This window comes from Scyliorhinus torazame, chromosome 22, assembly GCF_047496885.1.
Source record: "Scyliorhinus torazame isolate Kashiwa2021f chromosome 22, sScyTor2.1, whole genome shotgun sequence".
In the NCBI taxonomy this organism is placed as follows: Eukaryota; Metazoa; Chordata; class Chondrichthyes; order Carcharhiniformes; family Scyliorhinidae; genus Scyliorhinus; species Scyliorhinus torazame.
Genome location: NC_092728.1, coordinates 109,402,769 through 109,474,857, shown reverse-complemented (window position 1 = coordinate 109,474,857; position 72,089 = coordinate 109,402,769). Strand labels below are relative to the sequence as shown.

Sequence of the window (72,089 nt, the reverse complement as noted above, 5' to 3'; positions counted from 1 at the left end):
CACACACACTGACTCTCACTGGGGTACGGGTCCCACACACACTGACTCTCACTGGGGTACAGGTCCCACACACACTGACTCTCACTGGTGTACGGGTCCCACACACACTGACTCACACTGGTGTACGAGTCCCACACACACTGACTCTCACTGGGGTACGGGTCCCACACACACTGACTCTCACTGGGGTACGGGTTCCACACACACTGACTCTCACTGGGGTACGGGTCCCACACACACTGACTCTCACTGGGGTACAGGTCCCACACACACTGACTCTCACTGGTGTACGGGTCCCACACACACTGACTCACACTGGTGTACGGGTCCCACACACACTGACTCTCACTGGGGTACGGGTCCCACACACACTGACTCTCACTGGTGTACGGGTCCCACACACACTGACTCTCACTGGGGTACGGGTCCCACACACACTGAATCTCACTGGGGTACGGGTCCCACACACACTGACTCTCACTGGGGTACGGGTCCCACTCACACTGACTCTCACTGGGGTACGGGTCCCACTCACACTGACTCTCACTGGGGTACGGGTCCCACACACACTGACTCTCACTGGGGTACTGGTCCCACACACACTGAATCTCACTGGGGTACGGGTCCCACACACACTGACTCTCACTGGGGTACGGGTCCCACACACACTGACTCTCACTGGGGTACGGGTCCCACACACACTGACTCTCACTGGGGTACGGGTCCCACACACACTGAATCTCACTGGGGTACGGGTCCCACACACACTGACTCTCACTGGGGTACGGGTCCCACACACTGACTCTCACTGGGGTACGGGTCCCACTCACACTGACTCTCACTGGGGTACGGGTCCCACACACACTGACTCTCACTGGGGTATGGGTCCCACACACACACTGACTCTCACTGGGGTACGGGTCCCACACACACTGACTCTCACTGGGGTACGGGTCCCACACACTGACTCTCACTGGGGTACGGGTCCCACTCACACTGACTCTCACTGGGGTACGGGTCCCACACACACTGACTCTCACTGGGGTACGGGTCCCACACACACTGACTCTCACTGGGGTACGGGTCCCACACACTGACTCTCACTGGGGTACGGGTCCCACACACTGACTCTCACTGGGGTACGGGTCCCACACACACTGACTCTCACTGGGGTACGGGTCCCACACACACTGACTCTCACTGGGGTACGGGTCCCACACACTGACTCTCACTGGGGTACGGGTCCCACACACACTGACTCTCACTGGGGAATGGGTTCCACACATACTGACTCTCACTGGGGTACGGGTTCCACACACACTGACTCTCACTGGGGTACGGGTCCCACACACACTGACTCTCACTGGGGTACGGGTCCCGCACACACCGACTCTCACTGGGGTACGGGTCCCACACACACTGACTCTCACTGGGGTACGGGTCCCACACACACTGACTCTCACTGGGGTACGGGTCCGACACACACTGACTCTCACTGGGGTACGGGTTCCACACACACTGACTCTCACTGGGGTACAGCTCCACACACTGACTCTCACTGGGGTACGGGTCCCACACACACTGACTCTCACTGGGGTACGGGTCCCACAAACACTGACTCTCACTGGGGAATGGGTTCCACACATACTGACTCTCACTGGGGTACGGGTTCCACACACACTGACTCTCACTGGGGTACGGGTCCCACACACACTGACTCTCACTGGGGTACGGGTCCCGCACACACTGACTCTCACTGGGGTACGGGTCCCACACACACTGACTCTCACTGGGGTACGGGTCCCACACACACTGACTCTCACTGGGGTACGGGTCCCGCACACACTGACTCTCACTGGGGTACGGGTCCCACACACACTTACTCTCACTGGGGTACGGGTCCCACACACACTGACTCTCACTGGGGTACGGGTCCCACACACACTGACTCTCACTGGGGTACGGGTCCCACACACACTGACTCTCACTTGGGTACGGGTCCCACACTCTGACTCTCACTGGGGTACGGGTCCCACACACACTGACTCTCACTGGGGTACGGGTCCCACACACACTGACTCTCACTGGGGTACGGGTCCCACACTGACTCTCACTGGGGTACGGGTCCCACCCACAGTGACTCTCACTGGGGTACGGGCCCCACACGCACTGACTCTCACTGGGATACGGGTCCCACACACACTGACTCTCACTGGGGTACGGGTCCAACACACACTGACTCTCACTGGGGTACGGGTTCCACACACACTGACTCTCACTGGGGTACGGGTCCCACACACACTGACTCTCACTGGGGTACGGGTCCCACACACACTGACTCTCACTGGGGTACGGGTCCCACACACACTGACTCTCACTGGGGTACGGGTCCCACACACACTGACTCTCACTGAGGTACGGGTCCCACACACACTGACTCTCACTGGGGTACGGGTCCCACACACACTGACTCTCACTGGTGTACGGGTCCCACACACACTGACTCTCACTGGGGTACGGGTCCCACACACACTGACTCTCACTGAGGTACGGGTCCCACACACACTGACTCTCACTGGGGTACGGGTCCCACACACACTGACTCTCACTGGTGTACGGGTCCCACACACACTGACTCACACTGGTGTACGGGTCCCACACACACTGACTCTCACTGGGGTACGGGTCCCACACACACTGACTCTCACTTGTGTACGGGTCCCACACACACTGACTCTCACTGGGGTACGGGTCCCACACACACTGAATCTCACTGGGGTACGGGTCCCACACACACTGACTCTCACTTGTGTACGGGTCCCACACACACTGACTCTCACTGGGGTACGGGTCCCACACACACTGACTCTCACTGAGGTACGGGTCCCACACACACTGACTCTCACTGGGGTACGGGTCCCACACACACTGACTCTCACTGGGGTACGGGTCCCACACACACTGACTCTCACTTGGGTACGGGTCCCACACACACTGACTCTCACTGGGGTACGGGTCCCACACACACTGACTCTCACTGGGGTACGGGTCCCACACACACTGACTCTCACTGAGGTACGGGTCCCACACACACTGACTCTCACTGGGGTACGGGTCCCACACACACTGACTCTCACTGGGGTACGGGTCCCACACACACTGACTCTCACTGGGGTACGGGTCCCACACACACTGACTCTCACTGGGGTACGGGTCCCACACACACTGACTCTCACTGGGGTACGGGTCCCACACACACTGACTCTCACTGGGGTACGGGTCCCACACACACTGACTCTCATTGGGGTACGGGTCCCACACACACTGACTCTCACTGAGGTACGGGTCCCACACACACTGACTCTCACTGGGGTACGGGTCCCACACACACTGACTCTCACTGGGGTACGGGTCCCACACACACTGACTCTCACTGGGGTACGGGTCCCACACACACTGACTCTCACTGAGGTACGGGTCCCACACACACTGACTCTCACTGGGGTACGGGTCCCACACACACTGACTCTCACTGGGGTACGGGTCCCACACACACCGACTCTCACTGGGATACGGGTCCCACACACACTGACTCTCACTGGGGTACGTGTCCCACACACACGGACTCTCACTGGGGTACGGGTCCCACACACACTGACTCTCACTGGAGTACGGGTCCCACACACACTGACTCTCACTGGGGTACGGGTCCCACACACACTGACTCTCACTGGAGTACGGGTCCCACACACACTGACTCTCACTGGGGTACGGGTCCCACACACACTGACTCTCACTGGGGTACGGGTCCCACACACACTGACTCTCACTGGGGTACGTGTCCCACACACACTGACTCTCACTGGGGTACGGGTTCCGACACACACTGACTCTCACTGGGGTACGGGTCCCACACACACTGACTCTCACTGGGGTACGGGTCCCACACACACTGACTCTCACTGGGGTACGGGTTCCACACACACTGACTCTCACTGGGGTACGGGTCCCACACACACTGACTCTCACTGGGGTACAGGTCCCACACACACTGACTCTCACTGGTGTACGGGTCCCACACACACTGACTCACACTGGTGTACGGGTCCCACACACACTGACTCTCACTGGGGTACGGGTCCCACACACACTGACTCTCACTGGGGTACGGGTTCCACACACACTGACTCTCACTGGGGTACGGGTCCCACACACACTGACTCTCACTGGGGTACAGGTCCCACACACACTGACTCTCACTGGTGTACGGGTCCCACACACACTGACTCACACTGGTGTACGGGTCCCACACACACTGACTCTCACTGGGGTACGGGTCCCACACACACTGACTCTCACTGGTGTACGGGTCCCACACACACTGACTCTCACTGGGGTACGGGTCCCACACACACTGAATCTCACTGGGGTACGGGTCCCACTCACACTGACTCTCACTGGGGTACGGGTCCCACTCACACTGACTCTCACTGGGGTACGGGTCCCACACACACTGACTCTCACTGGGGTACGGGTCCCACACACACTGAATCTCACTGGGGTACGGGTCCCACACACACTGACTCTCACTGGGGTACGGGTCCCACACACACTGACTCTCACTGGGGTACGGGTCCCACACACACTGACTCTCACTGGGGTACGGGTCCCACACACACTGAATCTCACTGGGGTACGGGTCCCACACACACTGACTCTCACTGGGGTACGGGTCCCACACACTGACTCTCACTGGTGTACGGGTCCCACTCACACTGACTCTCACTGGGGTACGGGTCCCACACACACTGACTCTCACTGGGGTATGGGTCCCACACACACACTGACTCTCACTGGGGTACGGGTCCCACACACACTGACTCTCACTGGGGTACGGGTCCCACACACTGACTCTCACTGGGGTACGGGTCCCACTCACACTGACTCTCACTGGGGTACGGGTCCCACACACACTGACTCTCACTGGGGTACGGGTCCCACACACACTGACTCTCACTGGGGTACGGGTCCCACACACACTGACTCTCACTGGTGTACGGGTCCCACACACACTGACTCTCACTGGGGTACGGGTCCCACACACTGACTCTCACTGGGGTACGGGTCCCACACACTGACTCTCACTGGGGTACGGGTCCCACACACACTGACTCTCACTGGGGTACGGGTCCCACACACACTGACTCTCACTGGGGTACGGGTCCCACACACTGACTCTCACTGGGGTACGGGTCCCACACACACTGACTCTCACTGGGGTACGGGTCCCACACACACTGACTCTCACTGGGGTACGGGTCCCACACTCTGACTCTCACTGGGGTACGGGTCCCACACACACTGACTCTCACTTGGGTACGGGTCCCACACTCTGACTCTCACTGGGGTACGGGTCCCACACACACTGACTCTCACTGGGGTACGGGTCCCACACACACTGACTCTCACTGGGGTACGGGTCCCACACTGACTCTCACTGGGGTACGGGTCCCACACTGACTCTCACTGGGGTACGGGTCCCACACACACTGACTCTCACTGGAGTACGGGTCCCACACACACTGACTCTCACTGGGGTACGGGTCCCACACACACTGACTCTCACTGGAGTACGGGTCCCACACACACTGACTCTCACTGGGGTACGGGTCCCACACACACTGACTCTCACTGGGGTACGGGTCCCACACACACTGACTCTCACTGGGGTACGTGTCCCACACACACTGACTCTCACTGGGGTACGGGTTCCGACACACACTGACTCTCACTGGGGTACGGGTCCCACACACACTGACTCTCACTGGGGTACGGGTCCCACACACACTGACTCTCACTGGGGTACGGGTTCCACACACACTGACTCTCACTGGGGTACGGGTCCCACACACACTGACTCTCACTGGGGTACAGGTCCCACACACACTGACTCTCACTGGTGTACGGGTCCCACACACACTGACTCACACTGGTGTACGAGTCCCACACACACTGACTCTCACTGGGGTACGGGTCCCACACACACTGACTCTCACTGGGGTACGGGTTCCACACACACTGACTCTCACTGGGGTACGGGTCCCACACACACTGACTCTCACTGGGGTACGGGTCCCACACACACTGACTCTCACTGGTGTACGGGTCCCACACACACTGACTCACACTGGTGTACGGGTCCCACACACACTGACTCTCACTGGGGTACGGGTCCCACACACACTGACTCTCACTGGTGTACGGGTCCCACACACACTGACTCTCACTGGGGTACGGGTCCCACACACACTGAATCTCACTGGGGTACGGGTCCCACACACACTGACTCTCACTGGGGTACGGGTCCCACTCACACTGACTCTCACTGGGGTACGGGTCCCACTCACACTGACTCTCACTGGGGTACGGGTCCCACACACACTGACTCTCACTGGGGTACTGGTCCCACACACACTGAATCTCACTGGGGTACGGGTCCCACACACACTGACTCTCACTGGGGTACGGGTCCCACACACACTGACTCTCACTGGGGTACGGGTCCCACACACACTGACTCTCACTGGGGTACGGGTCCCACACACACTGAATCTCACTGGGGTACGGGTCCCACACACACTGACTCTCACTGGGGTACGGGTCCCACACACTGACTCTCACTGGGGTACGGGTCCCACTCACACTGACTCTCACTGGGGTACGGGTCCCACACACACTGACTCTCACTGGGGTATGGGTCCCACACACACACTGACTCTCACTGGGGTACGGGTCCCACACACACTGACTCTCACTGGGGTACGGGTCCCACACACTGACTCTCACTGGGGTACGGGTCCCACTCACACTGACTCTCACTGGGGTACGGGTCCCACACACACTGACTCTCACTGGGGTACGGGTCCCACACACACTGACTCTCACTGGGGTACGGGTCCCACACACTGACTCTCACTGGGGTACGGGTCCCACACACTGACTCTCACTGGGGTACGGGTCCCACACACACTGACTCTCACTGGGATACGGGTCCCACACACACTGACTCTCACTGGGGTACGGGTCCCACACACTGACTCTCACTGGGGTACGGGTCCCACACACACTGACTCTCACTGGGGAATGGGTTCCACACATACTGACTCTCACTGGGGTACGGGTTCCACACACACTGACTCTCACTGGGGTACGGGTCCCACACACACTGACTCTCACTGGAGTACGGGTCCCGCACACACCGACTCTCACTGGGGTACGGGTCCCACACACACTGACTCTCACTGGGGTACGGGTCCCACACACACTGACTCTCACTGGGGTACGGGTCCGACACACACTGACTCTCACTGGGGTACGGGTTCCACACACACTGACTCTCACTGGGGTACAGCTCCACACACTGACTCTCACTGGGGTACGGGTCCCACACACACTGACTCTCACTGGGGTACGGGTCCCACAAACACTGACTCTCACTGGGGAATGGGTTCCACACATACTGACTCTCACTGGGGTACGGGTTCCACACACACTGACTCTCACTGGGGTACGGGTCCCACACACACTGACTCTCACTGGGGTACGGGTCCCGCACACACTGACTCTCACTGGGGTACGGGTCCCACACACACTGACTCTCACTGGGGTACGGGTCCCACACACACTGACTCTCACTGGGGTACGGGTCCCGCACACACTGACTCTCACTGGGGTACGGGTCCCACACACACTTACTCTCACTGGGGTACGGGTCCCACACACACTGACTCTCACTGGGGTACGGGTCCCACACACACTGACTCTCACTGGGGTACGGGTCCCACACACACTGACTCTCACTTGGGTACGGGTCCCACACTCTGACTCTCACTGGGGTACGGGTCCCACACACACTGACTCTCACTGGGGTACGGGTCCCACACACACTGACTCTCACTGGGGTACGGGTCCCACACTGACTCTCACTGGGGTACGGGTCCCACCCACAGTGACTCTCACTGGGGTACGGGCCCCACACGCACTGACTCTCACTGGGATACGGGTCCCACACACACTGACTCTCACTGGGGTACGGGTCCAACACACACTGACTCTCACTGGGGTACGGGTTCCACACACACTGACTCTCACTGGGGTACGGGTCCCACACACACTGACTCTCACTGGGGTACGGGTCCCACACACACTGACTCTCACTGGGGTACGGGTCCCACACACACTGACTCTCACTGGGGTACGGGTCCCACACACACTGACTCTCACTGAGGTACGGGTCCCACACACACTGACTCTCACTGGGGTACGGGTCCCACACACACTGACTCTCACTGGTGTACGGGTCCCACACACACTGACTCTCACTGGGGTACGGGTCCCACACACACTGACTCTCACTGAGGTACGGGTCCCACACACACTGACTCTCACTGGGGTACGGGTCCCACACACACTGACTCTCACTGGTGTACGGGTCCCACACACACTGACTCACACTGGTGTACGGGTCCCACACACACTGACTCTCACTGGGGTACGGGTCCCACACACACTGACTCTCACTTGTGTACGGGTCCCACACACACTGACTCTCACTGGGGTACGGGTCCCACACACACTGAATCTCACTGGGGTACGGGTCCCACACACACTGACTCTCACTGGGGTACGGGTCCCACTCACACTGACTCTCACTGGGGTACGGGTCCCACTCACACTGACTCTCACTGGGGTACGGGTCCCACACACACTGACTCTCACTGGGGTACTGGTCCCACACACACTGAATCTCACTGGGGTACGGGTCCCACACACACTGACTCTCACTGGGGTACGGGTCCCACACACACTGACTCTCACTGGGGTACGGGTCCCACACACACTGACTCTCACTGGGGTACGGGTCCCACACACACTGAATCTCACTGGGGTACGGGTCCCACACACACTGACTCTCACTGCGGTACGGGTCCCACACACTGACTCTCACTGGGGTACGGGTCCCACTCACACTGACTCTCACTGGGGTACGGGTCCCACACACACTGACTCTCACTGGGGTATGGGTCCCACACACACACTGACTCTCACTGGGGTACGGGTCCCACACACACTGACTCTCACTGGGGTACGGGTCCCACACACTGACTCTCACTGGGGTACGGGTCCCACTCACACTGACTCTCACTGGGGTACGGGTCCCACACACACTGACTCTCACTGGGGTACGGGTCCCACACACACTGACTCTCACTGGGGTACGGGTCCCACACACACTGACTCTCACTGGTGTACGGGTCCCACACACACTGACTCTCACTGGGGTACGGGTCCCACACACTGACTCTCACTGGGGTACGGGTCCCACACACTGACTCTCACTGGGGTACGGGTCCCACACACACTGACTCTCACTGGGGTACGGGTCCCACACACACTGACTCTCACTGGGGTACGGGTCCCACACACTGACTCTCACTGGGGTACGGGTCCCACACACACTGACTCTCACTGGGGAATGGGTTCCACACATACTGACTCTCACTGGGGTACGGGTTCCACACACACTGACTCTCACTGGGGTACGGGTCCCACACACACTGACTCTCACTGGGGTACGGGTCCCGCACACACCGACTCTCACTGGGGTACGGGTCCCACACACACTGACTCTCACTGGGGTACGGGTCCCACACACACTGACTCTCACTGGGGTACGGGTCCGACACACACTGACTCTCACTGGGGTACGGGTTCCACACACACTGACTCTCACTGGGGTACAGCTCCACACACTGACTCTCACTGGGGTACGGGTCCCACACACACTGACTCTCACTGGGGTACGGGTCCCACAAACACTGACTCTCACTGGGGAATGGGTTCCACACATACTGACTCTCACTGGGGTACGGGTTCCACACACACTGACTCTCACTGGGGTACGGGTCCCACACACACTGACTCTCACTGGGGTACGGGTCCCGCACACACTGACTCTCACTGGGGTACGGGTCCCACACACACTGACTCTCACTGGGGTACGGGTCCCACACACACTGACTCTCACTGGGGTACGGGTCCCGCACACACTGACTCTCACTGGGGTACGGGTCCCACACACACTTACTCTCACTGGGGTACGGGTCCCACACACACTGACTCTCACTGGGGTACGGGTCCCACACACACTGACTCTCACTGGGGTACGGGTCCCACACACACTGACTCTCACTTGGGTACGGGTCCCACACTCTGACTCTCACTGGGGTACGGGTCCCACACACACTGACTCTCACTGGGGTACGGGTCCCACACACACTGACTCTCACTGGGGTACGGGTCCCACACTGACTCTCACTGGGGTACGGGTCCCACCCACAGTGACTCTCACTGGGGTACGGGCCCCACACGCACTGACTCTCACTGGGATACGGGTCCCACACACACTGACTCTCACTGGGGTACGGGTCCAACACACACTGACTCTCACTGGGGTACGGGTCCCACACACACTGACTCTCACTGGGGTACGGGTCCAACACACACTGACTCTCACTGGGGTACGGGTTCCACACACACTGACTCTCACTGGGGTACGGGTCCCACACACACTGACTCTCACTGGGGTACGGGTCCCACACACACTGACTCTCACTGGGGTACGGGTCCCACACACACTGACTCTCACTGGGGTACGGGTCCCACACACACTGACTCTCACTGAGGTACGGGTCCCACACACACTGACTCTCACTGGGGTACGGGTCCCACACACACTGACTCTCACTGGTGTACGGGTCCCACACACACTGACTCTCACTGGGGTACGGGTCCCACACACACTGACTCTCACTGAGGTACGGGTCCCACACACACTGACTCTCACTGGGGTACGGGTCCCACACACACTGACTCTCACTGGGGTACGGGTCCCACACACACTGACTCTCACTGGGGTACGGGTCCCACACACACTGACTCTCACTGAGGTACGGGTCCCACACACACTGACTCTCACTGGGGTACGGGTCCCACACACACGGACTCTCACTGGGGTACGGGTCCCACACACACCGACTCTCACTGGGGTACGGGTCCCACACACACTGACTCTCACTGGGGTACGTGTCCCACACACACGGACTCTCACTGGGGTACGGGTCCCACACACACTGACTCTCACTGGAGTACGGGTCCCACACACACTGACTCTCACTGGGGTACGGGTTCCACACACACTGACTCTCACTGGAGTACGGGTCCCACACACACTGACTCTCACTGGGGTACGGGTCCCACACACACTGACTCTCACTGGTGTACGGGTCCCACACACACTGACTCACACTGGTGTACGGGTCCCACACACACTGACTCTCACTGGGGTACGGGTCCCACACACACTGACTCTCACTGGTGTACGGGTCCCACACACACTGACTCTCACTGGGGTACGGGTCCCACACACACTGAATCTCACTGGGGTACGGGTCCCACACACACTGACTCTCACTGGGGTACGGGTCCCACTCACACTGACTCTCACTGGGGTACGGGTCCCACTCACACTGACTCTCACTGGGGTACGGGTCCCACACACACTGACTCTCACTGGGGTACGGGTCCCACACACACTGAATCTCACTGGGGTACGGGTCCCACACACACTGACTCTCACTGGGGTACGGGTCCCACACACACTGACTCTCACTGGGGTACGGGTCCCACACACACTGACTCTCACTGGGGTACGGGTCCCACACACACTGAATCTCACTGGGGTACGGGTCCCACACACACTGACTCTCACTGGGGTACGGGTCCCACACACTGACTCTCACTGGGGTACGGGTCCCACTCACACTGACTCTCACTGGGGTACGGGTCCCACACACACTGACTCTCACTGGGGTATGGGTCCCACACACACACTGACTCTCACTGGGGTACGGGTCCCACACACACTGACTCTCACTGGGGTACGGGTCCCACACACTGACTCTCACTGGGGTACGGGCCCACTCACACTGACTCTCACTGGGGTACGGGTCCCACACACACTGACTCTCACTGGGGTACGGGTCCCACACACACTGACTCTCACTGGGGTACGGGTCCCACACACACTGACTCTCACTGGTGTACGGGTCGCACACACACTGACTCTCACTGGGGTACGGGTCCCACACACTGACTCTCACTGGGGTACGGGTCCCACACACTGACTCTCACTGGGGTACGGGTCCCACACACACTGACTCTCACTGGGGTACGGGTCCCACACACACTGACTCTCACTGGGGTACGGGTCCCACACACTGACTCTCACTGGGGTACGGGTCCCACACACACTGACTCTCACTGGGGTACGGGTCCCACACACACTGACTCTCACTGGGGTACGGGTCCCACACTCTGACTCTCACTGGGGTACGGGTCCCACACACACTGACTCTCACTTGGGTACGGGTCCCACACTCTGACTCTCACTGGGGTACGGGTCCCACACACACTGACTCTCACTGGGGTACGGGTCCCACACACACTGACTCTCACTGGGGTACGGGTCCCACACTGACTCTCACTGGGGTACGGGTCCCACACTGACTCTCACTGGGGTACGGGTCCCACACACACTGACTCTCACTGGGGTACGGGTCCCACACACACTGACTCTCACTGGGGTACGGGTCCCACACACACTGACTCTCACTGGGGTACGGGTCCCACACAAACTGACTCTCACTGGGGTACGGGTCCCACACACACTGACTCTCACTGGGGTACGGGTCCCACACACACTGACTCTCACTGGGGTACGGGTCCCACACACACTGACTCTCACTGGGGAACGGGTCCCACACACACTGACTCTCACTGGGGAACGGGTCCCACACACACTGACACTCACTGGGGTACGGGTCCCACACACACTGACTCTCACTGGGGTACGGGTCCCACACACACTGACTCTCACTGGGGTACGGGTCCCACACACACTGACTCTCACTGGGGTACGGGTTCCACACACACTGACTCTCACTGGGGTACGGGTTCCACACACACTGACTCTCACTGGGGTACGGGTCTCACACACACTGACTCACACTGGAGTACGGGTCCCACATACACTGACTCTCACTGGGGTACGGGTCCCACACACACTGACTCTCACTGGGGTACGGGTTCCACACACACTGACTCTCACTGGGATTCGGGTCCCACACGCACTGACTCTCACTGGGGTACGGGTTCCACACACACACTGACTCTCACTGGGGTACGGGTCCCACACACACTGACTCTCACTGGGGAACGGGTCCCACACACACTGACACTCACTGGGGTACGGGTCCCACACACACTGACTCTCACTGGGGTACGGGTCCCACACACACTGACTCTCACTGGGGTACGGGTCCCACCCACAGTGACTCTCACTGGGGTACGGGCCCCACACGCACTGACTCTCACTGGGATACGGGTCCCACACACACTGACTCTCACTGGGGTACGGGTCCAACACACACTGACTCTCACTGGGGTACGGGTCCCACACACACTGACTCTCACTGGGGTACGGGTCCAACACACACTGACTCTCACTGGGGTACGGGTTCCACACACACTGACTCTCACTGGGGTACGGGTCCCACACACACTGACTCTCACTGGGGTACGGGTCCCACACACACTGACTCTCACTGGGGTACGGGTCCCACACACACTGACTCTCACTGGGGTACGGGTCCCACACACACTGACTCTCACTGAGGTACGGGTCCCACACACACTGACTCTCACTGGGGTACGGGTCCCACACACACTGACTCTCACTGGTGTACGGGTCCCACACACACTGACTCTCACTGGGGTACGGGTCCCACACACACTGACTCTCACTGAGGTACGGGTCCCACACACACTGACTCTCACTGGGGTACGGGTCCCACACACACTGACTCTCACTGGGGTACGGGTCCCACACACACTGACTCTCACTTGGGTACGGGTCCCACACACACTGACTCTCACTGGGGTACGGGTCCCACACACACTGACTCTCACTGGGGTACGGGTCCCACACACACTGACTCTCACTGAGGTACGGGTCCCACACACACTGACTCTCACTGGGGTACGGGTCCCACACACACTGACTCTCACTGGGGTACGGGTCCCACACACACTGACTCTCACTGGGGTACGGGTCCCACACACACTGACTCTCACTGGGGTACGGGTCCCACACACACTGACTCTCACTGGGGTACGGGTCCCACACACACTGACTCTCACTGGGGTACGGGTCCCACACACACTGACTCTCACTGGGGTACGGGTCCCACACACACTGACTCTCACTGAGGTACGGGTCCCACACACACTGACTCTCACTGGGGTACGGGTCCCACACACACTGACTCTCACTGGGGTACGGGTCCCACACACACTGACTCTCACTGGGGTACGGGTCCCACACACACTGACTCTCACTGAGGTACGGGTCCCACACACACTGACTCTCACTGGGGTACGGGTCCCACACACACTGACTCTCACTGGGGTACGGGTCCCACACACACCGACTCTCACTGGGGTACGGGTCCCACACACACTGACTCTCACTGGGGTACGTGTCCCACACACACGGACTCTCACTGGGGTACGGGTCCCACACACACTGACTCTCACTGGAGTACGGGTCCCACACACACTGACTCTCACTGGGGTACGGGTCCCACACACACTGACTCTCACTGGAGTACGGGTCCCACACACACTGACTCTCACTGGGGTACGGGTCCCACACACACTGACTCTCACTGGGGTACGGGTCCCACACACACTGACTCTCACTGGGGTACGTGTCCCACACACACTGACTCTCACTGGGGTACGGGTTCCGACACACACTGACTCTCACTGGGGTACGGGTCCCACACACACTGACTCTCACTGGGGTACGGGTCCCACACACACTGACTCTCACTGGGGTACGGGTTCCACACACACTGACTCTCACTGGGGTACGGGTCCCACACACACTGACTCTCACTGGGGTACAGGTCCCACACACACTGACTCTCACTGGGGTACAGGTCCCACACACACTGACTCTCACTGGTGTACGGGTCCCACACACACTGACTCACACTGGTGTACGGGTCCCACACACACTGACTCTCACTGGGGTACGGGTCCCACACACACTGACTCTCACTGGGGTACGGGTTCCACACACACTGACTCTCACTGGGGTACGGGTCCCACACACACTGACTCTCACTGGGGTACAGGTCCCACACACACTGACTCTCACTGGTGTACGGGTCCCACACACACTGACTCACACTGGTGTACGGGTCCCACACACACTGACTCTCACTGGGGTACGGGTCCCACACACACTGACTCTCACTGGTGTACGGGTCCCACACACACTGACTCTCACTGGGGTACGGGTCCCACACACACTGAATCTCACTGGGGTACGGGTCCCACACACACTGACTCTCACTGGGGTACGGGTCCCACTCACACTGACTCTCACTGGGGTACGGGTCCCACTCACACTGACTCTCACTGGGGTACGGGTCCCACACACACTGAATCTCACTGGGGTACGGGTCCCACACACACTGACTCTCACTGGGGTACGGGTCCCACACACACTGACTCTCACTGGGGTACGGGTCCCACACACACTGACTCTCACTGGGGTACGGGTCCCACACACACTGAATCTCACTGGGGTACGGGTCCCACACACACTGACTCTCACTGGGGTACGGGTCCCACACACTGACTCTCACTGGGGTACGGGTCCCACTCACACTGACTCTCACTGGGGTACGGGTCCCACACACACTGACTCTCACTGGGGTATGGGTCCCACACACACACTGACTCTCACTGGGGTACGGGTCCCACACACACTGACTCTCACTGGGGTACGGGTCCCACACACTGACTCTCACTGGGATACGGGTCCCACTCACACTGACTCTCACTGGGGTACGGGTCCCACACACACTGACTCTCACTGGGGTACGGGTCCCACACACACTGACTCTCACTGGGGTACGGGTCCCACACACACTGACTCTCACTGGTGTACGGGTCCCACACACACTGACTCTCACTGGGGTACGGGTCCCACACACACTGACTCTCACTGGGGTACGGGTCCCACACACACACTGACTCTCACTGGGGTACGGGTCCCACACACACTGACTCTCACTGGGGTACGGGTCCCACACACACTGAATCTCACTGGGGTACGGGTCCCACACACACTGACTCTCACTGGGGTACGGGTCCCACACACACTGACTCTCACTGGGGTACGGGTCCCACACACACTGACTCTCACTGGTGTACGGGTCCCACACACACTGACTCTCACTGGGGTACGGGTCCCACACACACTGACTCTCACTGGGGTATGGGTCCCACACACACACTGACTCTCACTGGGGTACGGGTCCCACACACACTGACTCTCACTGGGGTACGGGTCCCACACACACTGACTCTCACTGGGGTATGGGTCCCACACACACACTGACTCTCACTGGGGTACGGGTCCCACACACACTGACTCTCACTGGGGTACGGGTCCCACACACACTTACTCTCACTGGGGTATGGGTCCCACACACACTGACTGTCACTGGGGTACGGGTCCCACACACACTGACTCTCACTGGGATACGGGTCCCACACACACTGACTCTCACTGGGGTATGGGTCCCACAAACACTGACTCTCACTGGGGTACGGGTCCCACACACACTGACTCTCACTGGGGTACGGGTCCCACACACAGACTCTCACTGGGGTATGGGTCCCACACACACACTGACTCTCACTGGGGTACGGGTCCCACACACACTGACTCTCACTGGGGTACGGGTCCCACACACAGACTCTCACTGGGGTACGGGTCCCACACACACTGACTCTCACTGGGGTACGGGTCCCACACACACTGCCTCTCACTGGGGTACGGGTCCCACACACACACTGACTCTCACTGGGGTACGGGTCCCACACGCACTGACTCTCACTGGGGTACGGGTCCCACACACACTGACTCTCACTGGGGTACGGGTCCCACACACACACTGACTCTCACTGGGGTACGGGTCCCACACACACTGACTCTCACTGGGGTACGGGTCCCACACACTGACTCTCACTGGGGTACGGGTCCCACACACACTGACTCTCACTGGGGTACGGGTCCCACACACACTGACTCTCACTGGGGTACGGGTCCCACACACACTGACTCTCACTGGGGTACGGGTCCCACACACACTGACTCTCACTGGGGTACGGGTCCCACACACACTGACTCTCACTGGGGTACGGGTCCCACATACACTGACTCTCACTGGGGTACAGGTCCCCCACACACTGACTCTCACTGGGGTACGGGTCCCCCACACACTGACTCTCACTGGGGTACGGGTCCCACACACACTGACTCTCACTGGGGTACGGGTCCCACATACACTGACTCTCACTGGGGTACGGGTCCCCCACACACTGACTCTCACTGGGGTACGGGTCCCACACACACTGACTCTCACTGGGGTACGGGTTCCACACACACTGACTCTCACTGGGGTACGGGTCCCACACACACTGACTCTCACTGGGGTACGGGTCCCACACACACTGACTCTCACTGGGGTACGGGTTCCACACACACTGACTCTCACTGGGGTACGGGTCCCACACACACTGACTCTCACTGGGGTACGGGTTCCACACACACTGACTCTCACTGGGGTACGGGTCCCACACACACTGACTCTCACTGGGGTACGGGTCCCACACACACTGACTCTCACTGGGGTATGGGTCCCACACACACTGACTCTCACTGGGGTACGGGTCCCACACACACTGACTCTCACTGGGGTACGGGTCCCACACACACTGACTATCACTGGGGTACGGGTCCCACACACACTGACTCTCACTGGGGTACGGGTCCCACACACACTGACTCTCACTGGGGTACGGGTCCCACACACACTGACTCTCACTGGGGTACGGGTCCCACACACTGACTCTCACTGGGGTACGGGTCCCACTCACACTGACTCTCACTGGGGTACGGGTCCCACACACACTGACTCTCACTGGGGTACGGGTTCCACACACACTGACTCTCACTGGGGTACGGGTCCCACACACACTGACTCTCACTGGGGTACGGGTCCCACACACACTGACTCTCACTGGGGTACGGGTCCCACACACACTGACTCTCACTGGTGTACGGGTCCCACACACACTGACTCTCACTGGGGTACGGGTCCCACACACACTGACTCTCACTGGGGTACGGGTCCCACACACACACTGACTCTCACTGGGGTACGGGTCCCACACACACTGACTCTCACTGGGGTACGGGTCCCACACACACTGACTCTCACTGGGGTACGGGTCCCACACACACTGACTCTCACTGGGGTACGGGTCCCACACACACTGACTCTCACTGGGGTACGGGTCCCACACACACTGACTCTCACTGGTGTACGGGTCCCACACACACTGACTCTCACTGGGGTACGGGTCCCACACACACTGACTCTCACTGGGGTATGGGTCCCACACACACACTGACTCTCACTGGGGTACGGGTCCCACACACACTGACTCTCACTGGGGTATGGGTCCCACACACACACTGACTCTCACTGGGGTACGGGTCCCACACACACTGACTCTCACTGGGGTACGGGTCCCACACACACTTACTCTCACTGGGGTATGGGTCCCACACACACTGACTGTCACTGGGGTACGGGTCCCACACACACTGACTCTCACTGGGATACGGGTCCCACACACACTGACTCTCACTGGGGTATGGGTCCCACAAACACTGACTCTCACTGGGGTACGGGTCCCACACACACTGACTCTCACTGGGGTACGGGTCCCACACACACTGACTGTCACTGGGGTACGGGTCCCACACACACTGACTCTCACTGGGGTACGGGTCCCACACACACTGACTCTCACTGGGGTACGGGTCCCACAAACACTGACTCTCACTGGGGTACGGGTCCCACACACACTGACTCTCACTGGGGTACGGGTCCCACACACACTGACTCTCACTGGGGTACGGGTCCCACACACACTGACTCTCACTGGGGTACGGGTCTCACACACACTGACTCTCACTGGGGTACGGGTCCCACACACACTGACTCTCACTGGGGTACGGGTCCCACACACACTGCCTCTCACTGGGGTACGGGTCCCACACACACTGACTCTCACTGGGGTACGGGTCCCACACACAGACTCTCACTGGGATACGGGTCCCACACACACTGACTCTCACTGGGGTACGGGTCCCACACACAGACTCTCACTGGGATACGGGTCCCACACACACTGACTCTCACTGGGGTACGGGTCCCACACACACTGACTCTCACTGGGGTACGGGTCCCACACACACTGACTCTCACTGGGGTACGGGTCCCACACACACTGACTCTCACTGGGGTACGGGTCCCACACACACTGACTCTCACTGGGGTACGGGTCCCACACACACTGACTCTCACTGGGGTACGGGTCCCACACACACTGACTCTCACTGGGGTACGGGTCCCCCACACACTGACTCTCACTGGGGTACGGGTCCCACACACACTGACTCTCACTGGGGTACGGGTCCCACACACACTGACTCTCACTGGGGTACGGGTCCCACACACACTGACTCTCACTGGGGTACGGGTCCCACACACACTGACTCTCACTGGGGTACGGGTCCCACACACACTGACTCTCACTGGGGTACGGGTCCCACACACACTGACTCTCACTGGGGTACGGGTCCCACACACACTGACTCTCACTGGGGTACGGGTCCCACACACACTGACTCTCACTGGGGTACGGGTCTCACACACACTGACTCTCACTGGGGTACGGGTCCCACACACACTGACTCTCACTGGGGTACGGGTCCCACACACACTGACTCTCCCTGGGGGGGGGGGTGGGTTTAATATTTTCTGTGTGGATTGAAGTTGGAAGCTGCTGGGCGGGGCGTTCTGTGGGCGGGGCTTCGCGGTGGGCGTGGCTCCCGGTGGGCGGGGTTTCGTGTGGGCCGGGATGCGCGGTGGGCGTGGCTCACGGTGGGCGGGGTTTCGCGGTGGGCGGGGCTCCCGGTGAGCGGGGCTCCCGGTAGGCGGGGTTTCGCGGGGGCGCGGCTCACGGTGGGCGGGGTTTTGCGGGGGGCGGGGCTCCCGGTGGGCGGGGTTTCGCGGGGGCGGGGCTCTCGGGGGGCGGGGTTTTGCGGGGGGCGGGGCTCACGGTGGGCGGGGTATCCCGGTGGGCGGGGTTTTGCGGGGGGCGGGGCTCCCAGTGGGCGGAGTTTCGCGGGGGCGGGGCTCCCGGTGGGCGGGGTTTCGCGGGGGCGGGGCTCTCGGTGGGCGGGGTTTGGCGGGGGGCGGGGCTGTGGGCGTGTCTGGCGCAGTCCGGGTGCCGGGAGCGGAGCTGCGGATCGCTGCGGTCCGGCTGAGTGAGCGGGTGTGGATCCGGGTGAGGATGTCCCGGGCTCGGTGCCCCCCGCGCCCCCCGCCCCGGTGACCCCCCCCCCCGGCCCGGTATGAGAGAGCCGCAGTCTCCCCGCAATGACGGTTCCCTTACTGAAGATCGGCATCGTCCTCAGCACCATGGCCATGATCAGCAACTGGATGTCCCAGACCCTGCCCGAGCTGGTGGGGCTCAACTCAACCCGGCTCAGCGCCGCCACCGGCAAACTGGACCGCAGCACCGGGGTAAGGGGCACCGGGGGGAGGGGGGCACTGGGGGTAAGGGGGGCACCGGGGGGAGGGGGGCCGGTGGGTAAGGGGGCACCGGGGGAGGGGGCACCCGGGGGGGAGGGGGGCACTGGGCGTAAGGGGGCACCGGGGTAAGGGGGCACCGGGGGAGGGGGCACCGGGGGAGGGGGCACCGGGGGGAGGGGGGCTGGTGGGTAAGGGGGCACCGGGGGAGGGGGCACCGGGGGAGGGGGCACCGGGGGGAGGGGGGCCGGTGGGTAAGGGGGGCACCGGGGGAGGGGGCACCCGGGGGGGAGGGGGGCACCAGGGTAAGGGGGCATGGGGAGGGGGGCACCGGGGGTAAGGGGGGGCACCGGGGGTAAGGGGGGCCAGTGGGTAAGGGGGGCCGGTGGGTAAGGGGGGCACCGGGGGGAGGGGGCACCGGGGGAGGGGGGCCGGTGGGTAAGGGGGGCACCGGGGAGGGGGGCACCGGGGAGGGGGGCTGGTGGGTAAGGGGGGCACCAGGGAGGCTATAGGGGGCACCAGGGTAAGGGGGCACCGGGGGAGGGGGGCCAGACACATGTGGGATGGGAGAGAGGGGGGCATGAGGGCATAGGGAAGAGAAGGGGGTGTGGGGGAGAGGGGGGCGTGAGGGTGTGAGCGAGATGGGATGTGGGGGTAATGGGAGGGGACGACAAGGGAGGGCACAATGTTGAGGGGACATGAGCAGGTGTGGATGAGGGGGTGGGGCCAAGAGAAAGGGTGTGGCAAGGGGATGAGAGGGTGTTGGGGAGGAGAACAAGATAGGGGGTTGAGAGAGTTGGCTGGGGAGGGGGTAAGAGAGGGCATGAGGAAGGAGCAAGGGAGCAGTGGCAATTGGGAGTGGGGGAGGATGCGTCGGGAGGGTGGAGAGTGGGTTTGGGGAAATGGGTGTGTAGGCTAGAATACAAGACCAGGGATGTACTTCTGAGGCTGTGTAAGGCTCTGGTCAAACCCCATTTGGAGTATTGTGAGCAGTTTTGGGCCCCGTATCTAAGGAAGGATGTGCTGGCCTTGGAAAGGGTCCAGAGGAGGTTCACAAGATTGATCCCTCTAATGAAGAGCTTGCTGTATGAGGAACGGTTGAGGACTCTGGGTCTGTACACGTTGGAGTTTAGAAGGATGAGGAGGGATCTTATTGAAACTTACAGGATACTGCGAGGCCTGGATAGAGTGGACGTGGAGAGGAGGTTTCCACTTGTAGGAAAAACTAGAACCAGAGGACACCAGCTCAGACTAAAGGGACGATCCTTTCAAACAGAGATGAGGAGGAATTTCTTCAGCCAGAGGGTGGTGAATCTGTGGAACTCTTTGCCGCAGAAGGCTGTGGAGGCCAAATCACTGAGTGTCTTTAAGACAGAGATAGATAGGTTCTTGATTAATAAGGGGATCAGGGGTTATGGGGAGAAGGCAGGAGAATGGGGATGAGAAAATATCAGCCATGATTGAATGGCGGAGCAGACTCGATGGGCCGAGTGGCCTAATTCTGCTCCTATGTCTTATGGATGGGCAAAGGAGGTCATTCGGTACGTGGAAAGAGATCGTAGCAAAGATGGTATTGGGGATAGGCAGGAGAGGAGGAGGCAAGAGTGCGTGAGGAGGGGAAATAGAGGGTGAGGGTGCAAGGGGGGTGGGGGGTACTAGGGCACCGGGAGGAGGCTACAGAGGGCACGAAGAGGGGGATCAGGAAAGAGGGCATGGGAGAGAGGGGTCAGTGGTTGGGGGCAAGGAGGGTGTGTGGGAGGGGCTGAGAGAGGATGTGGGGCAAGTGGTGAGGGTAAGGGGGAACAGGCAAGTGGGTGGGGCAGGAGAGGGTGTGGGAAGCTGGCATTCGGGGAGGAGGCAAGAGGGCATTTGTGGATGGGCAAGAGGGCATCAGGAAGGGGAAAGGGCATAGAGGAGGGGATTAGTGTGCTTTGGGGCGAGGGCATGCTGGGAGGTCAAGAGGGCATGAGGGAGAGTGGGTGGGGCAAGCAAGGGTGTGTGGGAGGGGACAAGAGTGGGCATGGGGAGGGGGTAATTCAAGAGAGGGTGTGGGGTCAATGGCAAGAGCGTGTGTGGGAGAGCGCAAGGAGCATCAGGTGTGGGGGAGGGGGTGAGAATGCGTGAGGGCAGGGCATGAGAGGGTGTGGGGAGGGGGCGGGAGGTGTGGGTGAGGGAGCAAGGGGAGGCAGAGAAAGGGCGAATGTGGGAGAGGGAGGGGAACAGAAGGGTATGGGAGGGGAAGGGTTGGTTTATTCGTGACTGTTTTATTTTGATGGCCCCAAGTGATGTCCTCACAAGTTTGATTTATTCTGATGATTCTTCCTGCAATGATTATCATTCCAGTGACTCCCTGTATTCCTGATTCTCCAAGAGGCCAAAAATCTATCCGTCTCTCCCACAACTATAAATATACTCTGCGACAGAGCAGACACACCGTCATTCACCGAAAACCCCACAACCCTTTGAGAGAATGTTTCCTCTTCCAGTCGGACTCCTCACCCTGAGCCTGCGTTTTAGATTCCCCCGGGGGGAGCAGTCTCTGTCTCCACCCTGCCAAATCCCTCTGCAATCTGGGGCGGGATTCTCCGCAATCGGCGCGATGTCCGCCGACCGGCGCCAAAAATGGCGTGAATCAGTCCGGCATCGCGCCGCCCCAAAGGTGCAGAAGTCTCCGCACCTTGAGGGGCCGAGCCCTCACCTTGAGGGGCTAGGCCCGCGCCGGACTGATTTCCGCCCCGCCGGCTGGCGGGAAAGGCCTTTGGCGCCCCGCCAGCTGGCGCAAAACTGACTTTGCCCGGCGGCGCATGCGCAGGAGCGTCAGCGGCTGCTCACGGTATCCCCGCGCATGCGCAGTGGAGGGGGTCTCTTCCGCCTCCGCCATGGTGGAGACCGTGGCGGAGGCGGAAGGGAAAGAGTGCCCCCACGGCACAGGCCCGCCCGCGGATCGGTGGGCCCTGATCGCGGGCCAGGCCACCGTGGGGGCACTCCCCGGGGCCAGATCGCCCCGCGCCCCCCCCCCCAGGACCCCGGAGCCCGCCCGCGCCGCCTTGTCCCGCCGGTAAGAGAGGTGCTTTGATTCTCGCCGGCGGGACAGGCATTTTAGCAGCGGGACTTCGGCCCATCCGGGCCGGAGAATGGCCGGGGGGGCCCGCCAACCGGCGCGGCGCGATTCCCGCCCCCGCCGAATATCCGGGGAATTCGGCAACCGGCGGGATTCACGCCAGCCCCCGGCGATTCTCCGACCCGGCGGGGGGGTCAGAGAATCCCGCCCCTGGTGTCTTTCAACGCCTCACTTCTCATTCTGCCAGAGATCATAAACCCAATTTACTCGGCCTCTCGGCATTCACCAACCCCCCCCCCTCCCCTCATCCCAATTTGATTTCAGGATGGGAGTTAAATTCAGCAAAGTTGTATTGAGAGTTTGGTTAAATTGTGCGTGGTACTGTGTCGTTTAAATCCGATAGGGGTTAAATTTCTTTCCAGTTTATTTTCACTGCGAGAGTGTTGCAGAGGACTTGACAGAAAAGCTGAGAGAATAAAAATAGGAACTGGTGTTGGAAAATTCTGGGATGGTGAGATGGTTAGAGTTGGCGAGATCATCTGTGAACATTTTTTCTCTCCCAAGGTACATACATTCTGAATTGTTGATCCTGCGGAATGCTCCAGTCCCACATTGAGCTAGTACTGTGGGAGCTGGGTGGTTACAGCAGAGTTCCTGGTAAACCCTGTCCTGTGACATCTGCAGTTTCATCATCAATCATACAACAGATTTGGGGCTCAGAGCACAGGTCCCGCTAGGGGACATTGAAAAGAAACACTCGATGTTGGCACATAGCTGGGTGTCTCTTCACAAACTACAAACAGTTCATCGTGTAATTCATGTCGGCACGAATGGACCATCACCGAGTTGCTCATTGTCCGTATAGCATCTGATTGGGTGCACCCTGCACATGGGGGCAGAGTCGGAGACACGGGGGGGGGGGGGGGGGGCAGAGTGACATTGCAGACATTTCTTTTTAATTTTCAAATTAAGGGGCAATTTTAGTATCGCCAATCCACTTCCCCTGCACATCTTTTGGCTCTGGGGGTGAGACCCAGGCAGGCGTGGGGAGAATGAGCAAACTCCTCAAGAAAAGCAGTTAGACAGTTACATGGGCAGGGTGGGTGTAGAGGGATCTGGGCCAAATGCGGGCAAGTGGGACTAGCTTAGTGATAGAAACTGGGCAGCATGGACAAGCTGGGCCGAAGGGCCTGTTTCCATGCTGTAAACATCTAGCAGGATCAAACAAGGGTCCTCGGTGCCATGCGGCAGCAGTGCTAACCTCTGCACTACCATGCTACCCCAGACTGGCATATTCACAGAGAGACAATCAGGTAGACAGATTCACACAGGGACACAGAAAATGCAGACAGACAGACAGACTCACACAGGGACAGACAGACAGACTCACAGAGACGATGCAGACAGACATTCACACAGGGACAGAGAGAGACAAATTCACACGGACAGAGAGGGACAATGCAGACATACACACAGACAGACGGAGACAATGCAGACAGACGGATTCATACAGACAGACTGAGACAATGCAGACAGACACACAGACAGACGGATTCACACAGACAGACGGATTCACACAGACAGACGGAGACAATGCAGACATACACACAGACAGACGGAGACAATGCAGACAGACGGATTCATACAGACAGACGGAGACAATGCAGACAGACGGAGACAATGCAGACATACACACAGACAGACGGAGACAATGCAGACAGACGGATTCACACAGACAGACGGAGACAATGCAGACAGACAGATTCACACAGGGACAATGCTGACACCGATTCACAGGCAGACAATCAGAGACCGCGCTGAAGCATGTGGCACAGTGATAGATCGTGGTGTCAGAGTTTATCTGGATGTAGATTTTGGGCAGGAATGCACCTTGATCCTGTGGAATGTTTGTCTTTTGTTTAACCATGTGGGTTGATTTGTTGAATTGATCAGATTTTAAGTGTTGGGCGGGTGTTGCAATCTCAGTTTGTTGCTGAACTCTCTACAGGTCTATATTCTCTCTCTCTCCTCCCCAGGTATTACCCGATAATGCTGAGGAAGGCTGGCGTGTCTTCAGCTCTGCGCCAGACAGTGAAGGCAGATGCATCTGCACCGTGGTGGCACCCCAGCAGACCCTGTGCTCGCGTGATGCCCGTACCAAGCAGCTGAGACAGCTCCTGGAGAAGGTAGGGACGCAGAGCCCGACACCAGCCTGGGCCCTCTCTGCACAGAAATATGGCGCTGGTTAATCACCCACACAATAGGAGACATTGGAAAGGTCAAGCTACACCTGCGCTCCACTTAAACATTCAATAATAATCTTTATTATTGTCACAAGTAAGCGCACATTAACACTGCAAAGAAATTACTGTGACAAGCCCCTAGTCGCCACATTCCGGCGCCTTTTCGGGTACACAGAGGGAGAATTCAGAATGTCCAATTCACCTAACAGCACGTCTTTCGGGACTTGTGGGAGGAAACCGGAGCACCCGGAGGAAACCCACGCAGACACGGGGAGAACATGCAGACTCCGCACAGACAGTGACCCAAGCCGGGAATCGAACCCGGGACCCTGGCGCTGTGAAGCAACTGTGCTAACCACTGTGCTACCGTGCCGCCCAAATTCTTGTCAGAATTTCTCCAGTCACATTTCCATCCTGCCCAGGTCCTGAAAAAGTACTTGCCAATGTTGCAAATGACATCCTATGTGACCATGATAAACTATCCTTCAGCCTGCAACCTTTGACTCGGTTGACTGTACCATGCTCCCCCAATGCCCCTCCACCTTCAGAGTCCTGGGCTGGGATTCTTCAAAACGGCGGCTAAGTGTTGATGACGGCGTAAACACCGGAGTCTTTCATGCTGGCATCAGTGGGTCTCTTGGACCAGCGATTCCGTGGCCCACAGGGACCCAGCATGGCACCGGTGCGCTACCTGCGGCTCCGGCAGCTGATACGCGGCCCTGCACTGCCAGCCGCGGGTCTGCGCATGCGGCGGTGGCCGGATGTGGCGCTGGCCCCGCACAACATGGGCGGACCCCCACAGCGAGCCAGCACCGAAGAAATAGGCCCCCCCCAGACTGCGCGCGCCCGCTGATCGGTGGCCGCCGATCATGATCCTGGCCGTCCTGGAGGCCCCCCACCCCAGTGACGGATACACCCCCCCCCAGACCAGGGCGGCCACCGCAGCCACAACTCCGAGTGCCCACCGGGTGGAACCATGTTCGAACCACGCCGGCGGGAACTTGGCCAGTTGCCGGCACGGGAGGGCTCTTAACAGCCCCCGGCTGGCGCCACGTCGACCACCGGGTGAACACCGATTCTCTGAGCCCGCGCTGGCTCGGAGAATCCCAGCCCTGGAATACTATAGCACAAAAGGAGACCATTAAGTCTGTGCTGGTTGTTTCAAAGAGTAACCCAGTTAGCCCCGCTGGTCGAGCGAGGCCCGTCTGATTGCTCTCACCTGGTTCCATTCTGATCTGTAAAATTGTAGCCAGAGAATCACTGGAAACATTTTCTCCCCCGGTTCCTGCACCGTTCCCTCTGGTGTCTCCCAAGGATTGATCCTTGGCTCCCTCCAAGCTGCCCCCTCAGTGACGACAGCTGAACGCACGCGGTCAGCATTCCAACAGATGCTGACATCACTATGCTGTGTCTGACCTCTTTTCATTCCTTCCTTGTCTCAGTTTGGCCAGACTGCCCGTCTGACATCCGATATTAGATAAGCAGAATGTTCATGAAATATTGGGGAGAGTGAGGTTATTCTCTTTGCCATCTCTGCAAATGCTGCAAACTCCAATCACTGAGCTTGGGTTTTGACCCTGGGGACCGTCTTCAACTCAATAAAACCATTTGTAATCTTGGTGTTGTGTTTGATCCGGAGATCAATTTTTAAACCACAAATGCACCCAGTCTCGAAGACCCCCCGTGACCATCTCCCGAACGTGGCCCGACTCTACTCAGCTGGAGCTGAAAACTTCACCCATGACTGTGATCTCTGGACTTGAATTGTTCAATGCTCTCCTACTCAGGCTGCCATCGTCCATCCAATATAAACCTGTCCTCATACAAAATACTGCTGCCCATATCTTAACTTGCACCAAATCTCATTCACTAACTGACCTTACTCTCACCTCTGGCCTGGCAATGGCCGGAATCCTCTATCCACCGTCTCGAAGATTGGGAATCCCGATCGGGTGGAAGATCCCGCGCCGGGCAAAAATGGGATTGGCACAAGGTGGCAAACCTGACCCCAGTCTCCATTCCCACCCCGTGCCCCGGGAACTCTACCAGGCTTCGGTGCAAGTATTGACAAGCGCAGTCCTGGTGCGATGGACCCGAGTGAAGGGGGTCAGCCCCCTTTGCTCATGTCCCTGCTGCTGCTACCAGGTTGCAGAAGGGGATCCCGCAAGGTTCCTGGGAATTTAGTGGGCTCGGGATATACAGAAGCACGAGGAATTCAGCCCCTTTGAGCCCACTACACCATTCATTGTGATCATGGCTGATCCCATCCTGGCCTCAACTCCACCGTCCTGCCCGTTCTCCATAACCTTCCAACATAGAAAATACAGCACAGAACAGGCCCTTCGGCCCACGGTGTTGCGCCGAACCTTTGTCCGAGATTAATCATAGATTATCATTGAATTTACAGTGCAGAAGGAGGCCATTCGGCCCTTTGAGTCTGCACCGGCTCTTGGAAAGAGCACCCTACCCAAACTCAACACCTCCACCCAACACCAAGGGCAATTTTGGACACTAAGGGCAATTTATCATGGCCAATCCACCTAACCCGCACATCTTTGGACTGTGGGAGGAAACCGGAGCACCCGGAGGAAACCCACGCAGACACGGGGAGGACGTGCAGACTCCGCACAGACAGTGACCAAGCCGGAATCGAACCTGGGACCCTGGAGCTGTGAAGCAATTGTGCTATCCACAATGCTACCGTGCTGCCCTTAAGAACAAATTAATCTACACTATATCATTTTACCGTAATCCATGTACCTATCCAATAGCTGCTTGAAGGTCCCGAATGTTTCCGACTCAACTACTTCCACAGGCAGTGCATTCCATGCCCCCACTACTCTCTGGGTAAAGAACCTACCTCTGATATCCCCCCTATATCTTCCACCATTCACCTTAAATTTATGTCCCCTTGTAATGGATTGTTCCACCCGGGGAAAAAGTCTCTGACTGTCTACTCTATCTATTCCCCTGATCATCTTATAAACCTCTATCAAGTCGCCCCTCATCCTTCTCCGTTCTAATGAGAAAAGGCCTAGCACCCTCAACCTTTCCTCGTAAGACCTACTCTCCATTCCAGGCAACATCCTGGTAAATCTCCTTTGCACCTTTTCCAAAGCTTCCACATCCTTCCTAAAATGAGGCGACCAGAACTGTACACAGTACTCCAAATGTGGCCGTACCAAAGTTTTGTACAGCTGCATCATCACCTCACGGCTCTTAAATTCAATCCCTCTGTTCATGAACGCGAGCACACCATAGGCCTTCTTCACAGCTCTATCCACTTGAGTGGCAACTTTCAAAGATGTATGAACATAGACCCCAAGATCTCTCTGCTCCTCCACATTGCCAAGAACTCTACCATTAACCCTGTATTCCGCATTCATGTTTGTCCTTCCACTTCCTCAACCTCACACTTTTCAGGGTTAAACTCCATCTGCCACTTCTCAGCCCAGCTCTGCATCCTATCTATGTCTCTTTGCAGCCGACAACAGCCCTCCTTACTATCCACAACTCCACCAATCTTCGTATCGTCTGCAAATTTACTGACCCACCCTTCAACTCCCTCATCCAAGTCATTAATGAAAATCACAAACAGCAGAGGACCCAGAACTGATCCCTGTGGTTTGCCACTGGTAACTGGGATCCAGGCTGAATATTTGCCATCCACCACCACTCTCTGACTTCTATCGGTTAGCCAGTTCGTTATCTAACTGGCCAAATTTCCCACTATCCCATGCCTCCTTACTTTCTGCAGAAGCCTACCATGGGGAACCTTATCAAATGCCTTACTAAAATCCATGTACACTACATCCACATGCTTGGTCACCTCCTCAAAGAATTCAATAAGATTTGTAAGGCAAGACCTACCCCTCACAAATCCGTGCTGACTATCCCCAATCAAGCAGTGTCTTTCCAGATGCTCAGAAATCCTATCCTTCAGTACCCTTTCCATTACTTTGCCTACCACCAAAGTAAGACTAACTGGCCTGTAATTCCCAGGGTTATCCCTAGTCCCTTTTTTGAACAGGGGCACGTCATTCGCCACTCTCCAATCCCCTGGTACCACCCCTGTTGACAGTGAGGACGAAAAGATCATTGCCAACGGCTCTGCAATTTAATCTCTTGCTTCCCATAGAATCCTTGGATATATCCCCTCAGGCCCGGGGGACTTGTCTATCCTCACGTTTTTCCAAAATGCCCAACACATCTTCCTTCCTAACAAGTATTTCCATGACCTTACCAATCTGTTTCACACTGTCCTCTCCAACAATAGCGCCCCTCTCATTTGTAAATACAGAAGAAAAGTACTCGTTCAAGACCTCTCCTATCTCTTCAGACTCAATACACAATCTCCCGCTACTGTCCTTGATCGGACCTACCCTCACTCTAGTCATTCTCATATTTCTCACATATGTGTAAAAGGCCTTGGGGCTTTCCTTGATCCTACCCGCCAAAGATTGGCCCTCTCTTAGCTCTCCTAATCCCTTTCTTCAGTTCCCTCCTGGCTATCTTGTATCCCTCCAATGCCCTGTCTGAACCTTGTTTCCTCAGCCTTACATAAGTCACCTTTTTCCTCTTAACAAGACATTCAACCTCTCTTGTCAACCATGGTTCCCTCACTCGACCATCTCTTCCCTGCCTGACAGGGACATACATATCAAGGACACGTAGTACCTGTTCCTTGAACAAGTTCCACATTTCACTTGTGTCCTTCCCTGACAGCCTATGTTCCCAACTTATGCACTTCAATTCTTGTCTGACAACATCGTATTTACCCTTCCCCCAATTGTAAACCTTGCCCTGTACCTATCCCTCTCCATTACTAAAGTGAAAGTCATAGAATTGTGGTCACTATCTCCAAAATACTCCCCCACTAACAAATCTATCACTTGCCCTGGTTCATTACCAAGTACTAAATCCAATATTGCCCCTCCTCTGGTCGGACAATCTACATACTGTGTTAGAAAAGCTTCCTGGACACACTGCACAAACACCACCCCATCCAAGCTATTTGATCTAAAGAGTTTCCACTCAATATTTGGGAAGTTAAAGTCACCCATGACTACTACCCTGTGACTTCTGCACCTTTCCAAAATCTGTTTCCCAATCTGTTCCTCCACATCTCTGCTACTATTGGGGGGCCTATAGAAAACTCCTAACAAGGTGACTGCTCCTTTCCTATTTCTGACTTCAACCCATACTACCTCAGTAGGGTGATACTCCTCGAACTGCCTTTCTGCAGTTGTTATACTATCTCTAATTAACAATGCCACCCCCCCCCCCCCACCTCTTTTACCACACTCCCTAATCTTATTGAAACATCTATAACCAGGGACCTCCAACAACCATTTCTGCCCCTCTTCTATCCAAGTTTCTGTGATGGCCACCACATCGTAGTCCCAAGTACTGATCCATGCCTTAAGTTCACCCACCTTATTCCTGATGCTTCTTGCGTTGAAGTATACACACTTCAACCCATCTCCGTGCCTGCAAGTACTCTCCTTTGTCAGTGTTCCCTTCCCCACTGCCTCATTACACGCTTTGGCGTCCTGAATATCGGCTACCTTAGTTGCTGGACTACAAATCCGGTTCCCATTCCCCTGCCAAATTAGTTTAAACCCTCCCGAAGAGTACTAGAAAACCTCCCTCCCAGGATATTGGTGCCCCTCTGGTTCAGATGCAACCCGTCCTGCTTGTACAGGTCCCACCTTCCCCAGAATGCGCTCCAATTATCCAAATACCTGAAGCCCTCCCTCCTACACCATTCCTGCAGCCACGTGTTCAACTGCACTCTCTCCCTATCCCTAGCCTCGCTATCACGTGGCACCGGCAACAAACCAGAGATGACAACTCTGTCTGTCCTGGCTTTCAACTTCCAGCCCAACTCCCTAAACTCGTTTATTACCTCCACACCCCTTTTCCTACCTATGTCGTTGGTACCAATGTGCACCACAACTTCTGGCTGCTCCCCCGCCCCCTTAAGGATCCTGAAGACACGATCCGAGACGTCCCTGGCCCTGGCACCCTACCTTCCGGGAGTCTCGCTCGCGACCACAGAATCTCCTATCTATTCCCCTAACCATTGAATCTCCTACAACTATTGCTTTTCTATTCTTCACCCTTCCCTTCTGAGCCCCAGAGCTAGACTCAGTGCCAGAGATCTGGCTGCTAGGGCCTTCCCCCGGTAGGTCATCCCCCCCCCCCCCAACAGCATCCAAAACGGTTTACTGTTTTGAAGGGGAACGGCCACGAGGGATCCCTGCACTGTCTGCCTGTTTGTTTTTTTCCCCCTGACTGTAACCCAGCTATTCTTGTCCTGTACCTTGGGTGTGGTTACCTCCCTGTAACTCTTCTCAATCACCCCCTCTGCCTCCCGGATGATCTGAAGTTCATCCAGCTTCAGCTCCAGTTCCCTAACACGGTCTTTGAGGAGCTGAAGTTGGGTGCACTTCCCGCAGGTATAGTCAGCGGGGACACCGGTGGTATCCCTCACCACCCACATCCTACAGGAGGAGCATGCAACTGGCCTAGCCTCCATCCCCTCTTACCTGACAGAATATAGCTGCCCTGTGGACTAACTAGATCTCCGCCCTCCGACTCTGCTCCCAGTCAGCTGCACTCTGTAAACTCCTGGCTCTCTTCTCACTCTTTGCGGAAATGTAGGAAACAAAATGAAAGGAGCACCTTACTCCCTCCTCACCCAACTCCCTCAGCCACCAAACTCTCACTATAGCACTCAAAATGCACCAAATTCAGCACTCCCTCAGCCACCAAACTCTCACTATAGCACTCAAATGCACCAAATTCAGCACTCCCTCAGCCACCAAACTCTCACTATAGCACTCAAATGCACCAAATTCAGCACTCCCTCAGCCACCAAACTCTCACTATAGCACTCAAATGCACCAAATTCAGCACTCAGTGCAAACAAAGTCTGCACTGTAGGGGAACACTTTTATACTGTGAATCTAGCCTCTGAAAACTGGCTAATCCAATTAACTAATTAACAAGCTCCAGCTGCAAGTGCCTCGAAGTAGAAGCTTGTTTAAAGCTGATTCAAATTCACCTTCTTCTAAACCAAACAGCAACTTTTAAGTTAATTAACTAAATAAAAGAAAGACTAAACTTGAGATAAAAATGAAGCCTTATACTCCCTCGGTCACCAAACTCTTACTATAGCACTCAAAAAGCACCAAATTCAGCACTCAGTGCAAACCCATTAAAAATCCGTCTATCTCCTTAAATTTACTCACTGTCCCAGCATCCACCACACTCTGGGGATAGTGAATTCCACAGATTCACATCCCTTTGGGAGAAGTAGTTTCTCCCCTTCTCGGTTTTGAATCTGCTAACCCTTATCCTGAGACTACGACCTCTGGTTTTAGAAAGCCCCACAAGAGGCAGCATCAGCTCCACGTCTACTTTATCCAGACCTTTTAGCATCGTGTACACCTCAATTAGATCTCTCCTCATTCTTCTAAACTCTGGAGTGTATCGGCCTAAACTGCTCAATCTCTCCTGGTACGACAAACCCCTCGTCACTGGAATCAATCCAGTGACCCTCCTCTGAACTGCCTCCAATGTCACTACATCTTTCCTCAAATAACGGGACCAAAACTGTGCCCAATACTCCAGGTGCAGTCTTACCAATGCCTTGTCCAGTTGTAACAACACTTCCTTACCTTTATACTCAATTCCTTTTGCTATAAATGCCAACATTCCATTCACTTTCCTTATAATCTGCTGCACCTGCTTGTTTTCTGCAATTCATGCGCAAGGACACCTCTCTGCCTCGGAGCTCCCCAAAGTCTCTCCCCATTTAGATAACAAGTTGCCTTTCCATTTTTTCCGACCAAAGTGAATGACCTCACACTTACCCAAGTTAAACTCCATCTGCCACATTTTGGCCCACTCTCCTAACCTATCTGTATCCATTTGTGAAGTTCTTATTTCCTCATTGTAACTCACTGTCCCACCTATTTTAGTGTCATCTGCAAATTTGACCATAGGACCTTCTATCCCTGTATCCAAGTTATTAATATATATTGGGGCCCAAGGACCGAACCCTGTGGCACCCCACTAATTACATCTTGCTAACCAGAAAAGGACCCATTTATCCCAACTCTGTCAATTAACCAGACTTCTATCCAAGCTAATAAGTCACCCATAATCCCATGTGATCTAACCTTGTGTATTAACCTTTTGTGTGGCACCTTATCAAACAATAGAATCCCTACAGTGCAGAAGGAGGCCATTCAGCCCATCGAGTCTGCACCAGCCATCTGAAAGAGTACTCTACCCAAGCTCACCCCCTGCCCTATCCCAATAACCCCAGAACCTAACTTACACATCTGTGTAAGATGAACTCCCATCTGAAATGCCTTCTGGAAGTCCAGATATATTACACCTGCAGCATCCACATCATCCACTCTGCTTGTTACACCTTCGAAGAACTCTAGCAAAATTAGTCAAACAGGATTTCCCCTTCATAAACCCATGCTGACTGATGGATTAGGTTTTGATTTTCCAAATGTCCTGTTATTACTCCTTAATAATGGATTCAAACAATTTCCCAACTAACCTATAGTTTCCTATTTTCTGCCTCTTTTTGAATAAGGGCATTACAGTTCTGTCAAAATTTACCTTTGTTCTTTTCATGACATTTTTTAGTAACCCTTTGTTGATCTTTAAAAGTTTCCCAATCTTCCAGGTTTCCACTTGCCTTTGCAACATGGTATGTCTTCATTTTTGTCTTTGCTATCTTTAACTTCCTTGCTTAGCCATGGATGATTTTTCTTCCTTTACAATCTTTCTTCCTCTCTGGAATATATTTTAGTTGTGAGGAATTGAATATCTCCTTAAACAACTGCCTCTGCTCATCAACTGTCTTCCCTTTCGTCTTCCTGCCCAATCCACTAGGGCCAAATCTATCCTCCTGCCTATGTAATTACATTTGTTCAATTCCAGAATGCGAGTGTGGGACTCCAGTTTCTCGCCCTCAAACTGAATTTGATCATGCTATGATCACTTTTTCCTTGAGGATCCATAACTATGAGGTCATTAATTAATCCCTCCTCATTACACAATATCAGATCCAGAATAGCCTGCTGCCTGGTTGGTTCCAGAATATATAGCTCCAAGAAACAATGTCTCATACATCCAATGAACTCTCCCTTGAGGTTCCCCATGCCAATTTGATTAATCCAGTATATACATATATTAAAGTCACCCATGATTATAGAGTACTTTCTTACAAGCCCCCGAGTATTTCTTGGTTTATACTGTGCCCCGCTGCAGAACTAGTGTTTGGGGACCAATAGATTATTCCCACCAGGGATTCCTTTCTCTTGGTATTTCTTATTTCTTCCCAGACTGATTCCATGTGTTGATCTCAGTCTCTCACAACAGCACTGATCCCTTCTTTCACTAGGAAAGGTACACCACCTCCACCTTCAGGATTCTCGATCCTAGTCATAGAGAACAGTGTCAATGCCCCGAACTATACTATCCCCAATTACAACTGCATTTATTCTCTCTCCCCCCCCCACTCAAATGGCTCCATGTTCCAGTGCTGTGGTCAGTTTGCTTATCTCCCTGCAGTCCCTGCTCTCGTCCACACAGGAGCGAGAATTTGGACAAGGACAGGGGGCCAAGGCTCCTGCAACCCTACTGGACCCCTCTCCCTACCTCAATCGCAGTCACACCCTCCTGTCCCTGACCACTGGCCAAATTCAACATAGTTAAACTAAGGGCTGTGACTGCCTCGTGAAACAGTGTCCAGGTAACTCGCCCCCTCCCTGATGTGTCGCAGAGACCAAATCTCAGAATCAAGCTCATCAACCCTGAGCCAAAGTCCAACCAACCTTGCTACAGATGGGCTCACTGGGAACCACAATGGGGACCACCATCTCCCACACCATGCAGGATCATGATCTCCCACATCATGCAGGAACAACACATCGCCTGACCCTGCATCATTATTTTATTGAATTCGTTTTTCTTTTTTTTTAAATTTCCAACTGGATTTTAGTTTTTTTAATCCACAAAATATTTCTCCTTTTTCCCATTAATCTGAAAGCAATTTAAAATATGTTATGCAAATTAGCAGATACTTGCCAACCAATGAATTTATTGTTTTCCTGTGACATTACTACTGGATATTTTTCATACTCCGTTCCCTGCCCGAGTAGAGGTGTCTCTCCCAGGTCCGCCTATCTCCGTTCCCTGCCCGAGTAGAGGTGTCTCTCCCAGGTCCACCTGTCCTCTCCCTGCCCGAGTAGAGATGTCTCTCCTAGGTCCGCCTGTCTCCGTTCCCTGCCCGAGTAGAGGCATCTCTCCCAGGTCCGCCTGCCTCCGTTCCCTGCCCGAGTAGAGGTGTCTCTCCCAGGTCCGCCTGTCCTCTCGCTGCCCGAGTAGAGGTGTCTCTCCCAGGTCCGCCTGCCTCCGTTCCCTGCCCGAGTAGAGGTGTCTCTCCCAGGTCCGCCTGTCCTCTCCCTGCCCGAGTAGAGGTGTCTCTCCCAGGTCCACCTGTCCTCTCCCTGCCCGAGTAGAGGTGTCTCTCCCAGGTCCACCTGTCCTCTCCCTGCCCGAGTAGAGGTGTCTCTCCCAGGTCCGCCTGCCTCCGTTCCCTGCCCGAGTAGAGGTGTCTCTCCCAGGTCCACCTGTCCTCTCCCTGCCCGAGTAGAGGTGTCTCTCCCAGGTCCACCTGTCCTCTCCCTGCCCGAGTACAGGTGTCTCTCCCAGGTCCGCCTGTCTCCGTTCCCTGCCTGAGTAGAGGTGTCTCTCCCAGGTCCGCCTGTCCTCTCCCTGCCCGAGTAGAGGTGTCTCTCCCAGGTCCGCCTGTCTCCGTTCCCTGTCCGAGTAGAGGTGTCTCTCCCAGGTCCGCCTGTCCTCTCGCTGCCCGAGTAGAGGTGTCTCTCCCAGGTCCGCCTGTCCTCTCGCTGCCCGAGTAGAGGTGTCTCTCCCAGGTCCGCCTGTCTCCACTCCTCCATTTTCACCAAACTCCTGCTGCTCTCAGTGGCAGCACTGAAGGATCCCAAGGCAAGGCCGCTAATTCCAGGCTACTTGTACTGGATTAAACCAGTTGTCTAATTAACTGGTTTCAGCTGAGACCCTGTAAACTCCTGTTTTAAAGCTGCAACTCATCGTTAGCCAGTGAAAAGGGCAAATTTTAGTTAATGGCTAAATTAAGGAACAAACCACACTTTTGATTGAAATTAGCCCTAAAATTCAATTATTCCTTGAGACTCTGTTGAGAACCTGCCTCCCATCCATTGACTCCATCTACACCTCCCGCTGCCTGGGGAAAGCGGGCAGCATAATCAAAGATCCCTCCCACCCGGCTTACTCACTCTTCCAACTTCTTCCATCGGGCAGGAGATACAGAAGTCTGAGAACACGCACGAACAGACTCAAAAACAGCTTCTTCCCCACTGTTACCAGATTCCTAAATGACCCTCTTATGGACTGAACTGATCTCCCCGCACCTCTTCTCTTCTGAGTAGCACTGTCTCCGTAAGCTTCACCCGATGCCTGTGTCCATGTATTTACCTTGTGTATTGATCCTATGTCCTATATATTTTCATATATGGAGGGTCTGCCTGGAATGTAGGCAGAACAATACTTTTCACGATTGTCACAATAAATCTAAAGCCTCCCTATTTCACCAAACTCCAGCTGCACGCTGAAGCAACAAAGGAGCACCCAGTGCAGACCCTCCGAGCATGGGGGTCCATAGTCTGAATTGCTCCTTCCACCCCTGAGCAACCACACGATCGGCATGGTTATCTCAGACAGCCCTCTGGACAGATTCTTCATCCTGGTCTGATCTGTTTGTATGCAGAGGTAGCTCTCGCTGACCTCATACTGTAAATCTCTGTGACTCTTCACTCTGAAGTGCACTGCCTGGCAGCCAGGGGACAGATCGGACTGTTCGGTGAAGATTCCAACTCCCTCAGTGTCACTCAGTAACCCCTCTCCCCCAGCACCCAGTGTCACTGACTGTATCTCTACTGATGTTAATCCAGCTCCCTCACACTGTCACGCAGTAACCCCTCTCCCCCAGCACCCTGTGTTACTGACTGTATCTCTACTGATGTTAATCCAGCTCCCTCGCACTGTCACTCAGTAACCCCTCTCCCCCAGCACCCTGTGTTACTGACTGTATCTCTACTGATGTTAATCCAGCTCCCTCGCACTGTCACTCAGTAACCCCTCTCCCCCAGCACCCTGTGTTACTGACTCTATCTCTACTGATGTTAATCCAGCTCCCTCACACTGTCACTCAGTAACCCCTCTCCTCCAGCACCCTGTGTTACTGACTGTATCTCTATTGATGTTAATCCAGCTCCCTCACACTATCACTCAGTAACCCCTCTCCCTCAGCACCCTGTGTTACTGACTGTATCTGTACTGATGTTAATCCAGCTCCCTCACACTGTCACTCAGTAACCCCTCTCCCCCAGCACCCTGTGTTACTGACTGTGTCTCTACTGATGTTAATCCAGCTCCCTCACATTGTCACTCAGTAACCCCTCTCCCCCAGCACCCTGTGTTACTGACTGTATCTCTACTGATGTTAATCCAGCTCCCTCGCACTGTCACTCAGTAACCCCTCTCCCCCAGCACCCTGTGTTACTGACTGTATCTCTACTGATGTTAATCCAGCTCCCTCGCACTGTCACTCAGTAACCCCTCTCCCCCAGCACCCTGTGTTACTGACTGTGTCTCTACTGATGTTAATCCAGCTCCCTCACACTGTCACTCAGTAACCCCTCTCCCCCAGCACCCTGTGTTACTGACTCTATCTCTACTGATGTTAATCCAGCTCCCTCACACTGTCACTCAGTAACCCCTCTCCTCCAGCACCCTGTGTTACTGACTGTATCTCTATTGATGTTAATCCAGCTCCCTCACACTATCACTCAGTAACCCCTCTCCCTCAGCACCCTGTGTTACTGACTGTATCTGTACTGATGTTAATCCAGCTCCCTCACACTGTCACTCAGTAACCCCTCTCCCCCAGCACCCTGTGTTACTGACTGTGTCTCTACTGATGTTAATCCAGCTCCCTCACATTGTCACTCAGTAACCCCTCTCCCCCAGCACCCTGTGTTACTGACTGTATCTCTACTGATGTTAATCCAGCTCCCTCACACTGTCACTCAGTAACTCCTCTCCCCCAGCACCCTGTGTTACTGACTGTATCTCTACTGATGTTAATCCAGCTCCCTCACACTGTCACTCAGTAACCCCTCTCCCCCAGCACCCTGTGTTACTGACTGTATCTCTACTGATGTTAATCCAGCTCCCTCACACTGTCACGCAGTAACCCCTCTCCCCCAGCTCCCTCACACTGTCACTCAGTAACCCCTCTCCCCCAGCACCCTGTGTTACTGACTGTATCTCTACTGATGTTAATCCAGCTCCCTCGCACTGTCACTCAGTAACCCCACTCCCCAGCACCCTGTGTTACTGACTGTATCTCTACTGATGTTAATCCAGCTCCCTCACATTGTCACTCAGTAACCCCTCTCCCCCAGCACCCTGTGTTACTGACTCTATCTCTACTGATGTTAATCCAGCTCCCTCACACTGTCACTCAGTAACCGCTCTCCCTCAGCACCCTGTGTTACTGACTGTATCTCTACTGATGTTAATCCAGCTCCCTCACACTGTCACTCAGTAACCCCTCTCCCCCAACACCCTGTGTTACTGACTGTATCTCTACTGATGTTAATCCAGCTCCCTCACACTGTCACTCAGTAACCCCTCTCCCCCAGCACCCTGTGTTACTGACTGTGTCTCTACTGATGTTAATCCAGCTCCCTCACATTGTCACTCAGTAACCCCTCTCCCCCAGCACCCTGTGTTACTGACTCTATCTCTACTGATGTTAATCCAGCTCCCTCACACTGTCACTCAGTAACCACTCTCCCCCAGCACCCTGTGTTACTGACTGTATCTCTACTGATGTTAATCCAGCTCCCTCACACTGTCACTCAGTAACCCCTCTCCCCCAGCGCCCTGTGTTACTGACTGTATCTCTACTGATGTTAATCCAGCTCCCTCACACTGTCACTCAGTAACCCCTCTCCCCCAGCACCCTGTGTTACTGACTGTATCTCTACTGATGTTAATCCAGCTCCCTCACACTGTCACTCAGTAACCCCTCTCCCCCAGCACCCAGTGTTACTGACTGTATCTCTACTGATGTTAATCCAGCTCCCTCACACTGTCACTCAGTAACCCCTCTCCCCCAGCACCCTGTGTTACTGACTGTATCTCTACTGATGTTAATCCAGCTCCCTCACACTATCACTCAGTAACCCCTCTCCCTCAGCACCCTGTGTTACTGACTGTATCTGTACTGATGTTAATCCAGCTCCCTCACACTGTCACTCAGTAACCCCTCTCCCCCAGCACCCTCACACTGTCACTCAGTAACCCCCCTCCCCCAGCACCCTGTGTTACTGACTGTGTCTCTACTGATGTTAATCCAGCTCCCTCACACTATCACTCAGTAACCCCTCTCCCCCAGCACCCTGTGTTACTGACTGTATCTCTACTGATGTTAATCCAGCTCCCTCACACTGTCACTCAGTAACCCCTCTCCCCAGCACCCTGTGTTACTGACTGTGTCTCTACTGATGTTAATCCAGCTCCCTCACACTATCACTCAGTAACCGCTCTCCCTCAGCACCCTGTGTTACTGACTGTATCTCTACTGATGTTAATCCAGCTCCCTCACACTGTCACTCAGTAACCCCTCTCCGCCAGCACCCTGTGTTACTGACTGTATCTCTACTGATGTTAATCCAGCTCCCTCACACTGTCACTCAGTAACCCCTCTCCCCCAGCACCCTGTGTTACTGACTGTGTCTCTACTGATGTTAATCCCGCTCCCTCACACTGTCACTCAGTAACCCCTCTCCCCCAGCACCCTGTGTTACTGACTGATGTCCGTGCAGCAACTGGGGGTTGAGGGTGTGGTGGGGTAGATGGATAATATTCTGTATCACATAATAATGTCAGGACCATTACTCACTTCCAGATTCATGAGGCTAAATCTTCCTGTCCCATGGTGTCAGGCCTGGAGGTAACATGAAAAATCGGGTTTGCCATGTCAGGACAGCTCCCGAACGCATCCACTGACAAAGGCCTTTCCCAGGATAGGCTGGAAATGGGTTTGGCTGCCAGGTCTACATTTGGTCTGGCCCCAATTAGGAAAGTTTGTGCAGCCTCAGCATCTCGATGAAGAGATGTCAACACTTGCTATTTTGTTGACAGTTGTCCAGTTACATATTGTCACCATTAGGTGTCTCTGTTGAGTGAGATTCTCCCAACTCATGACCATGGAGACTCTGGGCTGGATTCTCTGCCACCGGTAAGAAGTTCCCGAGGCGGGGGAGAATCCGGCCCCCCCCTCCCACCCCCGTGACCAGCTGATTTATCTTGGATACCAATGCTCCTGGCTGTTGCTCTGCACCACAGTTTCGACAATGGACTGTGGGCTATGGGTGATTATACCTCCTGGTGACCGTCAATCTCACTCGCCCTTCACCGTTACAGGTGCAGAATATGACTCAGTCTATAGAGGTCCTGGACCGACGAACCCAGCGAGACCTGCAGTATGTGGAGAAAATGGAAACACAAATGAGAGGCTTGGAATCAAAATTCAAACAGGTGGAGGAGAGTCACAAAGCTCATCTCTCCCGACAGTTTCAGGTATGAACACGGGGATGGTTTCAGTCTGCTTGGGGGGGCTGGTCTGCGGGACAGAGAAATTTTTGTCAGCCGTGTGTACTCATTGAGTAATTTGGCACCTTACAATGTCGTAGGCTTTGTCACAGTGAGATCCCATTTGAAATGAAATGAAAATCGCTTATTGTCACAAGTAGGCTTCAAATGAAGTTACTGTGAAAAGCCCCTAGTCATCACATTCCGGCGCCTGTTCGGGGAGGCTGGTACGGGAATTGAATCGCGCTGCTGCTCTGCCTTAGTCTGCTTTCAAAGCCAGCGATTTAGCCCTGTGCCAAACCAGCCCCGGTAGCGATTGGCCAAACCAGCAAACAGCCATGAACATCTCTGCCTACAATCGAAAGAACACGAACAGTCAGCCCATCAAACCCCTCCCCCCACACATGCTGTACACAAACTCGGCCACCTCGAACCCCCCCCCCCCTTCCCCTACCAGCCCCACCGACTTGGGAATCTCTCTGCTCTTTCACCCCCCCGCGTGTAATCAGACTGATTGAAATCTTACAATCTCTGACTCCTCCTCAGCAGGTTCCTTTCCGAGGTCCGAAATTAACTTTTGCGGAGGCTGATCCACTTTCGCTGCCCCCTGTGAGCAACTTGTGTTCACCAAGTTTGAAAATCATTGGCTACAAATGCTTCAAGCACAGGAGGAGGCCATTGAGCACATTGGGCTTGTCCAAGCTCTTTGTCAAGGAGAGCAAAGCGGCAGAGATATTGAATAATCACTCAGTGTTTACCAAGGACACCAACGCAGTGGACACGACATTGAAAGAGAAGATTTTTTTTAAGTGAAATTTTTTTTAAGATAGTAAGTGGGGAGGTAATTAATAAACTAACCAAACTTGGGTCGGATAAAACCTGTGGCCCAGTTGGATCACATCCATGTGAATGAAAAGACATTTGGCCGGGGCTAACAGAGGGACTATTACACAAATATAATAGATCAGGGGCGAAATTCTCCGCAATCAGCGCGATATCCGCCGACTGGCACCAAAAACGTCGCGAATCAGTCCGGCATCGCGCCGCCCCAAAGGTGCGGAATCCCTAACGTTAAGGGGCTCGGCCTGCGCCGGACTGATTTCCGCCCCGCCAGCTGGCGGGAAAGGCCTTTGGTGCCCCGCCAGCTGGTGCGGAAATGACATTGCCGGGCGGCGCACGTGCGGGAGCGTCAGCGGCCGCTCACGGCATCCCCGCGCATGCGCAGTGGAGGGAGTCTCTTTCGCCTCCACCATGGTGAAGACCGTGGCAAAGGCGGAAGGAAAACAGTGCCCCCACGGCATAGGCCCGCCCGCGGATCGGTGGGTCCCGATCGCGGGCCAGGCCACCGTGGGGACACCCCCCGGGGCCAGATCGCCCCGCGACCCCCCCAGGACCCCGGAGCCCGCCCGCGCCGCCTTGCCCCGCCGCTAAGTGAGATGGTTTAATCCACGCCGGCGGGACAGGCATTCTAGCAGCGGGACTTCGGATCATCTGAGCCGGAGAATCGCCGGGGTGGGGGGGGGGGGGGGCGTCAACCGGCGCAGCGCAATTCCTGCTCCCGCCGAATATCCGGTGCCGGAGAATTCGGCGGGGGCGGGATTCACGCCAGCCCCCGGCGATTCTCCGACCCGGCGGGGGGTCAGAGAATCTCGCCCCTGATTGGGGAAATGGCCAGAGAATAGGTGGTCAGTTAATGGGATTTTGGTATTGAGAGGGCAGACAGGGTAAACCAGGTGACTTAACTAAATTAGTTTAATGTCACTGACAGGAAAGGTAATTGGCCCAACCTGGGGCTGGTTTAGCACACTGGGCTAAATCGCTGGCTTTGAAAGCAGACCAAGGCTGGCCAGCAGCACGGTTCAATTCCCGTAACAGCCTCCCCGAACAGGCGCCGGAATGTGGCGACTAGGGGCTTTTCACAGTAACTTCATTTGAAGCCTACTTGTGACAATAAACGATTTTCATTTCAATAGATTCCTTACTGAAGCGAAAATGGAAAAACATCTAGAAATGGAATTATAACGATGAGTCATCAGAATGGTTTTCAAAAGTCATGTCATGCTTCACCACCCTTATTGAATTACACAGAACATAGGAGCAGGAAGAGGCCATTCGGCCCTTCGAGCCTGCTCTGCCATTCATTATAATCATGGCTGATCATCCAGCTCAGTAGCCTAATCCTGTGATCCCTTTGCCCTCATTTCTATATCTAACTGCTGCTTTGAATTCTTTGAAGAGTTTGCAAAGCATAGAGAAGGGTCATGCAGCAGATGTAATAAATTTGAATTTTCAAAGAGCCTTCGACATACACATGAATCCGGTCAGAACGTCAGGGGCCGGTAACAGAATGGACAGGAATCTGCCTGCAAACTGTTGGGATTAAAGGTAGTTACTTTGAGGGGCAGTTGATGGGAAGTGGTATTCCCCAGGGATCGATCCCGGGACCCAGAGACGGGAACAAATTGGACTCCGGAATTGGAAGCTGTAACATTCACAGCTGACATCAAATGAGAGAGTGCAGTTATTACTGAGGAAGACTGTGACAAAATACAGGAAGACACTAATAAAACTACAGAATGTAGCTGATAAATAAGCTTCATTGATAGTAAGTGTGAGATGGTACATTTATTCTTTTCTCAGTTACAAAGCCAATGCGCAGAGTGGACAGGCAAAGCCCTTAATCCAGCTCTTTGCTTGCTCCAAAAAACATTTCAAATTCACATTGAATCCAATTCATGGTCCCCACAAAAGAGACATTCTAGATCCAAGCTGACAAGAACCGGCATTTCACCTGGCCTTGGGTACCTGGCCTTGGGTACCTGGCCTTGGGTACCTGGCCTTGGGTACCTGACCTTGGGTACCTGGCATTGGGCACCTGGCCTTGGGTACCTGTCCTTGGGTACCTGGTCTTGGGCACCTGGCCTTGGGTACCTGGTCTTGGGCACCTGGCGTTGGGCACCTGACGTTGGGCACCTGGCCTTGGGCACCTGGCCTTGGGTACCTGGCCTTGGGGACCTGGCATTGGGTACCTGGCCTTGGGTACATGGCCTTGGGTACATGGCCTTGGGTACCTGGCATTTCACCTGGCATTGGGTACCTGGCATTGGGCACCTGGCCTTCGGTACCTGGCCTTGGGCACCTGGCCTTGGGTACCTGGCATTTCTTCTGGCATTGGGTACCTGGCATTGGGTACCTGGCATTGGGTACCTGGCATTGGGTGCCTGGCATTGGGCACCTGGCATTGTGTACCTGGCCTTGGGTACCTGGCCTTGAGTACCTGGCATTGGGTACCTGACCTTGGGTACCTGGCATTGGGCACCTGGCCTTGGGCACCTGGCATTGGGCACCTGGCCTTGGGCACCTGGCATTGGGCACCTGGCATTGGGTACCTGGAATTGAGTACCTGGCCTTGGGCACCTGGCATTGGGTACCTGGCATTGGGCACCTGGCATTGGGTACCTGGCATTGGGTACCTGGAATTGGGTACCTGGCATTTCACCTGGCATTGGGCACCTGGCCTTGGGCACCTGGCCTTGGGCACCTGGCCTTGGGTACCTGGCCTTGAGTACCTGGCCTTGGGCACCTGGCATTGGGTACCTGGCATTGGGCACCTGGCCTTGGGTACCTGGCCTTGGGTACCTGGCCTTGGGCACCTGGCCTTGGGTACCTGGTCTTGGGCACCTGGCATTGGGCACCTGGCCTTGGGCACCTGGCCTTGGGCACCTGGCCTTGGGTACCTGGCCTTGAGTACCTGGCCTTGGGTACCTGGCCTTGGGCACCTGGCCTTGGGTACCTGGCGTTGGGCACCTGGCCTTGGGTACCTGGCCTTGGGCACCTGGCCTTGGGTACCTGGCCTTGGGCACCTGGCCTTGGGTACCTGGCGTTGGGCACCTGGCCTTGGGGACCTGGCCTTGGGTACCTGGCCTTGGGTACATGGCATTGGGTTAATTGGCATTTCACCTGGCATTGGGTACCTGGCCTTGGGCACCTGGCCTTGGGCACCAGGCCTTGGGCACCTGGCCTTGGGTACCTGGCCTTGGGGACCTGGCCTTGGGTACCTGGCCTTGGGTACATGGCCTTGGGCACCTGGCCTTGGGTACCAGGCCTTGGGTACATGGCCTTGGGTACATGGCCTTGGGTACCTGGCATTTCACCTGGCATTGGGTACCTGGCATTTGGTACCTGGCCATGGGCACCTGGCCTTGGGTACCTGGCATTTCTTCTGGCATTGGGTACCTGGCATTGGGCACCTGGCCTTGGGCACCTGGCATTGGGTACCTGGCATTTCACCTGGCATTGGGCACCTGGCATTGGGCACCTGGCATTGGGCACCTGGCATTGGGTACCTGGCCATGGGTACCTGGCCTTGGGCACCTGGCATTGGGTACCTGGCCTTGGGCACCTGGCATTGGGTACCTGACCTTGGGCACCTGGCCTTGGGCACCTGGCCTTGGGCACCTGGCCTTTGGTACCTGGCCTTGGGCACCTGGCATTGGGCACCTGGCATTGGGCACCTGGCCTTGGGCGCCTGGCCTTGGGCGCCTGGCCTTGGGCACCTGGCATTGGGCACCTGGCATTGGGCACCTGGCCTTGGGTACCTGGCCTTGGGTACCTGGCCTTTCACCTGGCATTGGGTACCTGGCCTTGGGCACCTGGCCTTGGGTACCTGGCATTTACCTGGCATTGGGTACCTGGCATTTGGTACCTGGCCTTGGGTACCTGGCATTTCATCTGGCATTGGGTACCTGGCATTGGGTACCTGACCTTGGGCACCTGGCCTTGGGCACCTGGCCTTGGGTGCCTGGCATTGGGCACCTGGCCTTGGGCGCCTGGCTTTGGGTGCCTGGCATTGGGTGCCTGGCATTGGGCACCTGGCATTGTGTACCTGGCCTTGGGTACCTGGCCTTGAGTACCTGGCATTGGGTACCTGACCTTGGGTACCTGGCATTGGGCACCTGGCCTTGGGCACCTGGCATTGGGTACCTGGAATTGAGTACCTGGCATTTCACCTGGCATTGGGTACCTGGCATTGGGCACCTGGCATTGGGTTCCTGGCATTGGGTTCCTGGCCTTGGGGACCTGGCATTGGGTACCAGGCCTTGGGTACATGGCCTTGGGTACATGGCCTTGGGTACCTGGCATTTCACCTGGCATTGGGTACCTGGCATTTGGTACCTGGCCTTGGGCACCTGGCCTTGGGTACCTGGCATTTCTTCTGGCATTGGGTACCTGGCATTGGGTACCTGGCATTGGGTACCTGGCATTGGGTGCCTGGCATTGGGCACCTGGCATTGTGTACCTGGCCTTGGGTACCTGGCCTTGAGTACCTGGCATTGGGTACCTGACCTTGGGTACCTGGCATTGGGCACCTGGCCTTGGGCACCTGGCATTGGGCACCTGGCCTTGGGCACCTGGCATTGGGCACCTGGCATTGGGTACCTGGAATTGAGTACCTGGCCTTGGGCACCTGGCATTGGGTACCTGGCATTGGGCACCTGGCATTGGGTACCTGGCATTGGGTACCTGGAATTGGGTACCTGGCATTTCACCTGGCATTGGGCACCTGGCCTTGGGCACCTGGCCTTGGGCACCTGGCCTTGGGTACCTGGCCTTGAGTACCTGGCCTTGGGCACCTGGCATTGGGTACCTGGCATTGGGCACCTGGCCTTGGGTACCTGGCCTTGGGTACCTGGCCTTGGGCACCTGGCCTTGGGTACCTGGTCTTGGGCACCTGGCCTTGGGTACCTGGCGTTGGGCACCTGGCCTTGGGGACCTGGCCTTGGGTACCTGGCCTTGGGTACATGGCATTGGGTTAATTGGCATTTCACCTGGCATTGGGTACCTGGCCTTGGGCACCTGGCCTTGGGCACCAGGCCTTGGGCACCTGGCCTTGGGTACCTGGCCTTGGGGACCTGGCCTTGGGTACCTGGCCTTGGGTACATGGCCTTGGGCACCTGGCCTTGGGTACCTGGCCTTGGGTACCTGGCTTTGGGTATCTGGCCTTGGGTACATGGCCTTGGGTACCTGGCATTTCACCTGGCATTGGGTACCTGGCATTGGGCACCTGGCCTTGGGCACCTGGCCTTGGGCACCTGGCCTTGGGCACCTGGCCTTGGGCGCCTGGCCTTGGGCGCCTGGCCTTGGGTACCTGCATTGGGTACCTGGCCTTGGGTACCTGGCATTGAGTACCTGGCATTGGGTACCTGACCTTGGGCACCTGGCCTTGGGCACCTGGCCTTGGGCACCTGGCATTGGGTACCTGGCCTTGGGCACCTGTCATTGGGCACCTGGCATTGGGTACCTGGCCTTGGGTACCTGGCATTTCACCTGGCATTGGGTACCTGGCATTGGGTACCTGGCCTTGGGCACCTGGCATTGGGTACCTGGCATTTGGCACCTGGCATTTGGCACCTGGCATTGGGCCCCTGGCCTTGGGCACCTGGCTTTGGGCACCTGGCCTTGGGTACCTGGCCTTGGGTACCTGGCCTTGGGTACCTGGCCTTGGGCACCTAGCCTTGGGCACCTGGCCTTGGGTACCTGGCATTTCACCTGGCATTGGGTACCTGGCCTTGGGCACCTGGCCTTGGGCACCTGGCATTTGGCACCTGGCATTTGGCCCCTGGCATTGGGCCCCTGGCCTTGGGCACCTGGCTTTGGGCACCTGGCCTTGGGTACCTGGCCTTGGGTACCTGGCCTTGGGTACCTGGCCTTGGGTACCTGGCCTTGGGCACCTGGCCTTGGGTACCTGGCCTTGGGCACCTGGCATTGGGCACCAGGCATTGGGCACCTCGCCTTGGGTACCTGGCCTTGGGCACCTGGCATTGGGCACCTGGCATTGGGCACCTGGCATTGGGCACCTCGCCTTGGGTACCTGGCATTGGGTTTGATTCTAGCCAAAAGGCCGAGAAGCAAAAAATAAGGAGGCAACGGAAATGCTGAGTCTAAAACATAGAATCACAGAGGCCCTTTGGCCCATCCATAAGGAGGTCCACTATTCCTTGGAAGTGCTGAGTCTAAATGGGGTAAAGAGTCAGAGGCATCCAGGAGTAGAGATAAACAATCACTAAATTTAGCCACACAAGTTGATAAAGTCGTAAAAAACAAACACTGGGATTGATTTCCAGAGGGATGGAACTGAAAAGCAGAGAAGTTAAATTAAATGTTTGTAGAACCTTTGTTAGACCTCACTTGCAGCTCAGTGTGCAGCTCTGGTCTCCGTATTATACAAACTATATAGAGGCAGCGGAGAAGATCCAAAATTCTTTTACACGGACAATCCCCAAAACTGAGGGGCTGTCAAGAAAGACTGTAGTCTGGGATTCTTTTCTCTGAGAAATAAATGAAATGAAAATCGCTTATTGTCACAAGTAGGCTTCAAATGAAGTTACTGTGAAAAGCCCCTAGTCGCCACATTCCGGCGCCTGTTCGGGCAGGCTGGTACGGGAATTGAACCGTGCTGCTGGTCTGCTTTCAAAGCCAGCGATTTAGCCCAGTGTGTGCTGGGAAGGTGTGATGAAAAGAGGTGGGAGGATGGTCATGTCATCTGGAGCATACATACGAGCACGGACTGGAGCATACATACGAGCACGGACTGGAGCATACATACGAGCACGGACTGTTTGGGCCAGGTGGCCTGTTTCTCAAAGACCATAAGATACAGGAGCAGAAGTTGGCCATTCGGCCCATCGAGTCTGCTCCGTCATTCAAGAGAGCATGGCTGATCTGATAATCCTCAAATCCACTTTACCATCTTATTCCCGTAACCCTCGATTCCTTTACTGATTAAAAATCTGTCTGTCTCAGCCTTGACCATAGTTAACGACCCAGCCTCTACAGCTCTCTGCGGTCAAGAATTCCACAGATTCACTCCCCTCTGAGAGAAGGAATTCCTCCTCCTCCCTGTTTTAAATGGGCGACCCCCTTACTCTGAGATTCTGCCCTCTGGTCCTAGACTCTCCCACAAGGGGAAACAACCTCTCGGCATCGACCCTGTCAAACCCCCCTGAGAATCCTCAATAAGGTCACCTCTCTATCTTCTAAACTGCAACGAGTACAGACCCAACCTACTCAACCTCCTCATAAGAAAATCACTCCCTACCCGGGATCAGCCTAGTAAACCCTCTCTGGACTGCCTCCAATGCCTGTGTATCTTTCCTTAGATAAGGAGACCAAAACTGTTCACAGTATTCCAGGTGTGGTCTAACTAGTGCCGTGTATAGTTTTAGCAAGATTTCCCTACTGTTTATGCTCAATTCCCTTTGGAATTACGGCCAACATTCCATTTGCCTTCCCACTTTCCTGCTGAACCTGCATGCTATTTTTGTGACTTCTGCAGACTAGGACCCCCAAACCCCTCTGTGCTGCAGCTTTCTGCAATCTCTCTCCATTTAAATAATATTCAGCTCCTTTATTCTTCCTACCAAAGTGCATAACTTCACATTTTCTTACATTATATTCTATCTGCCAGGGTTTGGCCCACTCACCTAACCTGGGCGTCATTCTCCGACCCCCCGCCGGGTGGGAGAATGGCCGTTGGCCGCCGTGAATCCCGCCCCCGCCCCCGCCGAAGTCTCCGCTCCCGGAGATTGGGCGGGGGCGGGAATCCTTTATAATGGACTCTAACATTTTCTCAATGACCGAAGCTAAGCTAACTGGCCTTTGGTTTCCTTTTTTCTGCCTTTCTCCCTTTTCGAATAAAGGTGTTACGCTGACAGTTTTCCAATCCTCTGGGACTTTTCCAGAATTTAAGGATTCGCGGAAGATTACCGCCAGTGCACTAATAGCTCTGTAACTACTTCCTTTAATGCAAGCCGACAGGTCCAGGGACTTATCGGCCTTTAGTCCCATTAGTTTTCCGAGTATCCTTGTCTAGTGAAAACGATGTTTAATACACTACCTGCTGTAGTATCAGGTTGTAGCTTCATTGCCAAAGGTTTTCTATCGCCTCTGTGCTACCTGCCCATGTCCTTGTTGAGAGAGAGCAAAGGAATGTTCATCTGGCACGTGGCCTGCAGGTGCATCCCAGACCAAATTGATAAATGTCTCTGTGTCCCCACCCTCTTGAGGCCTCCCTGCCCCACCCAATCAGCCACTCCCCTTCCATCCAAATCGATTGGGGTCAATGGAGTGCTCGTGGCTTCGTCCCAATAGTGATCCTTGTGGTGGGTCAATTGGATATTAATGATTATTAGTTTTGTGTATCCGGCTGTTTTCATGATAGGAATGATGACTGATTGAGAAATGCACCTAGGCCAAATTTCCCAGCAAAATAAACACCTTGACAGGAAAATCACTCACCACCCGAAATTATCACTCACTCATTTCTCATCAAACTCAACACAAATCCATCTGAATGGCCAGCTAAAGCTTGGGAGGCAGTATTTCTACAATAAACTGCCTTTCTCACTCTTCACAGTTCACAGTTCCGTTTAGCCAGTGTGTGTGGGACCCGTACCCCAGTGAGAGTCAGTGTGTGTGGGACCCGTACCCCAGTGAGAGTCAGTGTGTGTGGGACCCGTACCCCAGTGAGAGTCAGTGTGTGTGGGACCCGTACCCCAGTGAGAGTCAGTGTGTGTGGGACCCGTACCCCAGTGAGAGTCAGTGTGTGTGGGACCCGTACCCCAGTGAGAGTAAGTGTGTGTGGGACCCGTACCCCAGTGAGAGTCAGTGTGTGCGGGACCCGTACCCCAGTGAGAGTCAGTGTGTGTGGGACCCGTACCCCAGTGAGAGTCAGTGTGTGTGGGACCCGTACCCCAGTGAGAGTCAGTGTGTGCGGGACCCGTACCCCAGTGAGAGTCAGTGTGTGTGGGACCCGTACCCCAGTGAGAGTCAGTGTGTGTGGAACCCGTACCCCAGTGAGAGTCAGTATGTGTGGAACCCATTCCCCAGTGAGAGTCAGTGTTTGTGGGACCCGTACCCCAGTGAGAGTCAGTGTGTGTGGGACCCGTACCCCAGTGAGAGTCAGTGTGTGGAGCTGTACCCCAGTGAGAGTCAGTGTGTGTGGAACCCGTACCCCAGTGAGAGTCAGTGTGTGTCGGACCCGTACCCCAGTGAGAGTCAGTGTGTGTGGGACCCGTACCCCAGTGAGAGTCAGTGTGTGTGGGACCTGTACCCCAGTGAGAGTCGGTGTGTGCGGGACCCGTACCCCAGTGAGAGTCAGTGTGTGTGGGACCCGTACCCCAGTGAGAGTCAGTGTGTGTGGAACCCGTACCCCAGTGAGAGTCAGTATGTGTGGAACCCATTCCCCAGTGAGAGTCAGTGTTTGTGGGACCCGTACCCAGTGAGAGTCAGTGTGTGTGGGACCCGTACCCCAGTGAGAGTCAGTGTGTGTGGGACCCGTACCCCAGTGAGAGTCAGTGTGTGGAGCTGTACCCCAGTGAGAGTCAGTGTGTGCGGGACCCGTACCCCAGTGAGAGTCACTGTGTGTGAGACCCGTACCCCAGTGAGAGTCAGTGTGTGTGGAACCCGTACCCCAGTGAGAGTCAGTATGTGTGGAACCCATTCCCCAGTGAGAGTCAGTGTTTGTGGGACCCGTACCCCAGTGAGAGTCAGTGTGTGTGGGACCCGTACCCCAGTGAGAGTCAGTGTGTGTGGGACCCGTACCCCAGTGAGAGTCAGTGTGTGTGGGACCCGTACCCCAGTGAGAGTCAGTGTGTGGAGCTGTACCCCAGTGAGAGTCAGTGTGTGCGGGACCCGTACCCCAGTGAGAGTCACTGTGTGTGAGACCCGTACCCCAGTGAGAGTCAGTGTGTGTGGAACCCGTACCCCAGTGAGAGTCAGTATGTGTGGAACCCATTCCCCAGTGAGAGTCAGTGTTTGTGGGACCCGTACCCCAGTGAGAGTCAGTGTGTGTGGGACCCGTACCCCAGTGAGAGTCAGTGTGTGTGGGACCCGTACCCCAGTGAGAGTCAGTGTGTGTGGGACCCGTACCCCAGTGAGAGTCAGTGTGTGTGGGACCCGTACCCCAGTGAGAGTCAGTGTGTGTGGGATCCGTACCCCAGTGAGAGTCAGTGAGTGTGGAATCTGTACCCCAGGGGGAGTTGGTGCCTTTAGGATAGCTGCTAGTGTGGATATATTTTGCTTCATAACTTGCTATAAGCTGGACAAATTTGGAAATAATTTTCTGTGCAATATTGTGGAGAATGCAGTCACTCAATATGCAAGGAACACCTGAGAGGGAAAAGGGAAGATGGTGTGTGTGTATATATGAGATTGTGTGGGGAGACAGGAGTGTGTGAGAGTGTGAGCATGTGTGGAAAACATGAGAGCAAACAAATGTGCGTGGCGAGTTTTATGTGTGTGTGTAATGGATGTGCAAGTGTGTCTGTTGAGCGTGCAAGTGCGTGTGAGTGTGGAAGGGGGCGAGTGTGAGAGGTTTTACACTGGATTCTTGTGTTAATGGGAGTGGGGAGGTTGTAGGAACTCTGCTACAGTATCGCTCTCACCTTTTTTTGTTTGCAGGGCTAAGTTTAAGAAAGTTTTTTTGAAAAGCGGCATTGATTGAACGAAGATACAAGTCCAATTCTTTGTAACCGTGGACTTGGCCACCTGACCTTGCACTATTATATAGTTTAATAAAAACTCAACAACAAAAAAAAATCACCTGACAATTTCTTTAATCCATGTAGAGCTAACTTGTTAATCTTTGCTGTGATTCTCCTGCATGTTAAATCGTTTAACCATCAATAGTTTTAAACAGACTTAAAATTTATATATAAATATATCAAAAAATTGTTGATGCATCTCTGCTGAATGTCCATTTTGTTAAGTGATTGAACGCATGTTAACCCAATCGCATTCTAAAAAATAAAAAAATAAATAAAGGCTTTTTTTCCCAAATTATTTTGGTGTAGTGTTGAGTCTCTACTCCTCCGGACGAGAAACCAAGGGGGCATCAGTGCCTGTGGAGCCTGTACCCCACAGAGAATCAATTCAGGGAGTCCCTTCTACGCACACAGATTTAGACACTGTGGTAGTATGTATTGTTGTATCAATCCACACTGATATTCTAGTGCAATGCTGAGGGAGCCCAGCACTGTAGGAGGTGCAGACTTTCAAACGTTAAGTTAAACCGAAGCTCGTTAGCCCTCTCAGGAGGGCATCAAAGATCCCACAGCCTCTATTTGAAGGTAGGCAGGTAGGTTTTCCCTTGTGTCCTAACCTCAACCAACATCATTGAAACAACACATTATCGGGTTATTATCTCATTGCCGTTTGTGGGAGCTTGCTATGCACAAATTGACTGCCTAGTTTCCTACAACAGTGACTGACTGCACTTCCACATTGGTTATTAAACGGTGTGGGGCCACCCTGAACTTGTGAAGGAAGTGGGAATTATTTTTACGATAGCTTTAGACGGGTCGCGGGGAGCTGTTGGGGTTTTTAATTTTCCACACTTGCGACTGAATAGAGCTTATTTTACCCATTGCAGGCCCTAAAATCGAGAATGGATGAGCTGTTGCCTTTAATCCCCGTGCTGGAGCAGTACATAGCTGACGCCAAGTTGCTGTTGCAGTTTAAGGCGGAAGCGGCGAATCTCACAGCTGTACTGGCCGAGCTGCAGGAAGAGATCGGAGCGTACGACTATGAAGAGCTCCTGGCCAGAGTCTCCAATCTTGAGGACAGGCTTCGGGCCTGCATGCAAAAATTAGGTAGGCCCCAAATCGCGCGTCTTAAACAGTTTACGCGGAATTGGCTGCTCCCCGAGGGGGGGGTGCTGAATCGCGGATCGGAGGCAGCGACAGTGGGGGTCCTGAGGGTCTCTGGTTGCTCCACCCGCATACAAGTGGGGGCGGCAAGAAGGCAACCCCCTGAAATTCAGCATTTCCCTACTCCCCCTGCCCTTCCTGCCTCTCCGGAAACACTGCTTACTCCCGACCTGTCTGAGTGGCTGGGATTCCAGTGTCCTCCCTCCCTCCCTGCCCTAGGTGGACACAAAGAGGGTGACTGCTGGTAGGTTGTTTGACTACAAGGCCATGGCCAAACCCCTACTCCCAATCAAATTCAGCTTTGCATGGTGGGCTGCCGGTGGGGTAGTGATCAGGTGCAAGGGGCACTAACAGCTTCCTTTTATGTCCCTTCCACTGATTGGGTGCCATCTCCCCAAAACATCTAACTGGGGGTCAGATCAGTGAGCTCCACACTGACCAGGACTCCCCGACACACAGGCAGAATGTGACATTAAGAAGCAGGCCGTGAGTGGGCTGCAGAGTTCGTTCACTCCCATACGAGCTGAGATCTGGGGTAGAAACACAAGCAGTCAGCCATGAACAGCATCACAGTGAGACCATTGCAAAGGAGTCTGTGTCTTTCTGACTAGGATACTCAACAGGTACAGCAAGGGGGGAGAGTCCTGGGGCACTCCCCTGCCAGGTGAGCCAGCACACCCAACGCTGGATAGGCCCCAGTTAAAGCCACCTGTCTGACAGCACATTCCAACGAGGGGGTTGGTTCCAGAGTAGAGCGACGATGAGCTAAGTTTCTAACGGGTTCCACAGCAAGAGTGGCAAACAGAGAATCAACTTGAATCTCTCCATCGGTATTTGAATAGGCCAGGAGGTCTGACCCCCATCCCCCGGGGCCACATCTCAGCAGACCCTCGTGCTTGCCCTGCTGGCCCACTCTCTGGTTGTTGGGGAGGAGGGGTCGATGGGGACAGGGTTCAGAGTGATAGACCGAGCTTGACCACATCAGCACACATTGCCCACTCACTCCAGTTACACTTTCTTCATCAATTCCAGCCTGCGGCAAGTTGACGGGAATCAGCAACCCACTCACCGTCAAGACGTCCGGCTCAAGGTTTGGTGCCTGGATGACTGATCCTGCTTCACCAGAGGGTGACACCAAGGTACGTCCCGGCATCACCGTATTGCACATTCACTTCAAACTCGACCAATGGCCATTTAATCTCCCCAGGGCTCGGGGGGATGGAGGAGGAAGAGCATCAATGAGAATGCAAAATGTATAGAGAACATGGGTGGGGGGAGAAATAATCATCCGTGGAATAAGTTATTAGTTGTAATATATATAAATGCCTTGGAAGAAAATGTAGTGGGTCTGATTAGCAAGTTTGCGGATGATACTAAGATTGCAGGAGCTGCGGATAGTGATGAAGATTGTCACAGAATACAGCAGGATATAGATAGGCTGCAAAATTGGGCAGAGAAATGGCAGATGGAGTTTAACCTGGACAAATGCGAGGTGATGCACTTTAGTAGAACCAATTCAGGTGGGAGCTATAAAATAAATAGCAGAACCATCAGGAGCAGAGAGACACAGAGAGATCTGGGTGTGCAGGTCCACAGATCCTTAAAAGTGGCAGCACAGGTGGAACTGGTGGTAATGAAAGCATACGGCATGCTTGCCTTCATAGGACGGGGTATCGAGAATAAAAGCTCAAAAATTATGTTGCAGTTATATAGAACGTTGGTTAGGCCACATTTGGAATACTGTGTCCAATTCTGGCCACCACACTACCAGAAGGACGTGGAGGCTTTGGAGAGAGTGCAGAAAAGGTTCACCAGGATGTTGCCTGGTATGCAGGGTATTAGCTGCGAAGAGCAATTGAATAAACTGGGATTATTATCCCTAGAGAGAAGGAGGCTGAGGGGTAACCTGATAGAAGTTTATAAAATTATTAGGGATATGGATAGGGTGAACAGTTGGAGGCGTTTTCCTGAGGCCGGAAATGACAATTGCAAGGGGGCACAAGATCTACTCCCATTTGGAAGCAAGGGGTCGTATTAGTGAGAGGCAGCACCGTTTTGTGAAGGAGAGGTCGTGTCTCACTAACTTGATAAGAGTTTTTCGAGGAGGTCACAAAGATGATTGATGCAGGTAGGGCAGTGGATGTTGTCTATATGGACTTCAGTAAGGCCTTTGACAAGGTCCCTCATGGCAGACTGGTACAAAAGGTGAAGTCACGCGGGATCAGGGGTGAGCTGGCAAGGTGGATACAGAACTGGCTAGGTCATAGACGGCAGAGAGTAGCGATGGAAGGGTGCTTATCTGATTGGAGGGCTGTGACCAGTGGTGTTCCGCAGGGATCAGAGCTGGGACCTTTGCTGTTTGTAGTATATATAAATGATTTGGAGGGAAATGTAACTGGTCTGATTAGTAAGTTTGCGGACAACACAAAGGTTGGTGGAATTGCGGATAGCGATGAGGACTGCCAGAGGATACAGCAGGATTTAGATTGTTTGGAGACTTGGGCGGAGAGATGGCAGATGGAGTTTAATCCAGACAAATGTGAGGTAATGCATTTTGAAAGGTCTAATGCAAGTAGGGAATATAGAGTGAATGGTAGAACCCTCAAGAGTATTGAAAGTCAAAGAGATCTAGGTGTACAGGTCCACAGGTCACTGAAAGGGGCAACACAGGTGGAGAAGGTAGTCAAGAAGGCATACGGCATGCTTGCCTTCATTGGCCGGGGCATTGAGTATAAGAATTGGCAAGTCATGTTGCAGCTGTATAGAACCTTAGTTAGGCCACACTTGAAGTATAGTGTTCAATTCTGGTCGCCACACTACGAGAAGAATGTGGAGGCTTTAGAGAGGGTGCAGAAGAGATTTACCAGAATGTTGCCTGGTATGGAGGGCATGAGCTATGAGGAGAGGTTGAATAAACTTGGTTTGTTCGCCACTGGAACGAAGAAGGTTGAGGGGCGACCTGATAGAGGTATACAAAATTATGAGGGGCATAGACAGAGTGGATAGTCAGAGGCTTTTCCCCGGGGTAGAGGGGCCAATTACTAGGGGGCATAGGTGTAAGGTGAGAGGGGCAAGGTTTAGAGTAGATGTACGAGGCAAGTTTTTTTCGCAGAGGGTAGTGGGTGCCTGGAACTCGCTACCGGAGGAGGTGGTGGAAGCAGGGACGATAGTGACATTTAAGGGGCATCTTGACAAATACATGAATAGGATGGGAATAGAGGGATACGGACCCAGGAAGTGTAGAAGATTGTAGTTTAGTCGGGCAGCATGGTCGGCACGGGCTTGGAGGGCCGAAAGGCCTGTTCCTGTGCTGTACTTTTCTTTGTTCGTTGGTCAAGGTGAGGGGAGAAAGGTTCAGTGGAGATGTGCGGGGGAAGTTTTTTACACAGAGGGTGGTGGTGGCCTGGAATGCACGGCCCAGTGAGGCGGTTGAGGCAGCTACGTTAACGACCTTTAAGACTTATCTGGATAGGCTCATGGACAGACGGGGTATAGAAGGACACAGGCGGTTGGTCTGGATAGGACACGTGATTGGCGCAGGCTTGGAGGGCCGAAGGGCCTGTTCCTCTGCGGATTGTTCTTTGTCGTTCTAAATTTGAAATCCCTGGATTAAGGCGACCGGGGGGCCTGTTGTTAGCGCCACAGGGTTTTTTTGTGTATAAATCCTGGAGCGCAAAGAATGGAGGACAAAAATAAGAAGATATATTCAACCTTTAACCTACTGTTGTGAGGCAGGATTGGAGGGTTCTGGGTGAAGACAGGAACATTGCCCGCATCATCAGGGCCAAGTCTACCAGGGTCAGACAGGCTGGTCAGGCCGCATGTGTACCGAGAACAGTCAAGTTCGCATTTACAATATGGTCCCTCTCCCAGAAATGGGAGAAATCACAGATAAATGAAGAGATAAAAGAGGAAAACAGATTCTTGAACAATGTAGGTGAATGTTGAGAGGAACAGGATTGAAATACAGAGGTTTGGTTAGGCCGAGCTCAGAGTATGGTGAACAATTCTGGTCTCCGTATTATGAAAAGGATCTGGAGGAGGCTGGGGATGATTAAGGAGGTAAAATATCTCCATTCTGCCAGGAAAGATTGTACAAGCTGCAGCTTTTTTCGGGAAAGAGAAAGGCTGGGGGGGTGGGGGGGGGGTAACTTGATAGAAGCCTTTAAACTTATCAAAGAATTTGATCGGCTCGACAAAGAGAATATGTTTCAGCTTGGGGCAGAGAACAGAGCTCGGGGCCACAAATACAACATAGCCATACAAGGAGACCATTCAGCCCATTGAGTCGATGCCAGCCCATTGAGAGAGCTGTCCAATCAGTCTTCAACTTTGTATCTAATTCACTTCCCAAAGTTCCTGTTGAATCTGCTTCCACCACCCTTTCAGGTAGCCTCTTCCAGATCACAGCACCTCGCTGCGTTTAAACAAATCCCCTCATCCCCCAACCCCCCGCCGGCTCTTATTCCAATTCCTTAAATCTGTCTCCTCTGGATAGCGAAGTTTCTCTTTGTTTACTCTATCCGAACCCTCCCTGATGTTGAACGCCTCGATTAAACCTCCTCTTGGCCTTTTCTGCTCCGAGGAGACCAATCCCAGCTTCTCCAGCGAAAACAGAACATTCTGGAAACTCTCAGCAGGTGGGGCAGCGTCGAGAGAACGTTTCGGCTCGATGACCTTTAATTTGAACCGAGGGAGGAGAGAAATCTTTTTGAGCAAGTGGGAAGAGAGGAGGAAGAACAAAAGGCGGCCTGTGATTGGGCGGAGGGCAGGATCTAATGGTAATGGGTAAAGACACAACAGGTGAGGTGTGAATGGCTGATAGCAGCCACCCGAATGCAAAGTGAAGGAATAAAGAGGGAAAGTCGAATATTGGAAGCAGCAAAAATAGAAGTTATGATCCCAGACTGTTGAACGCACTGTGGAGTCTAGAAGGCTAGAGAGCGTCAAAGCGAAAGATGAGGTGTCTGCATTGAGTGTCATTGGACACGACATATGAACATCCGAATGAGGGACCATTCAGCCCCTCGAACCTGCTCCACCATTCAGTGAGATCACAGCTGATCAGAGTGTAATCGCAGCCCCACTTACCTGCCGACCCTGATAACCTTTGAGTCAATCTACCTCTGCCTTTTAGACGTTCACTGACCCGGCCTCCACTACTTTTTGGGAGAGTTCCAAAGATTTACCACCCTCTCTGAGAGAAAAAACATTCTTTCCGTCTCCTTTTTAAGCGGGAGACCCTTTTTTCCCCAAACTGTGTCCCCTGGTTCCAACCTCTGCCGGAAGGGGAAACGCCTTCTCCAAATCCACCTCCTTAAACCCCCTCAGGATCTCCTGTTTCAATAAGATCACCTCTCATTAATCGAAATTCCCAATAGGTACTGGCCCAACCTATCTAACCTTTACATGCAAGGTGAAATGATCCCACCGCAGATATGGCAACTGCTTCCAACACACATAGATCCTTCAGGGTATCAAATTCCGGTCGAGGACAGGAAGGTCAGAGTGGGAGCAAGGTGGAGGACGGAAACGAGAGGTGACTGGAAGGTCCGGATCGTGCCTGCGGACTGAGGGGGTGTTCCACAAAGCGGTGGCTCGGTCTGCCTTTCACCCCCCCCAATGTGCAGGAGACCACATTGTGAACAAATAAACTGAAAGGGCACCAAGCAAATTCCTGCTTCACTTGGAAGGAGTATTTGGGGCCTCGGAGGGTGAGAAGGGAGGAGGCAAAAGGACAAATGTTGCATGTCCGGCAGTTGCCTGGATAGGTGGAGTGGGAAAGGGAGGGAGTGTTGAGGGTGACTGAGGAGAGGAACTGGTTCACTCAGCGGGAACGGTTCCTCTGGAATGCTGAAAGGGGAAGATGGGGACCATTCCGCTGGGGTTGGTTGGAATGGTGGGGGAGGATCAGTTGAATGTGGAGGCTGGTGGGGTGAAAGGTGGGGACAAGGGGAGCCCTGACGCTGTTCTGCGAGGGAGGGGTAGCGGTGAGAGCAGAAGTGTGGGAAATAGATTGGATACAATGGAGTGTCAGTACGGAGGGAGTGCCGCACTGTCAGAGGGTCAGAACTGAGGGAGTGCCGCACTGTCAGAGGGTCAGTCCTGAGGGAATGCCGCACTGTCAGAGGGTCAGTACTGAGGGAGTGCTGCACTGTCAGAGGGTCAGTACTGAGGGAGTGCCGCACTATCAGAGGGTCAATACTGAGGGAGTGCCATACTGTCAGAGGGTCAGTACTGAGGGAGTGCCGCACTGTCAGAGGGTCAGTACTGAGGGAGTGCCATACTGTCAGAGGGTCAGTACTGAGGGAGTGCCGCACTGTCAGAGGGTCAGTCCTGAGGGAATGCCGCACTGTCAGAGGGTCAGTACTGAGGGAGTGCTGCACTGTCAGAGGGTCAGTACTGAGGGAGTGCCGCACTGTCAGAGGGTCAGTACTGAGGGAGTGCCATACTGTCAGAGGGTCAGTACTGAGGGAGTGCCGCACTGTCAGAGGGTCAGTACTGAGGGAGTGCCGCACTGTCAGAGGGTCAGTACTGAGGGAGTGCTGCACTGTCAGAGGGTCAGTAATGAGGGAGTGCCGCACTGTCAGAGGGTCAGTACTGAGGGAGTGCCGCACTGTCAGAGGGTCAGTACTGAGGGAGTGCCGCACTGTCAGAGGGTCAGTACTAAGGGAGTGCTGCACTGTCAGAGGGTCAGTACTGAGGGAGTGCTGCACTGTCAGAGGGTCAGTACTGAGGGAGTGCCGCACTGTCGGAGAGTCAGTACTGAGGGAGTGCTGCACTGTCAGAGGGTCAGTACTGAGGGAGTGCAGCACTGTCAGAGGGTCAGTACTGACGGAGTGCTGCACTGTCAGAGGGTCAGTACTGAGGGAGTGCTGTACTGTCAGAGGGTCAGTACTGAGGGAGTGCTGCACTGTCAGAGGGTCAGTACTGAGGGAGTTCCGCACTGTCAGAGGGTCAGTACTGAGGGAGTGCCGTACTGTCAGAGGGTCAGTACTGAGGCAGTGCCGCACTGTCAGAGGGTCAGTACTGAGGCACTGCCGCACTGTCAGAGGGTCAGTACTGAGGGAGTGCCGCACTGTCAGAGGGTCAGTACTGAGGGAGTGCCGCACTGTCAGAAGGTCAGTACTGAGGGAGTGCCGCACTGTCAGAGGGTCAGTACTGAGGGAGTGCCGCACTGTCAGAGGGTCAGTACTGAGGGAGTGCTGCACTGTCAGAGGGTCAGTACTGAGGGAGTGCCGCACTGTCAGAGGGTCAGTACTGAGGGAGTGCCGCACTGTCAGAAGGTCAGTACTGAGGGAGTGTCGCACTGTCAGAGGGTCAGTACTGAGGGAGTGCCGCACTGTCAGAAGGTCAGTACTGAGGGAGTGCCGCACTGTCAGAGGGTCAGTACTGAGGGAGTGCTGCACTGTCAGAGGGTCAGTACTGAGGGAGTGCCGCACTGTCAGAGGGTCAGTACTGAGGGAGTGCCGCACTGTCAGAGGGTCAGTACTGAGGGAGTGCTGCACTGTCAGAGGGTCAGTACTGAGGGAGTGCCGCACTGTCAGAAGGTCAGTACTGAGGGAGTGCCGCACTGTCAGAGGGTCAGTATTGAGGGAGTGCCGCACTGTCAGAGGGTCAGTACTGAGGGAGTGCCGCACTGTCAGAGGTTCAGTACTGATGGAATGCAGCACTGTCAGAGGGTCAGTACTGAGGGAGAGCCGCACTGCTAGAGGGTCAGTACTGAGGGAGTGCCGCACTGTCAGAGGGTCAGTACTGAGGGAGTGCTGCACTGTCAGAGGGTCAGTACTTGGGGAGTGCCGCACTGTCAGAGGGTCAGTACTGAGGGAGTGTCGCACTGTCAGAGGTTCAGTACTGAGGGAGTGCTGCACTGTCAGAGGGTCAGTACTGAGGGAGGGCCGCACTGTCAGAGGGTCAGTACTGAGGGAGTGCCGCACTGTCAGAGGGTCAGTACTGAGGGAGTGCTGCACTGTCAGAGTGTCAGTACTGAGGGAGTGTCGCACTGTCAGAGGTTCAGTACTGAGGGAGTGCTGCACTGTCAGAGGGTCAGTACTGAGGGAGTGCCGTACTGTCAGTTGGTCAGTACTGAGGGAGTGCCGCACTGTCAGAGAGTCAGTACTGAGGGAGTGCCGCACTGTCAGAGGGTCAGGACTGAGGGAGTGCCATACTGTCAGAGGGTCAGTACTGAGGGAGTGCCGCACTGTCAGAGGGTCAGTCCTGAGGGAGTGCCACACTGTCAGAGGGTCAGTACTGAGGGAGCGCCGCACTGTCAGAGAGTCAGTACTGAGGGACTGCCGCACTGTCAGAGGGTCAGTACTGAGGGAGTGCTGCACTGTCAGAGGGTCAGTACTGAGGGAGCGTCGCACTGTCAGAGGGTCAGTACTGAGGAAGTGCCGCACTGTCAGAGGGTCAGTACTGAGGGAGTGCCGCACTGTCAGAGGGTCAGTACTGAGGGAGTGCCGCACTGTCAGAGGGTCAGTACTGAGGGAGTGCCGCACTGTCAGAGGGTCAGTACTGAGGGAGTGCCGCACTGTCAGAGGGTCAGTACTGAGGGAGTGCCGCACTGTCAGAGGGTCAGTACTGAGGGAGTGCCGCACTGTCAGAGGGTCAGTACTGAGGGAGTGCCGCACTGTCAGAGGGTCAGTACTGAGGGAGTGCCGCACTGTCAGAGGGTCAGTACTGAGGGAGTGCCGCACTGTCAGAGGGTCAGTACTGAGGGAGTGCCGCACTGTCAGAGGGTCAGTACTGAGGGAGTGCCGCACTGTCAGAGGGTCAGTCATAGCAGGTGAAGAGGTGCCATTAGAACAGCATGCCCAGAGCACTGCGTTAATGTTATTGTAATTATGCAGCTTTTCCTCGAGGTTTCCCGCTGTCTGTTTGATTCTCTAACTTTGTTCAAATTAATTTACGGGATGTGGGCGTGGCAGGCTCGGCCAGCATTTATTGCCCATCCCTAGTTGCCTAGAAGGTGGGTGTGAGCTGCCTTCTTGAACATCTGCAGTCCTTGAGGTGTAGGTGCACACACTGTGCTGTTAGGGATATACTAAAAAGCGGAATAATAAATCTTTTGATTAAGAACTTCGATTTCACTGAGGAGGCTGTAGGTCAATCTACATCCAACAATCTGCTCTGAAAACTCTGCCCATGTTTTGCCAGCTGCTGCCAGACCCAGCACTGCAGCTGAGCTCACCTCGGCGTTCTAAAACAATTCACCACTTTCTAAATCAAACAACCCACAACATTCTTTTAAAAAGTAAATTCTCCCTAACCTGTTGAGAAATCCTTTAAAAAATAAATTCCAGGATCCAGATTTGCATCGTAGCATCACATTCGGCCCACCTGAGTCTGCACCAACGCTCTGAAACACCACCCCACCTAGGCCCACCTCCCCACTCAATCCCCGTACCCCCACCTAACCTGCACATCCCTGGACACTAAGGGGTGGTTTTACCATGACCAATCTACCTAACCTGCACATCTTTGGACTGAAACATCTTTGCCAAGAACTAATTGTCTCTTCCTTAGGCCATATCCCAAACTGTTTATCAAGAGCTGTTGAAATTGCCCATTACTGTTTCGGTTAGTTGTTTACAGACTATGAAACAGGAGCAGAAACATTACCTCCACCACTGAAGGTGGGGTGCGACAATGAGGTGCTAAACCTTGGTCTCTTCTGTTGTCAAAGATCCCTCGGCCCTATTTCAAAAAGCCGGGGATTTCAGCCCAGTTCCCCAGTCAATATTTATCCTTCAAACTACACCTACAAGCAGCATATCTTTATCATCTTGCTGTTGGGAGATCTTGCCGTGCTCCCTACATCACAGCAGTGTCAAATGTCCAAAATATTTAGTTGGTTATAAAATGATTTGGGACGTCCTGAAGTGGAGACAGCTGCTATATCAATGAAAGTCTCTTTTTCTCCCGTGTTGCCCCTTCTGGAGAAGTGTGAAGTGAGGTTTTTCCTCACCTTGCCAGACTGTCTGTACACGCGTCCACACTGTCAGCACTTCAACTGTCCACATTGCAATCCCTCGCCGAATTGTTTAATCTCCTCGTTCTGTTCCCGTCGCGGGCTATTTCTGTATCTCACTTTTTCAATCTCTATTGATTTTGAAATTGATTTCTCGTCCAGAGTGACTTTAATTCTGCAGCGAAGTTTTAGCTGAACCCTAGTTCTCCCTGCACCTTTCAGTTACTGCTGACAAAATATTCACGCTATAGAGCCATAGTAAAAGCAAGTGTCCCAGCACTAACCCCCATGGACCACCCCGCCCCCTCCCCGACCCGCCCCCTTCCCACAGACCCACCTCTGACATCCCAGGCCAAGGGGACAGCGCCCTGAGCTGAACGCAATTGCCTTAAATTGGGTTCCTATTATGCTGAATTGAAACTATTGGAGCAGGAGACAGTGAGGAAAGTGTAGCAGATGTAAACAGTCAACACTGAACAGAACCAATGAGGCAATTTTTATAAATAATTGATTCAGCGGAACTTAAAACGCAGTTCAGAGTGTAACAGCGCAGAAAGCATTTTCCCGCCAGGATAACGAGAGCAGCCAGGAGGATGGTGAGGATGGGGCAAGTTCTCACTGAGAAGAGAATGTGTTATATTGATGGTCCTGAGATTGGAATATTCCTCACAAATAGAAACATCTTCTCTAGTACCACCCTGTCAAGCCCCTTCATAATTAAAAAAAACTCTATCAGTAACAACAACACGTGTTTATATCCCATCTTTAATATAATCGGACATCCCAAGATACTTCATAGGAGTGTTATAAAACAGAACTGGTGATATAAGGGCAGATGCCCAAAAGCGTCTTAAAGCTGGAGGGTGAGAGGTGGAGGGAATTCCAGAGCGAGGCGTCCAGGTAATTGAAGACACATTTACCTGTGGTGGAGAAATTAGAATTGGGGATGTGCAGGAGGCCAGAATTTGACAAGTGTGGAGGTCTCGGGGAGATTACAGCGGCCACGGACGGATTTTAACACAAAGGATGAGAATTTGAGGCATTGATCAATGGAGAGTTGGTTTCGGCCAACAAGTGAGGGGTGACGGGTGAATGGGGTGTGGTACAAGTGGGCACGTGGAAGAAGAGTTTTGAATAACCACACGTTTGCTGAGGGTAGAATGTGGAGAGCCAGCAAGGGGTGTACTGGAATAGTCCAGCGAGGGGTGTACTGGAATAGTCCAGCGAGGGGTGTACTGGAATAGTCCAGTGAGGGGTGTACTGGAATAGTCCAGTGAGGGGTGTACTGGAATAGTCCAGCGAGGGGTGTATTGGAATAGTCCAGTGAGGGGTGTACTGGAATAGTCCAGCGAGGGGTGTATTGGAATAGTCCAGCGGGGGTGTACTGGAATAGTCCGGCGAGGGTGTACTGGAATAGTCCGGTGTAGCAGAAGAAAAGGCCTGAATGAGGCTCTCCGGAGGAGAGGAGCTGAGACGGACAATATTATTGAAATGGAAATAGGCGATGAAGCAATCAGAAGTTCATCTTAGGGTCAGATATGGCACCAAGGTTGTGAATTGGCAGGTTGAGGATCCGCCAATGGCCAGGGAGAGGGCTGGAGTCAGAGACTGAGGAACAGAGTCTGGAGCAGGGAACAGTGGCTTCAACCTTCCCATTGTTTAATTGGAGGCAATTTGTGCTGATCCTGTACTGGGTGTTGAATAAGCAGTCGGATAATGTAGCAACTGTGGAGGAGTGGGGAGAGGTGGGTGTCATCAGTGTACATGGGAGAACTAACACTGTGTCTTCAGTTGATGTCAATGAGGGGCAGCTTATAGATGAGAAATAGGAGGGAGTCAGGGATCGATTCCTGGGGGACGCCAGTGGTAAGAGTGCGAGAACAGGGAGAGAAACCATTGTCAGTGATTCTCTGGTTACAATGAAATGAAAATGAAAATCGCTTATTGTCACAAGTAGGCTTCAAATGAAGTTACTGTGAAAAGCCCCTAGTCACCACATTCCGGCGCCTGTTCGGGGAGGCTGGTACGGGAATTGAACCCGCGCTGCTGGCCTGCCTTGGTCTGCTTTCAAAGCCAGCGATTTAGCCCAGTGCTAAACCAACCTGAGAGATTTTTTTTTTTTTTAATTCCAATGAAGGGGCAATTTCGCGTGGCCAATCCACCTAGCCTGCACGTCTTTGGGTTGTGGGGGTGAGACCCACGCAGACACAGGGAAGGTTTCCCTTTCTCACAGTCACACAGGGTGTCATTTGTGACTCTGATAAGAGCTGTTCGGTACTGTAGCAGAGCAGAAAGCTGATTGGAGGGACTCAAACATGGGACTCCAGGAAAGGTGGACTCTGGTCTGATTTACTCTGATGTTAAATCCATCTTGATGCTGTCTTGTTTAATTTTCCTCTAGGTTTATTACATGGATGGTTACCATAACAACCGCTTTGTGCGTGTCTATAAGTCCCTGCAGGATTTTATGAGTACAGACAATTTCACAGTGCACCGTCTGCCTCACCCCTGGTCTGGCACTGGGCAGGTAGTTTACAACCAAACCTTGTACTTTAACAAGTACCAGAGCCACATCATCATCAAGTTCCACATCCCAACGGAGCGGCTGCTTACTCAACGAAGCCTGGACTACGCGGGATACAACAACATGTACCCTTACTCCTGGGGTGGCCACTCGGATATTGACCTGATGGTGGACGAGGGGGGGCTGTGGGCTGTCTATGCCACCAACCAGAATGCGGGGAACATCGTCATCAGCAAGCTGGACCTAGGGACCCTGGAGGTGGTACGGAGCTGGAATACCGGCTACCCAAAGCGCAGTGCAGGCGAGGCCTTCATGATCTGTGGCACTCTGTACATGACCAACTCACACCTGGGCGGTGCCAAAGTTTATTACTCGTACAACACCAATACTTCCACCTACGAATACACTGACATCCAGTTCCACAACCAATACTCTCACATCTCCATGCTGGACTATAACCCCAAGGACCGAGCCCTCTACACCTGGAACAATGGTCACCAGGTTCTGTATAATGTCACATTGTTCCACATCATTAAATCAGATGAATTATAAAACCACACAAACTCCTTCATTTACAAAATTATACAGTATAGACATATATAAATCTGTAGGTCCTGTACAGGTATATTTATATATTCTGTAAAAGGACACATAGCATAATTGAAAATTTGGGCTTCATTTCTGGGTTGTTGCTCTCTCCGCGTGATGAGAGTTTCTGAATAAGCAATGTCCATCCTTGTTTCGAACTCAAAGGGGTGGAAATTGGAAACAATCGATGGAATAGCCCCTCCACCCCCATGTATCCTCTCTCTCCATTCCTTCCTTCCCCTTATCCACCTACCTCTCCACTCCCCTTTCCCCCTCCCCATCTTACCCTTCCATCCAATCCTCCCTACCCTCTCCTCCACTCTCCCTCCCTTTCGCTCCTGAATTATTCCTCCAATATTGAGGACAGCAAGAGTCTCATTGTTCCCGGGGGTGGGGGGGGGGGGGGGGGGGGGACAGTGAAGATCACAGCAGGAACAGGCAATGAGTAACCACGGTAACCATCCCTGCTGACGGATCAAAGGCATCCTCATCATTGTTTGATCTCAAACAGTCCTGCAATATGTGGGGGGAGGGGGAGAGATGATTCCACCGATCTGCACCCCCCCATCCCCGAAACACCCCCACTTCTTCAAAAGACTGTTTTATGTTGGTTGCAGTCTCTGACAACACAAATGGGACGGATTATTTGGATATGCGACTGTCAGACTAACTGGATTTCACCCTCACTGTTGCCTGCAGTTACCTGTTCCAGCATTAACGAGCTGCCTCATCGTTTTAATCTGAAACTATATAATTATTTGAAAAACAGTTTCTGTATCAAATCTGTTGTGTGGTGAATAGTGTGTCACAGTTTATCAGTGACGCATTGTAAAGGCCCATTTAACATCTGTGTGTTGAATATTACAGTGTGAGGTGCATCGTATTAACTAGAGTATTTCCCCATCATAGCACCTGGTACTTTAAGATTCTGTTCTCAGTACAAGCAGGTCTGTTTGTAGAGTTTAAATATTTCATATCCAGCCCATCTCTGTCCAAACCATATTATCACATTGATGAATTACCAACTGTTAGAATATTGTTTAATTCTTTTGCAAAGCTGTGGATATGTGTGAATGAAAGTGAGAATATACCTGAACATGCATTTGTGTGTGTCTATCTCTATTAGTCTGTGTGTGCATGTTTACACATCTGATTCTGTCTTTGTGTACACCTGTGTGTTTGTCTTTGTTAGTGTGTGTGTGTTGGGGGTAGGGGTATCCATCTCCACGTGTGTTTACGTTGGTGTCTACATATATGTCTGCCACCGTGTGTCGGTTTCTGACCATGTACAAGAGGTCAATGCGTGTCTGTTGGTATGTGTGAATGCGGGTGCGTGTCATTGTGTCTGTGGGCATCTGGTGTGTGTGGGTGCATGGGATTTTATGTGAGTGTGTGTGTGAGAGTGTGTAAGTGTCTCTGTGACTGCTTCTGTCTGCCAGTGTGTGTGTGTGTGTGTGTGTGAGAGAGAGTCTGTGACAGTATCCGAGTGTGAGCCATACGTGTATGTGCATCCATCAGTCTGTGTGAGTGAGAGTCTTGGTGTGTGTGAGTGTGGGTTTTTGAGTGTGTCAGTGAGTGTGAGTGTGTCAGTGAGTGTGCCAGTGGGTGTGTGTGTTTAGACTTTTATCTCTTGTTCTCCACCAATGGCAGTGAATGGCGAGGTTGGTATGTGCTGCTACTGACTTGTTACAGGGAAACAGCACGACTGTTAGATTCAGCCTCTGTACCTCCTCCTTTCTATTTTATCATTAAAAGGAGTGAAGATGAACTGTGTACAGCAATGTGAATCCTTCATCTTTGTGCTTTCGATCAGCAGCTTTAACTTGAAGCATTTCTTATACTGCAATCACCCTGACCACGTTGACGAAAGGTTGCTGATCTGAAGTGAGAACTCTGTTTCTCTCTCTCCACAGAAGCTGGCAGGCCTGCTGAGTATTTGCAACATTTCCTGTTTTTATTTGAGATTTCCAAAGCTCGCAGCGTTTTGCTTGTGTGTCACTGGAATCTTTGTATGGAATGGTAGCAAGAAACACATTGTTGCCCAAAGTACATCCAGACTCGACTCGTACAATCTTGTAGCACAGAAAGAGGCCAGTCCCCCAGTCTGCATGTCCCTCTGGAAAAAAAGCGATTGAATGCATCCCATTCCCTGCTCGTTCCCGATGACCCTGTAAACATCACCTTTTCCCTGCTCGTTCCCGATGACCCTGTAAACATCACCTTTTCCCTGCTCGTTCCCGAAGACCCTGTGAACATCACCTTTTCCAGTAGCCGTTTGGAAGATTAGAACTTGAATGTTGCTGAAAATTTTGTTGTCATACTTTTCCATCTTCCACTCATTAGGACAATTCTCAATAATACCAAATGTAAATAGAATAACAATTTGTACTGTATGAAAAGAGAGTGCTGATTGGTTAGCCAATGAACTCTGACTGGGAGAGGCGGTGCATTAATGTCACAGTCATGTGCCAATATGAATTTCCGTGCCAGTCTAATACATAGAAAATAGAAGCAGGAGAGGCCATTCGGCCCCTCGAGCCTGCTCCGCCATGCATTATGATCATGGCTGATCATCAAGTTCAATACCCTGATCCCGCCTTCCCCCCATATCCCTCGATCCTTTAGCCCCAAGAGCTGGATCTAATTCCTGCTTCAAATTTCACAATGTTTTGGCCTCAGCTACTTTCTGTGGGAGTGAATTCCACAGATTCCCCGCTCTCTGGGTGAAGAAATTTCTCCTCACCTCAGTCCTAAAAGGTTTACCCCTTATCCTCGAACTATGACCCCTAGTTCTGGACTCCCCCACCATCGGGAACATTCTTTCTGAATCTACCCTGTCTAATCCTGTTAGAATTTTGTAAGTTTCTGTGAGATCTCCTCTCACTCTCCTAAACTCCAATGAACATAATCTGAACCGATTTAGTCTCTCCTCATATGACAGTCCCGCCACCCCAGGACTCAGCCTGGTAAACCTTCGCTGCTCTCCCTCCATAGCAAGGCCCAGAGTGTCCTCAGGTAAGGACACCCAAACTGCTCACAATACTCCAGGTGTGGCCTCGCCAGTGCCCTGTACAATTGCAGTCAAACATCCCTATTCCTATACACAAATCCTCTCGCTATGAAGGCCGACATACCATTCACCTTCTTTACTGCCTGCTGTACCTGCGCGCTTACTTTCAGCGACTGATTCACGAGGACACCAAGGTCTCGCTGAGTATCCGCCTCTCTCAATTTACACACATTCAAATAATAATCTGCCTTCCTATTTTTGCTACCATAGGCCATACATCTCAAAGTCTGGGATTGCATCAAACAGCATGTCCCAGTCACTGCTCACAATGGGCAAGGTACCCAAGCAGCCCGTGCTTGTAAAACACAAAACACAGTGTTCAACATGAGATGTGATTCTGCGATTGGATAACATTTGCTAAATAATTCTCAGTGAGCTAGAAATTATGCTGACAACCAATTTAATATCATCAGTTGGGCTGACAGTGTGGTGCATTTGCGTGTACTGGTAGCTTTTCTATGGTCCTGTTCTGTGCAGACAGAAAGAACATGTACACACATTACGCCTGTTTAAGCAAAACAAAATAAGTGACAGGCGTTGGCAGGTCCATCCCGCAGGACAGTGTCTTAAACAATCACATCAAGCAGCCTGGTGTAAATTTCAAAAAGAGTGTGACAGTTAACTGTCAGCCACCATCAACTGGTACATTCGCCATGGTAATGACTTCCTGTCAGACTACTTGCCAACCAAATACGGTATAAAGTTGTTGTTTCTTCTGCCATTACCATACTCGTGAACTGATGAGAGCGGTGCAACGTGGACTGAAGAGTCTCTTTCAGCAGAACCTCTTCCGGTTGTTAATCAGTTCCTGTGAAAGTATCGAGTGACTGCCACATCCAATCCAGCAGCACCTCCCAGATCACAACAACTCGCTGTGAACAACAACTTCCCCATGTTTCCTGATTCTTTTACAATCTATGTCCCTCTGGTTACCCACCCTTGTGCCACTGGGCACACTTTCTCCTTATTTACTCCAAAAACACCTCTCAAATTGAACATTTAACCTCCACTTAATCATCACAACTCTAACAGTAATCATCCAAATTTCAATTCTCAGCCTAGAAAGACATGACACTCTGTATCTAACCCCGTGCTGTACCTGTCCTGGGAGTGTTTGATGGGGACAGTGTAGAGGGAGCTTTACTCTGTATCTAACTCCGTGCTGTACCTGTCCTGGGAGTGTTTGATGGGAACAGTGTAGAGGGAGCTTTACTCTGTATCTAACCCCGTGCTGCACCTGTCCTGGGAGTGTTTGATGGGGACAGTGTAGAGGGAGCTTTACTCTGTATCTAACTCCGTGCTGTACCTGTCCTGGGAG

At 54.1% G+C, this 72,089-nt stretch overlaps 1 protein-coding gene across 1 annotated transcript; it reads left to right on the top strand.

Annotated features, from left to right (window-relative positions):
• Positions 1–20,568: 20,568 nt before the first annotated feature.
• Positions 20,569–69,469, top strand: LOC140399361 (noelin-like). The gene is made up of 6 exons (XM_072488933.1): positions 20,569–20,861; positions 25,965–26,114; positions 41,745–41,900; positions 54,343–54,562; positions 55,652–55,758; positions 66,991–69,469. Exons 1-6 carry the CDS (start codon positions 20,715–20,717, stop codon positions 67,663–67,665), a joined length of 1,455 nt encoding a protein of 484 aa, XP_072345034.1. The 5' UTR covers positions 20,569–20,714; the 3' UTR covers positions 67,666–69,469.
• The last annotated feature ends 2,620 nt before the right edge of the window (positions 69,470–72,089 follow it).

Coding starts and splice junctions, on each gene's coding strand:
- LOC140399361 (XM_072488933.1), top strand. CDS start 20,715: ATGACGGTTCCCTTACTGAAGATCGGCATCGTCCTCAGCACCATGGCC. Junction 41,901..54,342: donor ATCTCTCCCGACAGTTTCAG/GTATGAACACGG, acceptor TACCCATTGCAG/GCCCTAAAATCGAGAATGGA. Junction 55,759..66,990: donor CACCAGAGGGTGACACCAAG/GTACGTCCCGGC, acceptor ATTTTCCTCTAG/GTTTATTACATGGATGGTTA.